The sequence below is a fragment of the Punica granatum genome, chromosome 1 (genome assembly GCF_007655135.1).
Source record: "Punica granatum isolate Tunisia-2019 chromosome 1, ASM765513v2, whole genome shotgun sequence".
In the NCBI taxonomy this organism is placed as follows: domain Eukaryota; kingdom Viridiplantae; phylum Streptophyta; class Magnoliopsida; order Myrtales; family Lythraceae; genus Punica; species Punica granatum.
Genome location: NC_045127.1, coordinates 43,056,323 through 43,128,411, shown reverse-complemented (window position 1 = coordinate 43,128,411; position 72,089 = coordinate 43,056,323). Strand labels below are relative to the sequence as shown.

General features: G+C 37.1%; 4 protein-coding genes across 4 annotated transcripts; 3 read left to right on the top strand and 1 right to left on the bottom strand.

Annotated features, from left to right (window-relative positions):
* The first annotated feature begins 6,096 nt into the window (after positions 1 to 6,096).
* LOC116212646 (protein ENHANCED DISEASE RESISTANCE 4) lies at positions 6,097 to 10,699 on the top strand. Its single transcript, XM_031547285.1, has 5 exons — positions 6,097 to 6,683; positions 7,127 to 9,308; positions 9,409 to 9,469; positions 9,565 to 9,788; positions 10,179 to 10,699. The coding sequence occupies exons 1-5, from the start codon at positions 6,569 to 6,571 to the stop codon at positions 10,234 to 10,236; spliced, it is 2,640 nt and encodes an 879-aa protein (XP_031403145.1). The 5' UTR covers positions 6,097 to 6,568; the 3' UTR covers positions 10,237 to 10,699.
* Positions 10,700 to 24,135: 13,436 nt separating this feature from the next.
* LOC116189426 (hydroquinone glucosyltransferase) lies at positions 24,136 to 25,942 on the top strand. Its single transcript, XM_031519086.1, has one exon. The coding sequence runs from the start codon at positions 24,252 to 24,254 to the stop codon at positions 25,683 to 25,685; it is 1,434 nt and encodes a 477-aa protein (XP_031374946.1). The 5' UTR covers positions 24,136 to 24,251; the 3' UTR covers positions 25,686 to 25,942.
* Positions 25,943 to 45,655: 19,713 nt separating this feature from the next.
* Positions 45,656 to 46,870, top strand: LOC116206389 (EPIDERMAL PATTERNING FACTOR-like protein 1). Its single transcript, XM_031539254.1, has 2 exons — positions 45,656 to 45,733; positions 46,469 to 46,870. Exons 1-2 carry the CDS (start codon positions 45,656 to 45,658, stop codon positions 46,733 to 46,735), a joined length of 345 nt encoding a protein of 114 aa, XP_031395114.1. The 3' UTR covers positions 46,736 to 46,870.
* Positions 46,871 to 59,382: 12,512 nt separating this feature from the next.
* LOC116192614 (probable WRKY transcription factor 46) lies at positions 59,383 to 62,770 on the bottom strand. The gene is made up of 3 exons (XM_031521210.1): positions 62,130 to 62,770; positions 61,896 to 62,027; positions 59,383 to 60,231 (listed from the first exon to the last, which is right to left on the bottom strand). The coding sequence occupies exons 1-3, from the start codon at positions 62,435 to 62,437 to the stop codon at positions 59,616 to 59,618; spliced, it is 1,056 nt and encodes a 351-aa protein (XP_031377070.1). The 5' UTR covers positions 62,438 to 62,770; the 3' UTR covers positions 59,383 to 59,615.
* Positions 62,771 to 72,089: the final 9,319 nt, after the last annotated feature.

Sequence of the window (72,089 nt, the reverse complement as noted above, 5' to 3'; positions counted from 1 at the left end):
AGAATCAATTTTTTTTTATGGATTTTCTCCCTCGACTGGCAGAATCTGTCCCGGTTTAACACTTTTGGGCATGGTGCGCTAAAAAATTCATAACTCTCTCTCCGTATTGAATCTTGGGATGAGTGACCCTTCATGTCAAACCTAACTCGATTTCCTAGGTCAAGCACATAAAATTCACCCTTTTAGGATCAAGATTGATCGTGATATGATGCGTCGACCCCATGCTTGAGCTGTTGTATTTACTGTTTAGACATCCCAGCTCCCACAAATTTTATCTCCTTGCTCGAATAGGCTCTCGATGTGATTTTTATGTTAAAATGTCCCCCACTCATCAAATCTTGATCTAAAAATATGAAACTTGGCTTTGGGATCCATGAAAGCAGTTGTTCTCACAGAAGAAAACGATACAGAGATGTGGGTTTCTCTTTATCCACTACTTTCGGTTTGAAAGTGGATAATTCACGTCTTACTCTTCAGGATCGACTGTGTGTACCCCAAAATTCCATATGTTGCCCTCGCCATTTTTATAAGAGTTTTGGAATCATAGTCGGGAGTCTTGCTGATGTCTTATCCTGGAGCCGGTAGACCAAAATGGGGTGCTGACAAACTGTCTATTAGGAAAAAAAATTTTAAAGTATATTTCCATTATATAATTTCTTATTTTTCCTCTCACAAACCTTAACTAGCTATTGTTACAAATTAGACCTCAAGCGTGGACTAATGAGAAAGTGGCATGTCATCAACTTACTGTATTTTAATGGGAAAAGGCCAAATTTGGTCCTCAACCTTTAGCTTTTTTCTATCGTAGTCCTAAACATTTTCTTTGATTGGATTTCGTCCTCAATCTTTTTCGCGCGATATGAATTTGATCTTTTTCCTATTTTAATTAAAAAATTAAGAAAAAGGACAAATACCTTTCTCCCCCCGAAACTATGTGCCGGAGGCCCTTTTGCCCCCCCAAACTGTTTTTTATGCACGTTTGCTGCCCCCTCAACTATAGGCAAAGGAAAATGTCCCCCCTATCGTTTCTTTTGCAGTTAAAATTGACGGAAAAGGCATGTGTTGTGCACATGACCTAAAATGTTTGGGAAAGAAAAAAAAACAATATTTGAAAAAAAAAAGGGTCTAATTCGGCCTCCCTGTCCCCTCTGACCAAGCGTTGCCCGTCCCTCATCGTCTTTGTTCAACCGCCCTTCACCTCCCGAGACTCCTTCATTTGCTCCGACATCACCAAGGCGGCGGTGGCCAGAAAGCCACCACCATTAGCCGAGAGAGACAGAGTGATATGAGGCGAGAGAGATCTGGGGGCTCGTGCGGGCACCGCACGGGCGAGATCCGAGCCTCCAGATATCTCTAGAGTCTAGACTCTATATTATCTCTCACTTCCCTGTCGTATAGCTCTCTTGGTGGCTTTGCTCATGCTGTTGGTTGCCGAACTTGAGCATCACCGCGCAGATCGAGCTCTTTCAGTCTCTGTCATTGCAAGTTCTCTTTCCACTGTTTGTCTCAGTGCTCTGGCTGGCTCCCAGTCAGTAAGAGAGAGAGATTGAATTCTTTTTGGGAAATTTCAGCATTTATTTTCCCTTTAGAGTTGTCTGATTGGTATGGTTTCAGAAATTATTTGGTGAAGGGAAAATCGACTTTTTTCTTCTAATTGTGCTTTGATTGATTGCTGTCTCATTTCAATCAGTTTCTTGTCGTGTAGTTTTTTGAAGAATTACTATAATCACGTGGACAAGATAAAAGATGAACTCCAGAGGATAGTATGCTTATGACATTGATTGAATAATAATTGGTATTAAAAAAGGTCTAACATTCAACTTGCATTCCTCCGATCTGATGTGGATTTGTATTTTACTATAATACATTTTACTGAGCAACAAGTTGCTGCTGCTCTCTGCACTTCTTCCTTTCATGGAAAGAACTCTCAGAGAAAGAACGGAGAGAGAGAGAGAGAAGTTGCGATGCGAGAGGGAGAGAGCTCGAATGGGAAGGGTGGCTCAACCTAGCTACCTCTGCCTTAGCAATGTCGGAGGGTATGTGAGGGTCATTGGAGGTGACGGGTGGTCGGAGGTGAACTGGCTCGAGGGATGGTCAAATTTTAAGAAGCAAAGGAGGGGGAATACGACGGACTTTTTTTTCTTTTAATTTGATTTTTTTTTATACTTTTTGGGGTCATGAGCACAGCACACGCTGGTGGCTGCAATTGGAGAAAACATCGGATTGCAAAGGGAAGGGGCGGATGCTGGTGGCTGCAATCGGGGCCACCAACGCTAGAATCGAAGGACCTCAAATTTGGTCTCCTTCGATTCAGGTGATGATGGGCTTTTTTAATCCATAGTGAAACACTCAAATGTAAAGAGATACTGTAATATGATAGTTCCAAAATTTCGATTGTCCATCACTTTCTCCCGATCTTCTCAGGTACCAAACAGCAAGGCACCATAAATCCCAAAACAAGAAGCTAATATTCATGTGAACATTTATAGCTATCAATTTAACCTGCTAGGAATTAGCAGGAATCAACTCAAGAGGGTCAAGCCCCTGGCATCTGATGGTAGGACATCAATAGTAGCCTTATTTGGATAGATATCATCGTGAAGGGAAGAGAAAGGAAAGTAAAATATCATATTAGTTAATTGAGGGTACAGTAGCCTTTTCCAAACTCTTGATAGTTGATAGTTTTAATTGTGTATTTTCCCTCCAACTCCTCCCTATTCTGGGGAATATAAATTTTAAGAAGGAAAGGGAAAGAGAAGACTTTTTTCTTTTTTTTCGGTTGTAGGAAAAGAGAAGATTATGTTTCCCTCCCCTTGTTAAGATTAAGCAATCCATACAAAGGAAAATGTACCCTTCCCCTCTCCTCCCTTTGCCTCCAAGTTCTGCTATCCAAGCACACTGGTGAAGTCGAAAACGAACAAAGAGGTGTTCAAAAAACTAAATCATGAAAGCTCCGAAAGAGGTCATTAAATTTTATGATTTTCCATATAATGTCAAAAATTTAATGGAGTCGATTGCCACCCTAGCCTCCCCTCGATCCATTCCTGGTCACTATAACTACTAATGGAATCGAATCACATAGAATATAAATTATTGCGTACACTTTGAAAGGAAAAACTACTTAATTTGTAACAATTACGCTGTATTATGTTAAATTCCTTTAATAGAATAATAATGTCATACTTTTACACTCATAAGACCAGATAGCACGCGCAACGCACGTGTCTTCTCATTAGTAAAGGATCACAAGCAGTCTCACTAGACATCAAATCTGAGATCTCGTCACGATACTACACACTCTTTTAATAGCTTGGACAGAGCTTTCGTTATGCTAGTTTCTTTGTATTTTGTTAACTTTGAGATCCAAGACGCTCATATCTGGTGGGCCATAGTACCTGATGGGTCTTCAATATTGAAGACATTATTTTCGGTCTTCAATACTGATTACATTATTTTCGGCCTTGCCCACAGGCCACACCTGCGAGTTAAAATTTATGAGTGCATCAACTTCAGACTCAGCCTAATTTTCAACCCATGTTGGAAGCAGCAGGAGCAGATTGAACAAGAGCGCGCTGAATCAGTTGTCTTCGGCTGGCTAGGCTACGACTTCGGGTACAAGAACATTAATTTTAATTTCTCCTAGATCAGTCTCGAAGCCTAAATTTGGACAGAGCTCGACCACTGGGATGGAAATGAGACGTGTTTAGATCAAGGTTTTCCAAGAGCTTTGACAGTAAGTATAGCATAGATCCAAACTAAAGCGAGGGACAACAAAATGGAAAATGTAGGGTGCGTTTGGATTCACAGTTAAAGTAATTTTGATTTTGATTGTGGAAAAGGACAAATGAGATGTGATTATAAATTTGACTTGGGAAATGTGTGTTTTTGTTGTTTAGTGTGTTGAGTTAAATTTAAAATTAAAATTTTTGACTTGAAAAATGTATATTTTTGTTGTGTAGTGTGTTGAGTTAAAGTTAAAGTTAAAGTTAAAATTAAGTGTCTTTCATTCCAAACAGGACCGTAATGTTGTGTTTATTTTTAGAGTTTAGTAGAGTTGATTTTTTATTTTAATTGAGTTGTAATGATTGTGTTGTTGAATAATAAGAAAAAGTGTGAAAAAATAATAAATAGTTGAGAGAAAATAATAATTGTATTGTTAAATTGTGAAAAAATAATGAATAGTTGAGAAAATTTAATATTAAAAATTAAATTGAATGATTAAAAAATTAAAGAAAAAAATGTAATAATTGTATTATTAATTTTTATTTTGTAGTGAATAAAATTAAAATTTTAAAAATGTAATTATAAAATTAAACGGAGTGAAGTACGATCTTTGAAGCCTAATTTTGGATAGGGATCACTGAATGAAGACTCGTTTGGTAATTTCTTAGGAAAAGACCCGACACGACACGGCACGACGACGTTACAAATATGTATTTCCCTTTCGAAGAATCAAGCAATTGTCAGGTACCGCAGGAAGTCAAAGCAGAGCAGAGACCAGAGAAGGAAAGAGAGGTAATAGTGGGCCGGGCCCACAAAGCAGAGAAGTTGGTGAAGAGTGGGGCCCGGCATATCATTTCAGTCTTCAGAGAGTGTGAGAGAGACACTCGTACCTGTCATTTTCAGTCCACCACTGACCCATTTTCTTCGATTTTTCACCTTTTTCCTTTCCTTTTCATTTTTATTTAAATTTATATGTTATTTCATTATACACTTAGATTAGTTGAGGAGACAAACGTCTCCTAGCCGTTAGTAAAGATGACGGACTCGAGTCTGGCATTTATAGAAAATCCGCGATTTAGAGGATTTTATCGATTCTATTTGAATCTGAATTAATTGAGGCACATTGAACCTCCCCGTACCGGAGGATGCCCAGGGAAAATTGAATTTATTTGATTATTTAGACAACTTTCACGTCTTTTCACAACGGCCAAAACCAGGCTTTTTCTTTTTCCCATATGTAGCCATCAAAGAGGCTGAATTATAAAGAGAAAAAGATGGGATGTGAAAATAATAGAAGGGGAGGGAAGATGAGAATAAAGCTTAAAGATGGTTTATATGCGCAGAAAGCAAACAGCTGGGAATCAATTTAAAGAGGGAAAAAGCATCCAATTCCATTCCTTTGCTTCTTCCAAGATGCAAAAAAAAAAAAAAAGTAATTGCAAAGGTTTAATATGGTTATAATGATGAGGAGTAAGTACACCTCTTTACCTTCTCGATGTTATTTATGTTGATGAGTCCATTGAACAAAATGAGAAAGGTTGATGGGTCAGTTTTTGTGACTAGACAGATCAAGAGATTGATCGACAGCAAAAAATAAAAATAAAAATAAAAATCCAAATATTGGATGATGTTTTGGTGCTTTGGAGATCCTTGCCTTAGTGAATGCAATTGATGTGCTTATCGTCACGTTCGCCACTATGCGCTGCAATTGATGTCCTTTTCGACTGCCCTAATATCAACCAACATCCATGATGTAAACATAATAAATGATCGAGGAAATTAATTAGACATGCACATTTGCATTGCAGGCCTTGAATCCTCTTATTAATCATATCTGCTCGTTGCCACTGTCTTGTTTATACTTGGTCTAGGAATCAACGATAAAATAGCATTGAAAAAATCGATTTCATAATAAGCTAGAGACCTCGAGGGACATTATTTAAAGATTGCTAGAATTGAATGGAAAAAAAAAACAAAGATTTCAATCATAGTAGAATCATTCCGATTTGGATGTGTATTTTGATATCCGAATAACTAATTCAGTTCGAGTCCGATCGATCCATTAAATGATAAAACTCTCTCGATTAAGAATTTTTTGAATCAGAAGACCAACGTATCATTATTTCACTTTTCAAAAGCACAATTTTAAGCGACAAGGAAACCCGATTTCGCAACCGCAGAGAATAATCCAAATTTATGATTAATAGTTTTTCATCAAAACTAATAATTTTACATAGAAATAGTGGGAAAAAAAAAGCCTCTCATTAACGTTATCGCTTTTTTCTTTTTCTTTTTTTTTCCCCCTTTAATTTTACAGCGCGACCGGACAATCGGCTCTTCCGAGGAATAATCTAAAAAATAAAACAGAGGGTTTCTGTTCTGTTTAGGTGCGAGGGAGGGAGAGGGAGAAAAGCGACCCAGTGGGAGACGACGCCATTGCTGTCGTCTTGCTTTTCACACCTTTGATGATTCGATTCCAAAGTCCCTCCCTAACTTAACTATGTCCGCTGGCTACCGTTTTCCGTGATCGTTGGGAACTGTAACAACAACAACAACAACAACAACGGACCCAGTCGTCGTCTCCTACTCTTCCTTTCACACTCTCTCCCTCTCCTCCGCAGAACCCCTCCACCCATCAATGGAAGAAAACCCCCAAAGCTCAGATTTTTCCGTATAAGCTCTCTCTGATTGTTCCCTTTTCAGCAGCAGCTTCACGTTCTCTTCTGGGTCTCTGATTAGGAATGCCCACCCGTGATTTGACTGTCTTTCATACTTCCCCCATCGCTGGAAAAAAGCTCACCCCTTTTTGTTCTTGCTTGAACTGAGCTCGCTTCCCCCCCTTGCAATGACGGAGACGGGCAAGATGAGGCTGGTCCGGTGCCCCAAGTGTGAAAATGTGCTGCCCGAGCTCGAGAACTACTCTGTTTACCAGTGCGGCGGCTGTGGGGCTGTGCTCCGAGGTTCGGCTCTTTTCTCTCTCTCTCTCTCTCTCTCTCTCTCTCTCTCTCTCTCTCTCTCTCTGTCTCCCTGCCTTTCTCAAACTGTTTCCGCATGATCTATCCGAAGATCACTGCACTAAAGTTACTATTTTTATTTTTTGAGGATTTTCCTCTGTGATCTGAGTTGGGGACTCTCAGTTCTTGAGTGTGTGAAAGTCTAGCTGAAGTCCCCGTAGCCATTGTTGTGAATGTAAATGATTCCGTCCTGCTCTGGCATAGATTAAGACACCACAGCAGAATATGCGGTCATTTATTTGCTGCTCGCGATTGATGGGAAAATGTTGGAGAAAGATATGAAATTGCAGTGTTGTGTTTTGTGAACTTCTAGATTGTATACGAGGATGGAGATAGATAGGTCGAATTTCATGCATCCCCGATTTATTTGCTTTCTTTTTGATTTGCAGCGAACAACCAAAACCTTGAGTCGAGTTCTCCGTTAGAACAGTCTGCTGAAGTGAGGAATACGACTGTCCTAGAAGAATCGGAAAAGGTTCACCTGTGTGATGCCGCTGATGTGGAAGTTAAATCAAGTGTTAGCTTGTTGAACTGTGATGGAAAAGTTCCCGAGATGAATGGCTTAGCCCGTCACGAGAATGGCACCGGTGAGTTGGAAGGTAGTCCAGAAACACAGGATATTGGTACCGGGCATAAACCTGATGCCAAAGAGACTGGAATGAGTGGAGAAAATGGAGATCATAGTTCTCAAGTTGGATCCTTGAGCAGCCCTCATATGTCACAACCGCTGTTTGATCGCCGGGCAACGGAGACAAGGGCGAATATGGCACAATTTCAAGATCAAAATCTTCGGAATAACGTCCATAAAGCAAGGTTTTCAACCTCACAGTATCCTCATGAGGTCCCCTCATGTCCAAAACCAAGAAGTTTTTCTTATAGTCAGGAGCTGCCGTCTCAAAGACCTCTAGGTTTGGACCGGGAAAAAAGAGTTCAATTCCTTGAAGATGATAGAGCTGAACTTCTCAGGAAGCTAGATGAGCTGAAGGATCAACTAACCCGGTCTTGTGATGTGGCTGCTGACCCCAGAGAAAAGGCTCCTTCAGTTAGGAGGACTTTCAGTTCAGACACTTATGACGGTCCTAATACGTGGGTTCCCAATGCATGTCCGAGTTCCAATGGACCCTCGAAACAGTTTTTGGGCCATGAAACACATGCCTCTCCTAATGTAAGCCGTTACCAAGAATTTTTCCCTCGTAACCCAAATCCTTTTCCTGCTTACCATGGGCCCTCAAGTTCCCGAGTTCTCAGAACAGCTCCAGGACAATGCCATCAGCCACAATGTCACCCCTACGATCGCAGGCCCGATCTATGTGACGATGCGGAGGCTTGCAAGCCTTTCCCTCGTCGAGAAATCCTTCATCAGCCTTCCTGCTCATGTTTCCATGGCTGTGGAAAACAGCATGAGATTTTTCTCCCGCTGCAATCTGAAGCATTTAGCAAGAACCAGTTCCTCGATGTCACAAAAAATAATTTCTTCCCCCCTGCTGAAAACTCCAGTTTATTTGGTTCACACTACCATAACATGCGATCAGCTGTTCCCCTTCGCACATTGAATTCCCACGAGCCACAACGCCAAATCAGATTGCCAAGTGGCCTCAACTCTAGAATGCGTGGCAGTTTTGGTCATCTCCCTCCGCGAGGGATGGCCATGGCCAGTAATTCCCGCCGTGAACGCCCCATAGCTGGTGGAGCTCCAATTATAACATGCTGCAATTGTTTTGAGCTGCTGCAACTACCGAATAAAGTAATGCGCACGCCCAAAATTCAACAGAAAATACAGTGTGGGGCCTGCTCAGCTGTGATAAGTTTCAAAATCGTGGGTAGGAAACTTGTTCTTCCTTTCCATGAAGAAGCACGAACAGCTGAGGAAGCGGAAGGTTTCATCCATTCACGCAGTCGCATTAACAGGGGTACTGCTAATTTCTCCTCGGATGATTTTGATAACTCTGGCTATGAATTTCATGCAATGGACAGATTGCCTGTTAAATCATCAGCAAACAACTTAAGCCAGAGCAACTCCCAGGAAACAGAAAGCCTGCCTTCATCATCGCCAAGCATCACAAACGATGAAAACAATCCTATAGATACCAATTCCCTTCAGCGGCCATTTAGACCGGCTCACTCTCCCCCACCTCCGGGGTCACCACTCCAAGAGCATTTTGATTTCTCCTCCAATAATCAGACAGGGAACCGATTCGGCAAGGGAAACAGAAGCAGCCGATCAGATCATGAGAAGGCTTTGCCAAGCAAGACAACCATGCGGCAAAATTCTCTGAATGAGGCATCATTAGTGACTGAGTTGGATGTTTCGTACAATGACTACTCGAACACCGGCTGTTCCCAAGATTCGGGGTATGGCAGCAAAGAAGATGATCAGCCCCAAGTCACGAAGGGGAATGGAGAATCATTTCTTGCTAATTTTATCAAGAAGAGCTTCAAGGATCTTGCCAGGAGCAATCAAGCTTCTGGACATGGCAAGACGAGTGTCTCTATTAATGGGCATCCCGTGCCTGCTCGTGTTGTTAAAAAAGCTGAGAAGTTTGCTGGACCGATTCACCCAGGGAACTACTGGTAAATTCTCCTTTAAGCCCTGCTCGGCTTTTCTTAATCCTTTTCCTTTGGTGTTTTGTGATTCTCTGAAATTCACCGTTATCTGTTTTTGTCACTTCAGGTATGATTCCCGAGCTGGATTCTGGGGTGCGATGGGTGGGCCATGCCTAGGAATAATCCCGGTGAGTGGGTCCACTGCAAATTTAGATAATGTTTGAATTTTAGTAGTGTTAGTTAGATATTCAAATAACAGTGAAATGTGAAATCTCTGCTGCAGCCAAATATTGAAGAATTTAACTACCCGATGCTCGATAACTGTGCTGGTGGAAATACAGGAGTTTTCGTGAATGGCAGAGAGCTGCATAAGCAAGATCTGGATTTGCTTGCTACCAGAGGTTTGCCTACTGATAGTAATAGATCTTACTTAATAGAAGTCTCTGGACGCGTCTGGGATGAAGATACCGGCGAAGAGCTTGATTGCCTTGGTAAACTCGCTCCTACGTAAGTACCGTCACTCTTTTTTTGATGAATATAAGTATTGTCACTCTTAAATGCCACTACTAACTGCAATTACAACCTATGTATCCATTATTTGCAAGGAGGTGTGTCGTACAAATTATGTATTATGTCAACTAAAGTTTTCTTACTTCTTAGCTCGTGGATCTTTTGTATGTGTTAGCTCTGGTTGGGGGTATCAAGAAATCGAAAAAGTGATTTTGGCTAGTGTGTCTAATATAGAGTTTTCCAGGCAAAAAACTAAAGAAATGGTTTATTCAAAGAGAAAAAGAAAATGAATTAGCTACATATTAGCTTTTATTATGCAAAGGTGTATAAAATTAAGTAACGTTGAAGAGATGTATCCTCCCTCACGAGTTTCCACTTGTTAAACAGAGTCGAGAAGGTGAAGCATGGTTTCGGCATGAAAGTTCCAAGAGCTGCTGCACAGTGAGGTATTCCCAAGCTTATGGTTACCAATCTGCATGGTCTCAGCAACAGTGCCTGAAGGAAGTCCTCCTACGTATCGATTCATCAGTTCGTTGGCATCAAAAATTTGTTTCTTCTGAAGCTAATCCATACAGCATTATTAGAAACAATACAGTAAGGTGGTGTTGTCTTATTGTTGATACCTAAAGGGCAGTTCCCTGTTTAGACTATGCTCAAAAGTAGGTAATGCTGTAAGAGATTTGCCTAGCTCGATTACGGGAACTGTTGGAGCTGCTCATCTGCTTCTCGGCATCCGTCTGTGAAGATCTTGTTTTGTAGCTCTCTGATAGTTGTTCTTGGTAAGCATGTCACAGTTCAGTTTGTTCTTTAGCTTTAGGAAGAACGAGTTAAGCTTTTCTGAGGTCGAGTTTGTAATGTTTGAGGCTGTTCAATCCCATGCTGCAAGTTCAATGTATTCTGCATTAAAACTAACACTATTACATCAGTAAAAAGAACTAAAAAAAAGTGTCTTATTCTGCAACTAGTCCTGACAAACGAAGAGCTAGACGAGAACGATCTGTACGCCTTGATTGGTTTTGGTGAACCGGGTTTCCTCGACTTTGTTTCATCGAATGCATCCTGGAAATTAGGAACAACATGATAGATGTTAAAAGCCAAGATTTCAACGTCACTGTCACTGCATCTCGTTGTCGTATAACACCAAAATATGAGACTATCACCACGCAGCATTATGAAGTTAAGAGGTAGTCCTCGACTACCACCATGGCTGCAATACTGTCCAGTCACCATTGCACCGGTCATTGGACTGGTTAAAGGGCTCCGTTTCCTGGTATCGTCTTCTTCTTCTCCGATCACCGGTGCCCGACGACCGTCTCGCTCTCAATTTCTAGAGATGGTACTGTTGCCTTCTGTGACTAATCTATTGTCCCGGAAACATCGGGCCGGGCATGGTTTTGGGCCTGACCTAAAATCCAACTAGGCCCAACTCTTCATCCCTTTTGAGCCCAAACTGCCCCAGTGTCATCCACTTACCTGAATGTAGAAGGATTAGAGAAACGTGGTCAGGCATTTAATGTAGCCTTTCATAGTTCATATCACCAAGGCGATATCCTTTCAAGTGAGACTAGCCAACATAATGAGTCACAAGTTCGTGTTAGACATGATTTGGAAGTGCTTGCATCAATAGAAATCTGATTCCGAACTAGCCGGGAACATGTCTAATACCGCTGTGTGGTGCGGACCGATGATAATAGTAAATAATCAATTTACGCAGTCTCTTCATTTACATATTTAATTAACTCTTTTGATTTTATTAATCAACTGTGCATCGTCTCACATGAAGCATCTGACATGAGCTTTTTATTTAGCTAGACATAAAGCTTCACTAAAGATAGATAATACATTCACTTTACCCATGAAAACAACATAAGCATAAAGTTAAAAGTACTTGTGACACCGAGCGAAAGCACTCTATTATATTATCCATAATATTGAAACATTACAAAACGGCTGTAACATTTATCATTTTGTTATTTTCTTCATGCTTTGAAGTGTATGTCTATGTCCACTTACCCCCTTTTCCTGACATATCCGATGCGACCATAAGCATGTAGCTATCATAACAAATTAAAGCCGACCAGAGGATTCTGCAATTTCAGCCGACTTATTTACTCGATTGTAGACATTTTTGGAACACCTCTAATAGAGGGATAAATAGTCAATTTAGAAAGACTTTATCGTCTTAACCAAAAAAATAAATATATATTGTCAATTTCTTTAAGATATAAATCTATCCGATTCAGGATGAAAGAGTTTGTATCGGTATCTCAATTTCAATTCAAATATGAATACAATTTATGCTCCATACTCTGAGAAATATCTCCCATCCAAGAAAACGAAAAAACAGATATGCGTTCAGAAAGGGCATATATATAAAACTTTCCAACCAGCTAAAGAAATTGCGGGATAATTGTGAATTTCAAAATTGCACTTGAAATATTCTTAGATTGATAACAAAAGATCTTTTAAACCTACGCAATAAGCCACCTTCATCCGGTTGTTATAAAGGTAGAAAATCATTTCACCCAAAAAAGAAATGGAAATAGGTTAGAAACTTAGAGCTTCTAAATTAAATTAAAATATTTCTTTTTTTAATGAAGAGATAATTTACAAAAGGTTTATATATCATAGCCATCACTATGGTATTGCTGTCTCATTCAGTCTCTAATTCTCATCCACATTAATTTGGGCCCATCAACCCGATTACGACTTTCGACCTAACCACAGCACCCAATCATGATTTCGTCATCATTCCATCATCATCATCCCTCGGACGAGTTTCTAGAACACACACACACACATATATATATATATATATTCATAATTGTCAAAATAATTTCATCAAATCTCCAACATACGGTACAATATACGGACCATTGGGACATCAACATCAGCCGAACCACATCTCTTATTAAAACTGCAATGCAAGGCCTGTGGTCCTGTGCCCTTTAATATGTTCAGTCAAACTTGTAGCTCTGAATGAAAAATTAAACGTGTGTAAAGTGTGCATCGCAGCCCATACCATTCTTTTTCTATAATTCCCCGTTCATATTTGTTTTCCGACTCCTTCTGACCGACTTTTGAACACTTCATCTGTCAAATTAAAAGGCATGCAAGAAATTTTAACACGGGATTCGACTAGAACAATTATATGTATGAGAAAGGCAATATCGCGATTGCTCATAATTTTCTCGCTGTTTAATAAGAAAGTCAAGCGTTACTCCGGTCACGATGGAGATATGAATTTTCATAGGCGTGCCACGTAAATTAATTTTGTGTACACATAACAAATGCAGTGACACCCAAATAATTCGGAAAGGGTTATGATTGATTGTTACCTCTCTGATGTAGTTGTATAATGATATGCACGTCGCACCTTTTGTCTCTAACTTTTCTAGAAAAATAGAGACGGCCAATAATATGCAATTCAAATTTCAATTAATTACTTCGTTTTTTATCTGACAATTTAATTACTTCATGTCAGACAGCCAACCAGAATGTCATGATGTCGTATTGACGACGTCACTGCCAACAAATCAATTAAACCAGGAAGATTCGGGGAGGGAAGGTAGAGATCATTATATCTGGCTAATTAAATGATATATAGATTGATTTCCTTCACTTGAAGTCATAATTATCCAACTGCTTTGTGGCTAAAAAAGGATATGATTTATCATTTATCTTAAGCTTATTGACAAAGTCAAACGGTATGAGAAAGTGAGTCTAATACAGTAACACATATTTTTGTTAGACAATTTAAAAGTTTCAAATTAAATTCTTATCTATGAGAATATTTGTATCTTTTCATTTAAACCTCTTTTGTAATCGGAAAAAAAGAAAAGTTAAACATGCATTCTTTTTTTCGGTTACAAGGGAACTCCATGAATCTAGTACATTGAAATATAAATTTTAAATATCTAATAAAGGGACACGGGTAGTCCCACTGGATATCGTACCTGAGACCTCTTGATCATCGAATAAGAGGTGCACCACTGTACTATTCACTCTCTTGATATTAGACATGCATTCTTATCCTCTCAGAAAGATCTTGAGTTCGTGACGTTAATTTTACACAATACCAAGTTACAGATTTCTAGTTACTATAAACAAAGATGGAGATATAACCTTACAAACAATATAATATATTGCATGCACCAATGCATGCCCGTAAAGTAACAACCTACAAGATCACAATAAAATGACGGCTATAAACTCGGAAAAATCCGGCTTAATTGGGAGAGCAAAACAATGAAATTATATATTTATTATGTAAGGACGGCCATATTTATATATTTTAACAGATAATTTTAAGCATATTCCTTAGCATATCTTCTAAGAGTGTATATATATCCATATTTAGTAAAACAAATGCCATATCTCGCAATTTTTTTTTTTACTTTCAACAGATCCATTACTTTTTCTGGGTCTACTTTAGTTGATTCATATATTTTTTTTAACACGCTTTAGTTGATTCATTACTTGTCCCATAAGCCGATGAAGCGGCGCGCAGCGCCTTGGGCAGGCTAGTCGACAAGTAGTACCAGAGTGGTTTCAAAGAAGTAATGAATAAATTCCATAATCATATATACTTGACAAATTGAAGAGTCTCCTGAAACAGAAGTAATTATTTCAAGATATAATAGGCAAAAGCACGTAATATTCAATGTATGGTAATTTACAACCATAAAGTGAGATGTCGTAAATTGGCTATCATACTAGAAAGAAAATGACCGCACCTCACCATGGATTAATTTCATGATAAAATAATTCTTGAATTTATACAAAAATTATATTAAACTAAAAAGTACTTAATTTTCTCAATTATGCTATGTCTGATTATTCATAATGTGATCTCCACAAATATTCCTTCCTATAATTCAAATCAAATCAAATATTTCAATTCTATTATGTTATTTGAGGATTAGATGATTAAAAAGTAGATACAATCTTAAATAAAATGTGAAATCATAGAGCATTTAAATCAATATAGATCGTGTTTGCATGAGTGTAGCACTGTTAACAAAATATTGCAAAGATCCTTTTGACATTTTAATAGAGTTATAAGGAATTTTTTAGGGGAAAAACATTTGTGGAGAAGTTAGGGCTTTATTAAAGAAGGGAAGTAATGTGCGAAAATTCTAAAAATATTAACAAGTTGAACAAACCAATGACTCGGTGACAATTGTCAAGCAAAAGAGGGAACTCTCCTTTAATATTTTCTTTTTTATGGGTAAAATAGTAGACATCAATTGTGAGATTTGAACTTGAGACTTTGGGATGACCAAATTACTTAGAAATAAGTTTGAAATCATTAGATCACCATGTTTATTGGTGGAAACTCTCCTTTAACTTGAGATTAAGTGGTGGAGTTAGAAAAAAAAGTTGGGAAAAAAGTTGTGTCGGCGCAACTAACGATTTTTTCCCGACTCAAAAAAATTGAGTTGCAACATGGAAGTCCTTTTCAATACATGTGAGTCGGGATATGTCAAACTTGTCCCGACGCACATGTGTCTCGGCATAGGCCATCTTATTTCGCAACTCAAAAAATTGAGTCGGCAAATGGTCACATCTGCTGACATAAAACGCGGTGTATCGGGAGGGTCTTTTCCAACACACAAGTAAGTCAGGAAAAGTCACGAAGTGTGTCGGGAAAGACCTCTTCTTTTGTAATGGTATATAAATGTCAGATTTCAGGACACCAGCATTCGTTCCTGTCGAGGTGGATTTTGTGAACGACATTATGGCTGGCTTGAAGGCAGAAGAGCTAATCATCATCTAGAAGAAGGTTTTTCCATGTCATATTAATCTCGAGGATATTGCATCTAATTTAGGAGGGATTTGGAGAAGGGGGCTTGTAAAAGTGATAAAAGCCATCAACTCTAAATCAAGAGATTTCAATTTGATCCTCATTTGTGCTGATATAAGATACTTCTTTTATTTTGCTTTTAGATTCATGAACCTCTTTTAAAACTTAAAAAAAGAATAGGAAGGATTTAAAGAGAATATAATAATCATAAAAATAAAATATATGAAAAGCTTGACAAATTTGCCAAAGCAGTAGGATGGGTCGACCAGTCCTTCATCAGAATGATGAATTTCTCCTTCTTCTTCTTTTTTTTTTTTTTAATGACAGTGGAAAAGGGCTTGCTACGGTCTATATGTGTGAAATCTGATCATACGAAGATTCTTATGAATTGAAAGGTCACTAATTTCATTTTTTAAGAGAACAAAGTTAAATATTGCTCCTCGATCTTTACTTATTTCTCTTTTATTTTGTCTTATTTCATTTTCTTAATCAATTTTATCCTTAACAATATACTAGGAACCGTGGCACCTCGGCTCCTCTCTCCCTCCTAGTCTTCTTCTTTGTTACTTTTTAATGCGGAAATAACTTCATATACGCCCAACATGGGGGCTATTCTCAATTTTAATCTATCATTTAAAAGTTTCTTAAGGCAACCTCATGTTTCACTTCTGTTTCACATCTAGTCTACCATCAATTTGCCGTCCGAGCTTGACAGACAAGAACGTTCCACTTCACATTTTTCAGTCAAATTTGGAAAGAAAATTGACTATAGGATAGATTTGAAACAGAAATGAAACGTTAGATTGCCTTAAAAAATTCTTAAATGATAGGCTAAAATTGAGAATACCCCCAAGTGCGAAAAATTGATGGTAGGCTAGCTTTGAAACAGAATTGAAACATTAGGTTGCCTTAAGAAATTCTTAAATGATAGATTAAAATTGAGAATACTCCCAAATGCTGAGTTACATGAAGTTATTTCCTCTTTTATGCATGTTTATGCACTTGCAAAAGTTGTAAATTGTTTCGATTGGGCATGCTGAAGAAGTCCCTTACAAAAGAATCAACATACCAATGGAATAAGTTAAATTTTTTCTGAGCTATTGACCCATATCTAATCCAAAAGTTTAGAATTAAGTTTATAGCTAGTGGTATTGAACTCTCTTGTATATCCATGCCTTTTTCCACTAACTCTCCGATGTGGGATGTTCTAACACATGCCCAAAAAATAGTTTAGGTGGGCAATACAGTATTTTTTTTCTTAAATAATAAACTTAAGTAATATAGGATCGAAAGATTTAATTCCAACAATTAATCACTTACCGACAAAAAGTACTCGTTAGTAATTACAAAGAAACTTTTTGGCGATATCCTTTGCAACAAGGGTTTTTCCATACTAATGGAAAATGTGACGTCGGACGTTTCCATCCGTCAAGTTCAGATGGAAAATTGATATTATGCTAGATTTGAAATAGAAGTGAAACGTATGACTGTCTTAGAAAATTTTTAAAAGATATGCTAATTGAGAATACCCCGAACATTGGGTTATATGAAGTTATTTTCCCTTTTTAATTGTATTCGTTTTTAAATTTTCATTTATGTAAATAAAATGCTTGATCAGTATTTTTTTACTCAATTCAAATGATAGGACTAAATCGAAAAAATTGTGTAGCCATTAAGTGGTAATGAATGATTAAATGAAATTCAGGTTAATGCACATTAGTTTATAGTATGAAATCATTCTTAAGGGATAAAAACTGAAAGTTCACAATTGGTACGTAGGAATGCATTGTAAAGGAACGAAAAAAGGGTTGTATGATGTGAAATATAAATTTATTGAGAGAACCAACTGATCTTTTTCTAGTTGAACTTGAACTTATGAATGAATGTAATTGAAAAGGATGAACTTATTTATCAATATTTCATTTATAGATATATATTTAAATATATGAATCTCAAAGAAAATATGTATTACTTAAATAAAACCTAGAATGATGGAATAAACATTATTTAAATTTTTTTAAAGGAATTGTCCTTTTTTAAGTTGGAGAAAAAACATCAGCCTAATCGAATGTTATTTCGTATTCATATAAAGAGAAGTTAAAAAAAAAAGAAATGGAGAAAATCATGAAATATCTATTTCATTCCATCTCTTTCGATTACGGTGTACCAAATATAACCAAAAGGTCTCTAATTTAATATACTTCTCATACCTGTTATCAACAAAGGAAGATGATTAATGTTATCCGTTCATTCACAATACTTGAAGAGCAAATAGATGATTCGTCGCTAAGAAATGCAAATTATATCAGTTGGATCCTTTGCTTAATTTTTATCAGTTGAATAGCCAAAAAGTGAAAATTTGTCAAAGCTTAATTGATGATTTACCGCCAAATTATACAAGAAGACGTATACATCATGAAGAATGCGGGCACATTTTTTGAGCTGATGCATCGAACAAAACAAAGCTCTCTAACAAATTATGTTGGGGAGAGACGTTCGCTTTCATGAAACTTGGAACTCCAGATATTCACTAAAGTTCATATCTCGTATATGTTCTTTTTTTATTTTTTATTTTTGGCCACCATGTATCGTATGTTTTTTCCATGCATCAATCCAAAAGCATGAAAGGTTGTATCCTGAGGGCCAATGAACAAAAAAGCCAAAATGAAAGGTTATATCGAAAATTCAGCAAAAAATGAAGGTAAAATGGTAACGGCAAATGAACAAAAATACCAAAAAGAAAAAGAAAGACAGCATAAGCCTTACGTTTGAAGTGACATCACACATAATATGATGACCATTTAATTGATCATGTGTGAGTTAACTAAATATTTAATGAGTATTACTCATTTGCCGTGAATGAATAAGAATTAATAAAAATGCTTTTAAGTGGGAACCTATGGACTCATCGTAAGATTTTTCATTTTCAAGCATTCTGATTAGATATTACATAATCAAGTGGCTGAATAATATTTACTATGTTTTCTAGTGTGAGTTCTGGAGATCCTGTCGTTTCTCTTTGTCCTATGGTGCTCTGGCAAACCCATATGTTTCGAGGGAAAAAAATGGGAGTTATTTTGTTCTTTCAATATACATAGATCTTTCTCTGTTTTGTTTTTTACTTAAACGATGACTTCTTCACCAGGAAAATTTTAACAATTTCCTAGAGTAATATTCATAGGTACCAACATGGTCCTGCACCATTGGTATTTTCACCAAATGGTGAATAAGAGCAAATTCCAATGACATTTCCTATGATTTTGAAAATAAATAGCGACACCGTTTCTGTTTAAAATAGAACATTCACTCCTTTTATATTGACGTAACTTCTAATGTGTCATGTATAAATTCTAATGATGTGTTAATACTTTTTTTTTTGGGGGGGTTGGGGGGAGGTGTTTTCCTTCCTATCTTGACCATCCCAAAGCTGCGGGTTTGGAGACAACGAGCAAACAAATTTCTTCTTAGCGTCTCTTTGTGATCACGGAGATACGTTTGGCAAAATTACGTTTGAAAAACACACAAATGCATAGTTGGTAACCCCATCATCGGCCTTATGGAAATCTCTCTATTTTTCTTTTTTCATTTTCAAAATTTTTTAATGGTTGAAATAAAAAATTATTTTACCAGCCAGGTCAGTCAAATTTGCACATGTGGTCAATAGAATGTCAATAAAACCAAGGGTTATGATAGTGTCCTATCTTAAAAGGAGTAGGTGTTTTCATTTCGGAAATAATAAGGGAAGTCATTGAAATTCACAAAGTTCATTCAATCTAATTTCTTGAACCTTTCATGTATATTCAATTGTTGTCTTACCATCGACAATAGTATAAAATAAACTTTTCATCCTTAAATCTTTGTGTCTCGTTTTATCCGTTACCTCTTATCTTGGTTCATTTTCAATTTCAACATTACTATTTTTTAAGGTGAAATTAAATAGAACAGTTCTTTTTCTTGGGGTAAATAAATAAAACAATTGTTTTGATACTTCTATATAAGGTTTTTAAAGTATAATGCAGTGGCGCACACTCTCGTTTAATAATCAAGAGATTTCAAGTTCGATATTTAGGTGAAACTACTCGTGCCATTTTATTAGTTATATTTATAATTTCTATTTTATTGCACTAAATCCAAAGACATCCCTTATAACCCAAAAAAAAATTAGGTTCTTGCAATTAGATTTTCAAAGTCTAATTTCTGTATTTTTGAAAATCTAACTATTAAGTTGGAGAAAAATTGGGTTACTCATGTAAAAAGGCACGATCTTTGTGCGAATTCTCAATTCTAGCAAGACATTTCAAAAATAGCACAGAAAGACACGACATTTTGTTTTAGTCTCAAATCTAGCATAATTTTTGCTCGAATTCTCAATTTTAGCATGACCTTTCGAAAATAGAACAAGAAGGCATAACTTTTCATTTTAGTCTGAAATTTAGCACGACATTTCGGTTTATTCTCAAATGTAGCATGATAAGTGGACCCCACGTATTTTTATTTAGTTTAATGGCGTGCTAGATTTGAGATTAAAATAAAAGGTCATGTTAGATTTGAGATTAAAACGAAACATTGTACATTTTTGTACTATTTTCAAAAAGTAGTGCTATAATTGAAAATTCAAGTAAATGTCGTGCTGGATTTGAGATTAAAACAAAAGGTCGTACTTTTATATACTATTTCCAAAAGGTCGTATTAGCATTGGGAATTCGAGCAAATGTTGTGCCTTTTTATGTGATTAATCCAAACAATTTAGAGCATCTTTACTTTTGAAAAATTATTTTTCAACATTTGATTTCCACCTTTTGTTTTCTATTCTATATTTATTTGTTTAAAGAAATTTGAGAAATTATGTGGATTGAGACTTAAATGACTGTGGTACAAGGGCCAGCGCATTGCTGGGGGAAGAAGCCGGCCATTTGATTGAACAGGGGTGTTTGAGACCACTAATTAATGAGTAACAGTAATGACAATTTCTTCTAGTAGTGAAAACAAAAAAAAAGATTTTAAATTTAAGATTGTGAAAAATAAAATTTAAGGTAGCGTATATGTCACAGAAAAAGTTTCGTACTTCATCACAATAATACATTTTCAAAGTAATTTTTACTAAGAAGAATAGAGATATAAAAGATTGTTTGAGAAAAAGGTAATATCATAATTAATAAAAATATTTGATTTTAATATAGGAAATATCAGATAAGTATATAAGAATAAAAATTTTCCATAATTTTTTCTTTAATTACTGTCTTGATGTGTTAACACCAAATTCAGTTAGTGCTATATATAAGTATATTGATTTTCCACATAACTCTTATAGTAAAATAATATTTTTTTGTTAAAATTAAAAATATGTTTCTAGATATTCGGTCACGCTATTATAAACTCAAAACATATAATAAATTTACCAAAAGTATCAGTAATATTGAGCTATTTATAATAAACATTTACATAAAATACAAGTCAAAGTTCTTATTCTACCAAATTCTCTCCTCAATTCATAGAAAGAAACAAACTTCTAATTAATAAATAAGAATAAAGAAAATCTATTTTAATAGTCAAAATAAAAACAAAAACGAATTTGAAGTATATGATTGTGCGAAAGTAATATTCACAATTTTGTGTATTTTTTCCTTTTAAGTTACAGATAGTAAATATGAGTGCACGTACGTGTGGACACGCAAATATATATATATATATATATATATCAAAAATGACTGTAAAAGTTCAATGTGGAAAGTTAGCTTTTATTATTTCAAAATTATAATTATAATTCAAATTCAAATTAATCAAAATAAATTTCATTTAGGTAAAATCTATAAGTTATTCTAGAAGATTTAATCTTAAATTCTTAACTTATTTAAAGTAGCTCTTATATTGATTTACAAGTTAATTCAGAAACAATTAATAAATGAAAAAAATGAAATAATTAAAAAATAATTCCACCCAAAAATAAAAAAAATGCTAAACAATTATTTATCTTCTTAAAAAAATATCATGCTTGGCACATTGAATTAGTACTGAATATTAAGAGATAACATATAAATATATAACTATAAATTGGAAATTGTTCATTTGTACTTTATGATATATATTCTGTGTCTATATATAAGATGTGGTCGGTTTGACTGTTTGGTTTTAGAATGCCCATATTTCTCAATGCAATTTTCTCAAAATTTTTAATTTGTATAATAATTTTAAATAAAAATGATTTTTTATTTTAAAAAGATATTTTATGATTTGAATAATAGAATATTTTTCTAAATTCCGATGAGATAATGTTAGTTGCATAATATTTAATAAATTACAAATTTGTTAATATTTTAAAATTGAATGTATATTTTTATAAGATCTTGATAATATTTTTTTTTACTATTGTTGTGTATCACGTTCTATCCCGTGCAATACATGGCCTCCATGACTAGTGCAGAGTAAATATACAAACAGAGAAAGTTATTTCGCAAGTCAGATAACTAACTTCTATCATTGTTCTTCTTCAATATTTCAAATATCTTCTGTATATCCCAAAAGTTGAAAATAGTTTTGTTAAATTAAAAACTACAATTTTCTGATTCATGGAGATTTTTTGAATATATATAAATGATTTATCATCGATAAAACTTTGCTATAAAATGAAAGATGTGTATTAAAATCGCAATCAAGAGCAAATATACCGGTAAAGACATGTCATTTTATCAAATCAAATTAGATATGTAACTTAATTCTGTCATCATTTTTCAATATTTCACATGTATTTATATTCGAAAAGTTCAAATTAGTTTTCTTATAAAATAACTAATTCTTCTTGTCGTAAATCTTTGATTACCTTTACTTTTTAATCTTGAATTTATTTTTGCTACGTCTTAGATTTTGTCAAGAGCTTGAATAAAGAATGATAATAAAAGTTCCATTAATATAAGTGATGGATTTAATCTGTCACTCTGTCTTATAGTTGAATTTCGACACAAATTTTGTTTTAATTTTTTTTGGGTGAATAAGTTTTGTTTTAATTTTAAGCATGTGAAATGTCACTCATATCAGAAACAGCAAAAAAAGAATTGAGCGACTTAAACTTTTATTTAGAAAAAAAAAAGAAATTGACAGGTACATTTTGAAAAAAAAAAGGAAAAATCGAAAATAAATAAAGAGAAAAAGTCCAAATAATCGAACACGTGAACAGAACGTATAAATAAAAGGGAACTCTCCCAACCATCATACTTTTTTTTCCTCTTATCCCATAGAAAATGAAATCAATAAGAAGAATGTTAAAGTTGAACCACACCCCCTCTAGCATGTAAAATGGCAAGTAACACCTCATCCTTTCAAATTTAGCTACATAGCACCCCCTTCCCCCCATTGATTTATACTATTTTTTCTTAAATCGCGTCAGATTTGATTTAAAAAAAGAAATTAGATAATTGATTAGTTTGTGCAGTTTCGTAACATAGGATTTACGTGGCAAAGTGAATGTTCTTTTGCTGTCACGTCAGCAAAAGGTGGGGTGGTGTGTGACTAATTTTTGAAAGGAAGAGTACCGTCGTTGAACATTTCACAATCTATAGGGGATGCTATAAAAGCATAGCTAAGAAGAAAATAAAGAAAAAAAAAAGTGTCAAAAAGTAGGCCATCACTCATTCTCTTGCTCATATGGACGAGAAATATTTTCTTTAATCAACATTATTTACAAAGTTAAGAGGTACTATTATATCTCTTATTTATCCTGTAGGCTAAAAAAATTATTTCAAAATGAAAATTTATACAGTGATAAAATTCTGATACACGTGAATAATTAAAATATTATAAATAACTATCATTGATACAAGATTTATATAATATCATCAAGCTTATATTCAATGTCTAATTAGGATTAAAAAGTTTTCAATTAAAGAGAAGAAAATAGGAAAACCATTGAAAATATTTCATTCTTTTTGTTTTTTAATTTGAGGAATTAGAAGATTCAATCCCGTTTATTTCGGAAAAGTAATTATCCAATTTCATCCCCATTTTTCTCCTCTTTTTTATGATAGTAAAAATCCTTTTTTTTTGTAATTTTCCTCTTTTAAATTTTTTTTCAAGAAAAGTGAAGAAATTTCAAAAATTAATAATGGACCCTCAAAATTTTCTTAAAGAAAGTTCTCGTTCGTTTTAAGGAGGTAATTACCCACAAAAGTTTTACCGTTTCTATTTTCTTTTGAATTTCTTAAGAGCTTGGATAGTTATCTAGAAATATTAGAAAATTCTCCTAAGACTCGAAAATTTTTGAAAAACTTCTCCTCTTTTTTTTCTCTGTTGAATCTTTTCGTCTGCACTTATACGGCGTATAGTTAAAATAATTGGTCATTGTCCATGGAATACTAGAAGACAAGCACAACCTCTAAACAAACTCTTACCACATTTTAATTAGAAACCATTTTTATTTATTTCGTAGCAGAAAAAAAAAAGAAAAAGAGAACCCCACAGATCACATAAAAGGATAAAAAACAGATAATAAAGAAAAGGAAATTAAAGGAGAGAGAAAGGAATGAAACAACTATATAAGGCCCCTTATCACATCCAATTTTTGCCATGATACAGCTCCACACACGAAAAGGAAAGCTCTCGATCAAATTATACAAAGCAAAACCTCCCCTTCTTCATAGCTAATTCTTTCCAGCACTACGACCATGGAACAAGCACAACCTCCTCCAGCCCACATCGCGATATTGCCGACCCCGGGGATGGGCCACCTCATCCCGCTCATCGAGCTGGCTAAGCGGCTCGTCCACCGCCACTGTTTCACGGTGACTTTCATCATCCCCACCGAGAGCGGCTCCCCGTCCAAGGCCCAACAGTCGGTCCTCTCCGGCCTTCCTCCCTCCATCTCCTACATCTTCCTCCCTCCTGTATCCTTTGACGACCTCCCCGAGGGAACCCGCATCGAGACCATCATCTCCCTCACGGCAGTCCGCTCCCTCCCGGCCCTCCGTGAAGCCCTGGCTTCCATAGCCAAGTCGAATCGGCTTGTCTCTCTCGTCGTGGACCTCTTCGGGACCGACGCCATTGATGTGGCCAAAGAATTCAATATCGCCCCCTACATCTTCTACCCCCCGAACGCTATGTGCCTCTCCCTCTTCTTCCACTTGCCGACCCTAGACCGCACCGTCTCGTGCGAATACAGGGACTTGCCTGAACCGGTGAAAATCCTGGGTTGCATACCGATCAATGGGGCGGACCTGCTCGACCCAGTTCAGGATCGCAGGAACGACGCATACAAGTGGGTTCTCCACCATACCAAGAAATACCCTTTGGCGGAAGGGATTATGGTGAACAGCTTTGAAGGCTTGGAGGGAGAGACTATGAAGGCCCTCCGGGAGATGCAGCAAGCCGGAATGCCACCCGTATACGCGGTGGGCCCTCTCGTGAACATGGAGCCGAGCACCAACGCCGATGGGGCAGAGTGCCTGAAGTGGCTCGACGAACAGCCACAAGGGTCCGTGTTATACGTGTCTTTCGGGAGCGGCGGGACCCTATCGTCCAAGCAGATGGCGGAACTGGCCCTAGGACTGGAGATGAGCGAGCAGAGGTTCCTGTGGGTGGCCAGGACGCCAAGCGACAAGGCGGCCAACGCGTCCTACTTCACAGTTCACGGCAAGGATGAGGCCTTCGACTTCCTCCCGGAGGGCTTCCTCGAGAGGACCAAGGGCAGGGGGTTCGTGCTGCCGTCCTGGGCCCCACAGTCCCAGGTCCTGGCTCACCAGGCCACGGGCGGGTTCGTGACGCACTGTGGGTGGAACTCGACCCTCGAGAGCATCGTCAATGGCGTGCCTCTCATCGTGTGGCCACTCTACGCGGAGCAGAAGATGAATGCAGTTCTGCTGACCGAAGGCGTGCGGGTCGCGCTGAGGCCCAAGCTCGATGAGGACGGGATCGTCGACCGAGAGGAGGTAGCATCGGTAGTGAAGGGTCTGATGGAAGGTGAACAAGGCAAGAGGGTGAGGTACCGGATGAAGGACCTCAAGGAAGCGGCGGCTAAGGCTCTGAGTGAGGATGGGTCCTCCACTGCGGCATTGTCCGAGGTGGCTCGTAAGTGGAGCACCAACACTGAACCATCTCCATGATAAAACAAATGTATATTCGTTTTATTTATTAGGGCATTATTGTTAGTATTATTGTTATCCTTTTTCTCTCCTCCTTTTTATCTTTTTCTTCTTCTTTTGTTGGATAATTTTTCTTTTTTAGCAGAATAATCTATGGTCATATGTGCAAGTCTTTAACTTCAACAGTAGAGTTTATAAATTAATATGTGCAGCTGCACATTTTGTGTTCCTCACCTACCGAGCCAATATAATGTACATAGATAATAATGTGCGTAGCAGTCATTTTGTCACCATTGCATTTTCTATGTTAAGTTTGCCCCAGCAATGCTGTCGTGTCATCGTAACTAGTGATCGAGTTTTTCTAGATCCCCTAAAAATCACCCAATCATCTGCACGAAAAGGTTTGTAATTTTTTCTGTGTTGAGAAGTCATTGGAAGTTTTACCTCCAAATTTCTTAGAAAATTAATGATTATCTGTCGGGTGTTAAGGGGTGTGACTTCCTTGGAAAAGTTTCAAGTTTAAGTCACTTCAGGAATCACGTTGGAAAATACTTCCTAGTGAGCCACCTGCACGGTATATGTGGTTGTACTGACCTATTTCGTGGGCTTATAAGGTGTTCACGTTAATTATGAAAATTATGAACGGAGTCCGAATTCCATCGTTATCAAATATATATATATATATATATATATATATATATATTGTAGACGACTTGGGATGTAATCATCTAGAATGTTTACGTGATCATGATGCAATGACTAATTAATTAATTAATTAATTAGTATATGGATGACCTTCTCATAAGGAACTAAAAAAAAAGCATGGATGAGGAAATTGGCGTTATCAATTTCTTTTTGTTTTCAAATTTCACTGGATTCAAATCTTACAATAGCAGTGGGAAAACTTGGAGCAATATGATTGGGCCATTACAGTAGGTAAAACATAAATCCATGGAAGACCAGTGGGTGCAATATTCCTATCTTAATATATCAATATAGGCTTGTCGACGATGCATTGTCCATCGACAAGTCCACACATGAATCATATTGATGGGGGCAGCTTTTAATATGGGGCCAAAAGGGGGCTTTGAGTGGTTGTGGAGGCAACCATATTAGACCTCACCCCACCACAATCATTGAGGGCATAAATGTATTATTAGGTGGCGGCCATTGGCAAAATTTTGTTACAAGACTTCACAAGCTCGTGAATGAATTGTTGGGGGTGAAAGTGGAAGAAGAAAAGACTTTCTTATTCCCTCTTGTCACGAGGGAAGATCATGGAATTAGTAAAACATTAAGAGGAATTTGACGAAATATCCGTGTATATGCACGGATTAGAATTATCAAGCTAATAAAATAATGATTACTATTGGCAATGACGATTACCATTGGAAACGATGTGTACGTAGCATAATTTGATTAGCTTATGTAAAAAATAAAATTTCATCCTACTAATTGATCTGCTTAGTAACTGTTCAACATATGAGATATTATATTTTATTGAGTATAAGATTAATATTTAGAAATTTAATGAACCACAAATATAATTTTCAAATGAAGTGGAAATAAACATAGGATAAGATAACATGCATACTGTGTATATAACAATTTCTTCAACCACATAATTACTATTTATACAAATTAGTGAATCATTTTAACTCAACAAGACTATCAATTTCCATACTAAATCGAATCAAAATAGCATAAACCCAAAAATAAAAACTTAATGACAATAACAACAAAGTCCATTATCATTTGAATGTATACCGGCAATTGAGGTCGACAACCAACAAAATCAGGACAGTATGTCACAAAGTTATCAATTTAAATTTGTCCAAATATTCACTGTCACCACGTCCTTATTTTTGTGCAAAACCTTTGATTGGTAGACCAGCAGAAGGTTTTGACTTTTGGACTTCCATAAGTATACAACTTTTTGACTTCTATGACTTACGAAAATTTAAACTCCATAAGTTACAAACTTTTTGGTTTTCACGAATCGAAATCTCTAATATTTCATTGAATGAATGACTTATTTTGGAATTTCATGAGTGATGTGGCATCACAGTTTTGTGTCATTTTTAGTGTCTTCATTCGTGATGACCTGAAAGTTACTCAAGTGTAATGTAACTTCATCCTACGAGGCATCGTTTTATATTTCGTTTTAACTTTTATATATGTACAGATTCTAAAAGTTTTAGAAGTAAGAGTCCGATTAAAAAATACTTTGTTCAATCTCCTTAAAAAGACTTTTTATTCAATGAAAGTGCCTGTATCCTTTTATTAGCTATCGAAATTTCTATTTTATAGTACTTAATTTATGGACCTCCCTTATAATCATTTTTTTTAAAATTCAAGTCGATGACATGTGTCATTGTATTTTGCTCTCAAGTGATAGTACTTTAACAGAAAATGACGAGGATTTGACTCAGTAGCAATCTGAACTTGTATGAACTGATTTTACATTGTAATGTATGGATTAATTAATTATTAATTTAATCTTCTACTGAATGCTAATAATTAGTTTAACCAGTAGATTGTGCATTGAGAAATCAGATTACAAATTCATTGGACTTGTATTTTGGTAGATTATTTGGTGTAATTCATATATATTTGTACGAAATCAAGGTGAATGTAAACGTGATTGAATATCACGTTCGAAGGAACAATTTGAACTATTATTGTGAATAGTTCGACTCAAAGACTTTGGAATCACCATCTAAGGCGAGAATGATGGTTAAAACGTCCAGAAATGTTCAAATACTGAAAAGGCTCATTTGTGGGATTTGTGTAGAATATACACGTCCAATACGAAGAGAAATAAGTACCGAACTTTTCATTAGTGCACACTGATGATACAAATAAATAGAGAGACTTCTTCAAATCCAAGTTTGGGATGGATATTGTTTTTTTTTTTTTCCGAAGGCCTCCGAAGTTCTCCTTCTACAATGCGGTCTCATCCCAAAAGAAAAAACAAAAAAGCCGGGAAAGTGGCTCCCCAGAGCACAATATATATGTATTGTATATAGATATACAACTGATGTATGTACATGTGTAATTAGTGAGATTCCAAGCCAAAAAAAAGTGCAGTTAGTCAGATAGGTTGAACTTAATTTAGATTTCTACGTCATAGGCTTCCGACACTTGACACATCAGTACGAATATATCGGCAACCCCAGACTCGGTCCTATTGCCTCGCTAAAAAATTGAAAGTCAGCAGATATTGTTATATCATGAGAAGTTGTAATTTGGCTTTTAAACTATGGTTCTTTTTTTTTTTTGGTGATCAAACTATGGCTATATTTATTTATTTTTTTTATTGTAAAGGAGACTCGTGAGTCTAGTTTTAATGAAATAAAATCCTAAAAGTAAATAAAGGAACACGAATAATCCTACTAAGTATAAAAATTTGAAAACTCTTAATTATCGGGTGATAGTATACGTCATTGCGTTACATCATATTTTGATTGTTATATTTGATTGAAAGTGGAATCGACCAGACATGCACAAATTTCCGAATCTTATGCTTACTTTTCTTTAATTGAAGCATATATAAATAAACTTGCTATATTAATTTTGTAAAGAAGGAATCATTGGTGGCCTGCAGTGGAATAAAGTTCATGGCCTAAAAGTAAGAAGACATGCATATTAATATGTATGATTGAGGCTTATTCTTCCGATCATCAGATGCCAATTAATTGAGGATAATTTTCTTTTGGACATCCACTTAACAAAAACGACCAGATACTTTCATTAAAATTCAACTCCTTAAAATTAACTTTACTATTGAGCCACGTCCCATGGTCGATTGAGGCCGTTTAATGCACTGGAATAATCGAATCGTGCAGGAAGTTCGGGTCAAACCAATAGCAGTACATGATCAAAGCCCCCAACCCCCTCTTCACGCTTGCCAGTCTTCCACGTAATCACATTAGTGGTTCCTATTACTTAAAACACAATAGTGCTGCGTTCACACATTGTAGTTGAAGAAAATATTCTAATTTCACTATATGAATATTATGTTGTGTCTAGGTTACGGCCCCGTACTCACAAAAAGAATAGATTATGTTATGTCTAAACCATATTGTGTGGCGCAACAGGTTAGAACCATCAAAGAACTGCTTGACAGAGAACGAACGGTTCAAATTCGACACACTTATAAATATTTGCGCGAATTGGTTGGCGAACTAAGCTCTCCTCCTTCTGCTAGGCTGCCACTACTTTGCTTCTCCGCCAGCTGGGATTGTTGCACTTCTTCTTGGCGATGTAGTCGAGGCCTCCATATCTCGTTTATATTCTTCCCGTTGGTTTCTTTTCTGTTTTCTAAGGCTGATCGCCTTCCTTATCTTACCCCAAAAAAAATAGTTAATTAAGTTAAAGGAGAGTTATAAATAACTCTCTATCTAATGACAAGTGGCCCAATGGCCATTCTTCCATTTTCCTAATTTTATTCTTGACTTTTTTTTCAACTTTTCTTTAATATTTACTCTCCAAACATTGATAATTATTTACAATTGAAATAATCGTGATAGAGAAATTAAATCATGAGATTATGAACTTGCTCAATTAGAAGATCAAGACAGTTTTACCAAATGAATAGGATGTGTCTTCAACGAATTAGATATATCCAAACACTGTCTTCAGCTAATATAAATGTTCTATGATTCTGAATTTTATTTAAACTTCTATTTAGATATTGCTATTTTAGTATTCAATTCCCAATTTCTATATTTTTTAGAAAAAAATATTTTATTAGTTTTTCCAACATTAGATTGTCCTTAGATAGCATATTATTGTTGATATACTTAATAAGTAGAATTATAAATATTTATTACTACAATTACAACAAGTGGTGAAAGTTACAATGATTTTGAATCTAATACCTAATGATTCTAAATGTAAATTTGAGATATAATTACTTCAGGAAATTTAAACGCGGCAAAGGACAGGCTTTTTTCTAGTACTCTTGAAAAGTTTGGAGCATAGAAAGAGAGAGAGAGAGAGAGAGTATGTAAGTTTTAGTACTCTGGCAAAATTTTCAATTTCGTTTTATATCTTAACATTTATTTTATTATTTTTAATGAATAAAAAACTTTATTTCTTTACCTTTTGTCTTATTAGGCAAAAATAAAAAGGATTTTTGTTCGTTGTTGCAAAAGTAAAATAGATTTTGTTTGTTTAATAATTTTATTTTATTACTATTATTATTGTTATTGTTATTATGCAATTTTTAATAAAAAGAATTTATTCTCACTGTTTTTATTGTCTAGGCATAAATTAGAAAATGGATGAATTTAAATCATAAAAAGGAAAATGAATTTTTTTTTATATTTTTTCATTGAAAGTTTTTCGTCCCATCTTGATTAATTTATTAAGGTGTAATTACTACTTTTTTGTTATTATTTTTCGATCTTAAAATTTTCTTTTTTACATTTAGTATTACGTTGAATCTTTGAATTTCGACTAATTAATTGCACAAGTAACAAAAACGAGAATTCATCATAAAATAAGTAATTAGAGCACGTGTTTTCCAATAAAGTGCTGTATATTACTATTTTTTAACATAAAAAATGATACTTACGAATTCTCCAGTAGAGCAATCTATCAAAATTGCATTCCGACATTGAATTACGCCAAATAAAAATAATGAGAATTCAACAAAAAAAATGTAAATTTTGGGAAAATTCAAGACGACAAAAAGCAATTTACAATTGAACTGGCCAAATATATAGCTGAAATAAGTAAATAAATAAATATATGGACCTGTTAATATAAAACATTAGGTTGTCTCTTACACATGGCCTATTTCATCAACTTTTATATGGATTAAAGCAACCTGTCGGCAATTTGGACCTTTTTGAAGTAAGCTCTCTGACATTAATCTATACACAGTTAATTATATCAAATGACGCAAATATAAAAGTACTATAAGACGTGCAGAAAATAACACAGCTTGGGTATGCACGGGTCACCAGCCCAAGTATGTGTATGTATTATGATTTCAAAATGTATATAAAGAAACTGTGAGGACATGAAAAAGAAGTTGAGAGGGTAAGATTTTAAAAGACTACAAGCAGTAGTAGTAGTATAGAATAATAAATATTAACATATTTGTGGGGAAAGAAGTTTGTATTTTGATTTATCCATTAAAGAATGAGGAGCGAACTCTTATATATATAAGCATACAAACTTGCATATTTTTTAGTATCGTGTACGAATTAGTATTTGTCATTTTTTTATAGAATAAAAAAGAGATTACTTTTCAAGAATAAATATTGGAAAAGTAGTGTTATACACCCTGGCAAAGCACGGGTAACAATATATTAATTTGTTATATATGCTATCTTATATCTAATAAGTTCCATCCTCTCTTAAAATCTTCCCCTTAATTTTTTCTTTTTATTATCAGTGAGGCTCTGAATCTAATATATTAAAATAAAAAATCTAATAAAAAGACATGAGTGTGTAACTGCATAATTCACCTTCTCTCCCCTTCATTTTAATATACTCCTCATCCTCAAAGTTCTAGATGTCATGGGTATACATGTGTTCTATCCATGACACACTAACCAATATTATAAATCTTTTCCCCTTACATTAATAAATAAAAATGAGACGCTGGCTCTATAACTTTGCCTAGAACTTATAGAACCTAAATTTCTTAATTCTTAAATGATAATATATGTTACTACACTACATTCACTTTCTTAATAATCTTACTCTTTCTTATATTTATTGTGAAGGGCTGTATTTTGTTATTCTTCCTGTTTTAGGTAAACATACTGCATCTTCGATTGATTTGTTCAGAATCAATTTGGAATGGGTATAATTTTTTCTGTCTCTTTTCCTCTCCCCGTGCGTAAGATGCATTGATAAATCATAGTTGAATTGTAATTTCACAGCCTACCAAAAAAATTACTATTATTCATATAAAATATATTATTGTATTTGACTTATACACAAGTTAAAAGACTTTTTTTTTATATATATGTCAGCCACATATAACACGACATGTAATATAGATGTGGATATGTTGACATTTATGTATCTTATCCAATCCTATTCCTATCTTATATCTAGTACCTTACGTCGTCTCATAAAATCTTAATTCCCCTAAGCTTTTTTTTAGTAATAAACGATACCTTAAACATAATATAATGAAATAAAAATGTTAAAAAAATACGAGAATTCACCATGAAAATTGAGTGTCGAACCTCTAGATTAATGTTTGAGAGGGTCTATATACTTTTCTCCACTTATATTTAATACGTTCCTCATCCTCAAAGTTCTAGGTATATATATTTATGTGAGTGCGTGTGTGCTATCCACGACACATTTACCAATATTATAAATCCTTTTCCCCTCTTACATTGATAAATAAAATACAATGAAGATAATTGTTTTCTAGTTTGACTTATCTGCTTATATACGTGGGATAGATGATCGTTTCTTACACTTTCATATATTTAACCGACAATCGATTATTTTTGGAAAAAATAAACACCTTTTGGGTGAAAGGAAATTTTTTTTTAGTGTATACACTAATATTCAGAAGTCTAATAAACTTCAATTAATGCAGTTCAAGTCAGGTTGATTCACTAAAGGGTGAAAATCTACTAGTGTGAATGTTCTCCATTCACATAACTCAAACCCGACACCTTATTTAAAGGGAATGAGCCGACGTTTTAAACCAAACCCATAAAAAAAACCTTAATTCTTGAAGTTCAGGCTAATGTTCAATTTCATTCTTCTTCTTTTTTTAAATTTTACATAGTAGTCGTTTTATTTGATCATTATATTTTAATTATCAAACTATCAAATATTGTTCTTCTTCTTCCTCGGTGTAATCGAGGTGAGTGTTTGGTCATTTTACTGTTTGGGCATATTTGGGGGGAAAATTCCCAATTTTTCTCAGATTAGGGCTACATGTACTGAAAGTATCGCGTGCCTAATGGAAAGCTAGCGGAATAGTGTTTATCATTGATATGATCTCACAATGAAGTCATAGTTAATGCCTATCGAATCTACCATTCCAAGGAAGTTACTATGTAAAATTAATAGTGCTTCATATTATAAAGGCATGTTTGGTTGATTAGAATTGTCAATCCCTTCCCGATCTATTCCACTGGGAATAACATTTCCCGCATTTGTTTGCATTCAGAATGGGAATGGCAATTCCAAATTGCTTTTCTCATCCTTTATAGATAGAGAATTACCATGCCTGACTCCCCCTCCTCCATAGCAATTCCCATTGGGAATAGATGGGCACAATCACCATCTTGCCCTTAGCCGAGCCCCTCCACTACCCCAGAAACCGCTGCTCCGCCCCTCTATCGCCACGGTCACTGCTGCCTCCCTAATTCCACCTCTGACAGTGGCTTCCATCATTCCCAGAGGGTCTGTCAGGGTCACGAAGTCATACTCAACCTCGGAGAAGCCAGATTCGACCTAGGAGACCAAGATCGGGGTGGGATATGGTTCAGCCATTAACTTAGGGCTCGCGAGAGACACGGGTAGGTCGGGCTCTCGAGCCTGACCCTAACCCATACTTCTCGTGCACTGGCTTGGTTGAGGCGAAGATCAGGAGAGTTCGAGCTAAAGAGAAAAAGACGAGCCCATGGCTCCCGAGCTTAGGTTCACCCAAATCAGTGGCTCACGACCTCGAGGCTAGGTTCGCAAACCTAGGGTGATCTCACCCATGGGGCTCGTGACTCATGGCTGACTCGAGAGACATGGCAGTGAATGGCCATGGCTATTAGTACTGTTGTTCATCGTCGAAGAAGAAGATGAATAGTGGCCTTTTATTATTTATTTATTTTTTCATTTTTATTTTTCATTATTGTAATATTTAAAATTAAGGGTATACGTGTCTTTTGGCTTTGAAACATGTCATATTCCCTATGTATTCCGAACAACCAAATATAGAATTTCAATTCTCAATTTTGTTATTCCCTACAACCAAACAAATAAAATTTCATTAGAATTTCAGTTATATTCTCTATATATTCTAATTCCTATCAATTTTATTATGTATCAATTCCATTCCGGCGAACCAAACGTAGTGTAAGTGTCATAATACAGAATCGATGACAGATTGCCTGGCATACATCAATTCCCAACATGTACAACTTCTTTACAGTATGTCCACAACATATGTGTTGGCTAGGTATGCAACCTCAAATGCACAAATACCTTAATATGTTACCTTACAGGAGGCACTGTTACCTTCTTCTATCCTAATTTCTTCCTGATCCTTGGTGGAAGAAAATCATCATATTTTTTTTTTTCATTTCCTTCTTCTCACTCATCCTCCTCATCACAGATTTCCTTATTTCTTCCAACATGTCAATGATGGGCGTGCTTCTTGCTTGCAATATATACCCATTGAAGCACTTTGACATGTTGTTACCAACCACTTCACATTTGGTCCCAATGTTAATATTGCTTATACAGAACTTCTCTGTCCCAATGACCATGAAACCATCATAAGTAGCCTCATATATGACCTTCATCTCTTCCATACATTCATTGAAATCTACTATCATGCTACTATTCACTGCCCTCTAAAAAATATTCTTCAATGCATACCCATTGTGGTTCTTCTTCCAATTGGTATATATATGCCTAGCGCAGTTCCTGTGCTATGTATCTGGCATTAATGCCTTCACAGCATTTTCAAGCCCCTAAGAGAACATAAAACAATCTTATAAGTGTAATAATTAACATGCAATAAGCATAAATGTTCAACCATATGAGATAAGGTAAATGATGATATAACTGTTAAACATATTACCTTTTGTTGGTCACTAATTATTGTCCAACCAAATCCAGTCATTATGTTCATATCATCACTGTCAGCACTCCATTTTGGTCCACCCTAGCAAAAGGAGGGCAAAATCGTCATTTTTCACTATTGGAGGGAAGTATTTTGATTAATTGTCCAAGCATTCACGATTTCTAAACTAGGGGCATTTTTAATTTAATTTGACATTTTTTTAGGAAAAATGTTATACGGGACGTTTCGAGCCTTACGCACGTCAAATTCAAATTCTTAAATCTATTTAAAAAAAAAACTCTTGCGGTCAGATCGGCGTCAGACCGGTCTGACGCGGGTCAGAACTTTCTGACCCTTTCATTTTCGCCCTTGTTCTTTCTGTCTTTCCACTTCGCACCCTCTTCTTTTCTTCCTCTTCCTTTCCGCCCCGCCTTTCTTTCCTTCTCTTTTCTTCTCCCCCCTCTTCTTCTCCTCTTCGTTCACTGACATCCCTCTGCCATCTCTGACACACCGCGGTTGCCCACCCACCGCGACCGCCTGCCACCACTGACAAGCTCTCCCGATACGCCACTGCTCGCTTCCCCAGCATGCTCCCTTGCCGCTTTCCCTCTCTCTCCGACTCGATTTTCACATAAAACCCCCGCGGCCCCCGCTCGAGAACGGGGGGGATCTCTTGCAAAATCAACGCCCAATCTCGCTCTCTCACTCTCGGTTTTTCTCCCCAATCGATCCGCGACACTTCCCCGCACAAAACCCCTCCATTTCCTCCTCTCAATTTCCCCGGATTTCAAACGATTAAGCTCGAAAACCCCTCACCGGAAAAACTCAAAAAACTGTAGAAAAAAACTCGAAATCCAGACCTGCCTGAGCCTCGTGATGCCCGTCTCGAGCACAGCGCAGACCAGGCGGTGCTTGCCGCAGTCTCCCGTGCCCACTTGCGCTGTCGCCACGGCGCCTAGAGGCGGGAACCGCCGTTCTCTGCCGTCGGAACCCCCCTCTCCGCCCTTCTTCGTCTTCTCCGACGTTCTTCCTCTCACGGGCTCGACCCATCTTTTTGGTTTGTGCAGGTCCAGCCCAATCGAGTCGGCCCAGCCCAATCCAGTAGAGGCGATCCGACCTAGTATGCCCGACCCGTTCCTCGTAGCCTGGAACTCAGCCCGGAACGCACGGGTCCAGCCCGTTCGGCCCAATCCGTTTGAGGCCCAAAGCCCTCCATGGCCCAGCTTCCTCACCCGCGGCCCAGTTCCCACGCGCGCGACCTAGTCCTCCGTGATCCGACCCGGCCTCCGCACGCCCGGCCCAGCGCCCATTCCAGCCAGTCCGCACTGTTCAGACCGCCCTGTCCAATCCAAACGTCTGGTTTTCTGGTTTAAACCGAAATTAGGTATATTATTCCGACTTAGTGGCATGCGTAGGTCTTAATTCGTGAATAAATTTGATGATTGCGATGATAATTTGTGATTGTCGTGTCGAAAAATTGAATTAAAAAAATGAAAATAAAGAAAAGAATGACCAAAAAAATAAATAAATGTTGTTTTAATTAAACCAACAAAAGCACGAATTGGAATATTTTAATTACTCGGCATTAAAACCGGTCGTTTGAAGCAAGAACGAATTCACACGAAACAATCCCATGTTCACTCGACTTTAAGGGAATTAAATCGATTAAATACATCAAAATTGGTTTAATTAATTATTCGGACTTAAAAATTGATAAAATTAAATTTCGTCGTGACTAATTTTGCTTATTCATGTGCACATGTGAATAATTGGATATGCTTTGATCGAAATCCTGCACGAATTGGTTAATCATGTAAACACAAACACAACTCTCTCGCATTCACATGTTCATCGAATTTCATTTACTTTGTCTGCTTTCCGCTGTTTTGTCTGTTTTCTGTTTATTTATTGCGGGTCAAGCCCAAATCCCTAGGATACGATATACACGGGGTCCAACACCCTCTCTTGTCAATCACGGGGTCTAATGCCCCCACACACCTAGCGCACGCAACCCGAGTGCAGAATCAGGTCTTGTTTCGACTTACTGCTTCGCTCCTAGTAGTGTCTATGTGGAAGACGACTCGGATCGAGTAAGTCAGTCGCGGCCGGACATGACCCGGGAGCTCGACCGAGCCTACGGCTATTAAGATAGTCACGTGATTCTTTCATCATCCATTGGTTCGGTTGGACCCGACTCCCAACTCTTCGAGCTCGCGTTGCTTTAATTTCGGTTTCGGTCACTCAAACCACACGGTGAGAATGAGTGGAATAATAACCGAACGCGAACCGACCGGAATTCAGTTGTTGTAATTTGCATTTTATTTGAGGGAACAATGTAAGGGTTTATGTTGTACATTTATTCATGTAAGAATCCCGGTCGGAGAGTGGACGGTCTGAGTGTTTCTTCGAATTTACGGTGTCAAAACTCGTAAGATGAGCGAAACTTAATTAAGCGGTAATTAAATTAAAATGGCAAGCCTAGACAAGCTAGAGTACCGATAGGGCGTGCGAGATATAGGCTCGCATGTAACAGAACCCCCGAATTCGGAACCACGGGTTTCGCAGACCATATGCCTTAGCAATTAGGTGTATCCCGTACCCCTAGACTCGGGTAACTTGCCGGCCCTTGACCTTCGGGTCATAAAATGGCAAGTGGCGACTTCTTCTCACGTGCGTCCGTCGTGCGTCCCCGGGAAGGTGGACACTCCCAAGCTGTATTGCATAGGTGCGCGCACGCGTATCTCGACAAGATATAATTCGGGTGCGCACAATCACAGAGTCTAATGAGAAACCAATTCCAAGAAGACTCATTATTCCCTTTTACGACTGCCCTGGCAATTAGGAACATTTGATTCTTCTCATCTTTACCAACAATTGATAGAAATTGTCCCCCCAAAGGTGTCTTTAAGAAGCACCCATCAAGGGTGATGATCTGTCTGCAACCTGGTAAAAATCCATATGTCAACCCTTCAAATCCCATATATAACCTCTTAAATGTAACTGCTCCCTCAGGACCATTTCTCTCAACCTGAAGATCAAACAAGCTTTCCTTATTCACCCTCCTCAATTCACCCAAATATGATGGTATATGGTTGTATTGATCACCTTCTAACCCTAAAATAAGTTTATGTACTTTTCTCCTAGCTGTGTAGCATGTGTTGTTACTCACCTTAATGGCAACTCTTCTCAATTTCAGTCATCATGTCATCCACATCCTATTCAGGATTGGCAATAAACTTCTCTAAATAGTGATGGGCAAGCCAATCAACTGTGGCTTGATTGTTCCTTGCAACTCTAGAGCACTTATGCACATTCACATACTTCTTCACAACAAAAGCATCATTCTCTTGTGTCCAACTAGCCATAATTGTCCATGGACAGTTCTTCACATCACTTCTTTTCCGTCCGACACTGCCGCATTTCTCTGCATAAGTTTGCATAGCAAACTTGAATTGTTTGCGTTCTTCAAATCTCATACCAATGCAGAAAAGATCTTCTCCATTTCTGACCTTGGAATTGTATGCCTTGCCCTTTTCTTTTCTTTTTATGTTTCCACCTTCAATATCACTGTTATGTGTCGTTATGTCTCATTACTAGATTCCATATACTTACTACTCTGACTTGATCCTTCTTCTCCTGAATCTTGAGCATGTTCTACATTATCTGCTCCTCCCAATCTTTATCATAATGCCCTTGAGGGGAACCTCAACTTCTCAGATTCCTTTCTAATTCTCTTTGCTATCATCAAACTTCTCTTGTTCCTCATACTTTCACTGTATTCTTCATTAGAAGCTTCCTTGCATAGTCACTATCATCTAATCCATCATCAGTCTCATCTTCATCAGAAGGGTCATAATCAAAACCTTCAAACTCATCATGTACCTCATTTGCTTCTGCAAATACATCAACAGGTCCATAATGGACCCCAACCTCAACCATATCTCTTACATGAATATCTAAAGTCATCTCATTTAGCCTACAACGTAAATACTTTCTCGGAATGCAGTACCAATAATTCATGGGCTGACCGTAACCTAACTTAGAAACTTGATTTTCAGATCCACAAGGGACATTCTATCATAATGCAATTACTGTATGCTTATCTTACCCCTATGTACTGGATCCTGCTTTCCAGTTCCATCCTTCCCCCATGGTGCAATCGAATATGAAATATGCGTTCATCCTATGAGAAAGTAAATTAACAATTAACAGTAAACAAATAATCAGTAAATCCCCCCCAAAAAAAAAAACCCAATCTAATGGAAGAAACCACCAAGTACGGTCCCTTACGTTGTTATTTGAGCTTCAAAGTAGTAACAAAATCCTTTCCACGACAGCTGAGGGATCACCTTTGTCTTGATGTCGGTACTTTTGACCATGAGGCAACTGGGAGCACTCCAGGTTCTCACCTCCACGCAGTGCGTGACCGTTACCGACCATTCAATGCGACAACTCTTCAACCATGTCAACCGGGACCACCTCCACGCAACAACCCTTTAGGTGCTCTTATTTTACGACGGTAGGGACGATTGCTTCCATTACTTTGTTTGTCTGCTTCGGTTTACCTTCTTTCAGTGGTAGCCGGAGGGGTTTATTGCACAAAAACGCCGGGAAAAATTAGGAGATTCTCTAGAAGAAATACGGAATTCTGCTTCTGGCGACTTCATATCAATATACCTACAAGAAACCGCCAAAGATTCCCCCCACTGATCGGAGTACGCCGATTACCCGATGTTTCCAGCTTCTGGTCTTTGACAAAAAATAAATAAGTAATAACGAAAGGGAGACAAAGTCCTAAGTACATCATAACAAAAGCTACCCATTCCATCTATCATTGAAGTTTGCACGCGATTTAGGTTACCATGTAATTCCTCTTAGGGGTTATTTGGCATAGGATAATTATGGTTATAGTATAAGGGTGATGAGTTATTAATATCTCGAGTGTATGATTTAATCAGATTTATCCTAATAAATTCATTAATAATTTTAAGTGGAGGACCCATATTAATAAAGACCTTGGTATATATATCAGGTACAATTCTTACGTAAGGCGGAGTAGTTATAAAATTATCATGTACGGTATATATAGGGAAAAAATTTCTAGGAATGTGCAGAGCTGAGACCGGCCGCTTTCTTTCATAACAGAGCCGGGAATAACGGCTGGCATAGAAGTCCAATTGCCAGCGGGATCAAGTTCATGCATTTGTATTAGAATATCTTTTTTTCACGTGAATTGGCCAGGGTCTTCTTCGGCTAATGATACCTCGATCCCGAAGCCTCCGGACATTATCATCGCTTGCCCTTAAAATCTTTCGTCAGACAACCCTAGGACATATATAATGATAGCCTCTCGCCTTACTTAACAAGTAGGGGCAAATGAGAAGCTGCTAGATTGCGAAAAGAAAAATAGTGCGACGAGGTAGAGAAAAAAAAACCTTGGCTATGAACTGAAATGGATCACTAGCACCCTTTGCGAAGCTTATTAAACTCTCCGGTTCATCCGTTAGACCGGTCCATTTTAACACCATACTATATTCTAATAATTTTCGGTCCACCTCAACACTTCACAAACTAAACTGGGACGATCCCAATCTCGCCGAATTTCGTCAAACCTAAACCCAATTTCACCAAAAAAAAAAGGGCAAAATTATGTTTTTCTTAGTCACTTTACCCCAAAAAAATGATAACTGTACTTCAAAAATGTAAAATAAACTAAAATAATTCATGTACCTTGTCCTCGCTATGGAACTAATTAGAGATTTTGAATTATTATATTCAATGAATTACCATGCACATTTACTCTATTTATTTATTTTTTTTAAGTTACAAAACGAGGCTTGAAGATTAGAAGGTTGGGAGGAGAGGAACAAAAAGGCACAGGAATTCTCACTATTGAAATCAATTTCTGGACCTCTTCATTTTCGAGTAAGGCCGGCCACGCTCGAAATCCACTTTCCCCTACATGTCCCATGGCTCTCCCAACCGTACAAAATGTTAATTAATTTCATGTGGTTGATTTGTGTCCATTCCTACCAGTATTAATTAAAGTTCTAATAGGGGTTTAGTAAACACAAACACAATCGCACTATGTGTTTGTCGTGTATATATATATGTAGTCACAGGTGGGTAATCAAATAATATATTGTAACCCCATGTGAGAATCTGAGAACAGAGAGAAAGGACAAACACTAAACTATCTATATTGACTATATATCATATAGCTGTGGGACATGCATGCATGCTCTGGCGTTTCATGCGATCGAGGATTTTTTACGTAAGAGATTCTTCATGCCTTGTGCAATTCACTCAAAATATTCTAAATCTTTCCTATGGTCGCTCATCAGGACTGGAAATGAATAACTTATTATCAGATGATGAAGTCATGAGTACTGCGGTGCTTGATAAGTTCCTCAAAACCATCCCTTAATTCGCGTTACTAGACTACGATTATTCTACATTTAAAAATCCATGTATAATATATGCATTGAGATGAGGTCGCAGATCATCATTATTGTAACGACAAGGTATTTTCTTCTTCGATATTGAGGAACCTTTTATATATCAATCAGTTAGCATTGAGGATATTTCTTCGATTACAGATGAGGCCAATGAGCCTATAGCTAGTAAAGGGATATGTTGAGGTCGGAAAAATCCATTCTCAAACACAGCACGAATGATCTACTGATTTCCCTCTCTAATGTTTAAATGAGAGCGAGTAGAAAAAAGCTAAAGAATTGAACTTTTCATTTAGGCGTACTGGAGAGGTATTTCTAGAGGCTGTAGAAAATCTATATAAAATATTTGATTGCAACTGATACATAGATATCGTCACCAAATATGTGATTAGAGATAGAATAATATCTCATAAATATATTGACAGAATATTCAAGAGATATATTAAGATATTTGGAATATATATGAGAGATAATTGTGGAGGAAATATATCCTCAAGATTCTGTTACCGATTTAGTGTATCAAGGAGGGCTCATGATGCCAAATCGAGCAGGTGAGTCAGGCCAATTTCTGGTCCCTAACAGATCGATAGATGAAAGGACATAAAGGGGCAGTAAACTGGCCATTCTAGTTGGGGCAGGAGTGGGAGCTGGGACATTGCAACAGAGGTTCTTTCAAATCCCAACGTGACTGAAAGTAGAAGCAACGTTGCCCAAAAATTGGCGCAATGGAGAAAAATGAAGGCATGAGCAAATTTTCGGTTAGGGGTAATTCCACGCAACCCCCTCTGAATACAGAACACTTCTAGGGTTAGCTGTATTGACCCTTTCTGTGGCGGGAATGACCGAATCTTGGCATTGTTTCTCATTCGGCAGCAGTGAGTCAGTGAGAATACACTATGTTTGGTTTCAGAATTAAAATTACAAAAATTTTAATTTTAACTTTAACTCAACACACTACACAATAAAAATACACATTTTTCAAGTAAAAAATTTTAACTTTAACTAAACACACTACACAACAAAAACACACGTTTCCCAAGTCAAATTTATAATCTCATCTCATTTGTTATTTTCCACTATCAAAATCAAAGTTACTTTAAACGCACCGATACATATGTTCCTGCATGTGTAGATCTTCTTAGTTAGATAGGGATAGTTTGTCATTTGATTTTTTTTTTTACCCCTTTCTTTCCCTCTTTCCTTCTCGTTCGAGTCTTGATATTTATAGAAAGGGTGAATATCACATATTTGATTTGGCAATCTATTGTTGGCTTTAAATTACACCATTCTCTTACCATTGCAAACCTCATGTTTTTGGACACGACAACTTGACTTGTTAACCCCAAGAGATTTGGCCTAGTGGTTAATGAGCACTCAAGTTTGCTCCGAGACCCGGGTTCGAATCCCCTTGGGGCCATTGGAGCGCCTTTGGCGTGATTACCTGCTCCGTGCGTCGCCGGGGGTTCACGGAGCCCCGGGGATTAGTCGGGCAAAGCCTGGACACCCCGGGTTAGCAAAAAAAAAAAAAAAGACAACTTGACTTGCTTGCATCGTAGTCCTGATGAATCCTTAGAAAGGATACTTGTAGTTGACAAGCTGTTTTTGTTGTGTAATGGGTAAAGTTAAAATCAAAATCATGATTCTAAAATCATTTCATCAAACCAAACGGGCCCTAAATAACTACATCACTTGAGAAATTTGACATTGATAATTTTTTTAGCAGACTCTTCCCTTTTACATTTAGAGAAGCTGTGACTGAAGCAAGACTTTCATCTGAAGATCTCTTCGCATCTATTTAGGCGACAGAAAAGATACGTCAACATGTTCGTCCTCAAGACCGCAATCGCTTTACTACTCTCTCGTCTGCCACCTCTACCAAGGAATCCAAACCCTTCAAGGAGGTAAACCAATGATTTAACGGGCAGTCATTGTTTGTGGTTTTCTGTATTAATTGTCATCTTTGGTAGGAAAGGTATCTAATATGTTCGAATTTAATTATGACTGCATTCCGACATGTTTAATTAGCAGCACTAGAGTTTGAGTTTTTACTGTTTGATCGAGGGTTCAAGCGGATGGTACTTTTCCCTTGGCTTGTCTGAGTTCAACAAGTGCGCAGGAAGACCCGGGTGCCATACAATGAATGCATCGCGGCGCTGAATGGCGACTTCCGGACAGAGGCCATCATCGGAGTTGATGGGCTATTCGGGGGCATGGTCAAGAACTCGCCGCTTGCACTGAAGCCCATGCTCCACTCATGCTCCGGCTTGCTGTACAGCTCCTATCACAACTTCTGCGAGGCAGACCTCATGGCGGACATGTCGACAGCGAATTACATCTTCCTGGCCATGGACAGCCCAACTAACTGCCAGCGGGCGATGAAGGATGCCAACGTCCAGCATTCCGGCGGTTTCTACCCGGTGCAGTTACGTGGAGTTCTTTGTCCAACTCTGCTACACCACCACTGAAATGCTCAGCAAAATAGGCAACTAATTAATTAATTTTCATAAATGTAATCTCCGAAGTTAACATTAATGAAAATATTAAGGGAATTAATTTATATTGGAATTACTGAATTAGTAATGCATGGAGAAAGAATATTTAATTACTTATTAATTAGTCAGTTTTCTGTATACATATTGATCATTTTTTTCTGTCTGTAAATTTCTTTGTTTTTTTTTTGGTTAAAAATCACATGGAATTTTACTGCAAAATTTTAGGCAAAAAGTGACACTAATACCGGCCTAAAATTAAGGAACTAACCCTTGAAATGATCCGTTGTCCCTTACCTTTAATAAAAGAATGGGTTATCTGGACGTTCGTCTATATGGTCCGAAATCATGCAAATTGTCCTTAGTACATTGTGCATAATTTCGCCCATGGAGTTCTGAACCTAAGTGGTTGCAGGGTGTTTTGGAATTTGACACAGATAGATCTAATTCACGGTTTTTAAGATTGCTTAATTTAGTTTATTAAGCTGTGCTCAAGGCCATAATAACAGCATTTCGACTGGTTTCAAGCATGGTCAATATATATTCCAATATAACATCTATTTTGGCCTCTTTTACGTTTGGTATTTTTCAGAATTTCTTTGGTGATTTAACCTAATTATATGATGTGAAAAAATACAATTAGATTGCAATGAACAGAAATATGTGTATTAATTACTCGAGATATTAATATTGAATCTTTTGTTTTCTTGTTTGCGTAATTTTAGTTATTTTTCCATATATAATATTTGTTAAAACTTGGATTTTTCAAAGAAAATAATACCATTGCGGCTGAAAAGGAAAGTTATAACACTAGTAAGTTAAGTTATTGAGTTAGAAGGAAACGAAAATCTTGTGAAAATATTGTGCATGTTCTCCTAAAATAAAATTATATAATCACAACATATTCCTTAAATTTCATGAAAATTCTATAATATTACACGACAAATTATATACTATCTCTAAAGGTTGGATATAGTTTTTTCAGTCTTTGTATTATTGGGAAAGTGGAATCATGCAATATTATGTTTATATTCCCAATAATTATTTTCATGGATATATTGGATTTGACATCTCAAATATTCCCTTTTACATATTTTACTTTCTTAATATTAATATCATCAAATTTTTTACGTTTCCAGTTTCTATTTTTACGGCATCTTGTTTGACTATAAAACCTGCACAATCCTACTAAATCAATATCAAATCCTACCTAACAAGAAGACCCATCCACAAGGTCTTTTTGTCCACAAACACAGCATGTTGCGAGAAACTATGGTCCTCCTGCTGCTCATCGCAATGTCCTCGCCGATGTACGGGGCTGTCGCTGCTCGAACGGATCTCGTAAAGGAGGTAATGACCTACGTTATGACTATCTTGTCACGTCAAACGAGTTGGTGATTGATAGTAATAACAGATCGATTTGTGAAACTATGTTGTATTTGATTTTGTACATCGCGTCATCATAGCATGGGGGTCCCGTTGTAACATTCTAAGAGGTTGGGGGTTTCTGATATGATTTTATTATTCACATTTCCGTTGCAATATAGGACCTTTAATAAGTATATGCTGGCATCTACGGTATTATTTTAATGGTGCACGGATTACATATCCACATTATTATACTATATTATATTATATTACATTATAGAGAGTCCAATCTTTTCTTTCGATCTCACTTTATTCATCCGTATTTACCCTTATCACTTTTAATTTCATTATTTAATGATCACTCGATTGAGGACAAAATATTAAATTACTTTATTAATCACAAACTCCCCATTTTTTTTCTTCCTTTAGGAATTTTACGGTGAAATCAATAAAATTGGTTGTATCGTACCGTCAAATAAATTTTTTTAAAACAATTATTTTCATTAATTTTTTTTAACAATATCTTCTATAAATTTATTTACAATTATAGTCAATACTATTATATAAAGTCAAAAACTTTTCTTTTGGTCTCATTTTATTTTCCACTAGGGAAATTATATATTAGGACATCCCTTCAATATATATATATGTATGTATTTATTTATCTGTACAGTGGCAAAATAATTCTTAGGAGTTTCAGAATTATTACAAGTGCAGGTTTTTCCGGGAATGGAGGAGAAGGTGAGGCTGGGGTCGACCCCTCCGAGCTGCTACAACAAGTGCAACGGCTGCCTCCCTTGCCTGGCTGTTCAGGTCCCTACTCCGCCCATCAGCCTCCGCGCCAAGAGGCCAGGCAGTCTCCGCCACCCTTCATCAGTTGCCCCAACTGAGTTCCTTGACCCTTACCCTGAAAGCGGCCAGGAACCCAGATACAAGCTGCTCGGGTGGAAATGCCGCTGTCACGACCAGTTGTTCGACCCGTAGTTCGGTGCAGGTCGATTGGAGTTGATTTACTGCTCCCTCTTTTTTTTTCTTCTTTTTACTATGAGGGAGAGGTATCCGGTTTCGATGATGACGCTTTAGTTTAGAAGAATATCATATTTTTAGAAGTAAAGCAAAAATTTGTAACGAAAATCTCATTATTCTCTTGATTACTGGGCATATAAGTAAAACTTAGTCTTTTTTATCCTCCGGTAGTCGTTTCTCCGTCTTTTTCATGACCACTGTGCAGCGATAGTCAACTTAATTTGTCTAAGAATGCATCATAGGATTCATCCGCCTAACAAAGCAAACCATCGTATTCCATATATGACTTTGATTCATTATCGATTCTCATGAAGGCCGGAAGAAGAGTTTTTGCCAGATTACAGAAGAGCTCCGGCCTCTTATACGTTTGGTCATTTTTCTTAAAGCTTCGACGATTCAACCTCATCACATAATTCGAAGAAACACCAATTAGATTGCAACGAATAGCAAAATGTGTGTTAATTACTAGAATATTTATATTAATTTTTCTTATTCAGAAGCTATTTTATTGGATCTTTTGTTTTCTACTACGTATTTTGCAGGTTTTTTGTTTTTGGTAAGCGTGTATTTTGCAGTTTCTTTTCCATATGTCTAATGCATACGTTAAATCTCGGATTTTTCAAAGAAAGTAATACAATTGCTGCCGAAAAGGAAATCAATAACATTAATAAGTTACTGAAGGAAACGGAAATCTCGTGAAAATATAGTGATGGATTTTAGCAATTAGTCCAAGCGTGGCAAAATTCAAGGAACTCAAAATTGAGCATCAGAAGTTTTTCAATAGATTCAGAATTGAGCATCAGAATTTCGAGGCCAGCTCCATTTACCTACCCTAAAGATGCAGCTTACAATAATGCAATTGACGGACCCAAACGATTGCTGGAGTCATTCAATCAGTAGTCAACCTCCAGAGTTGATGGCTGTGCAAACCGAAAGTATAATATTCTTATCAATCACTAATTCATAAGTCGAGTCGGTCGGGACCTGAAAGTATTGATGAGCGTCCTCGTTAATTAAAAGAGCTTCATCATTTCTGGTCGAAGTTCACAGTAGGTCGCAGTACATTTGATGATATACCACACCACACCACCAAATAAACATGATAGCTAGCTGTCAAGGTGATTTTTTTGTACTCCGCACTGAACTCCGATCTCACCTTCTCTGGACGGCCAGTCATGGCCGGATCCAAGATCACAAGCCGATTTAGTATCGAAACGACTACTTTTCGAGTGTCTTCAGATAAGATAAATTCATGTCTTTCAAAATATATTCTCAGGGTGGAGGGACACGGAGATCTGTCCACAACAGAGAATGGGCTCACCTAGTGGGGGGTCATGGCCTTCTCGCTCACCTTTCTTCTTGTAACTCATCCCATGAATTGTAATGGGGCTTTTGGCTCGACTTTTATTAGATTACAGGGAAAATTTAACCATAAAATTATTTTTCTTATATTATAGGTCGAAAAGTGAGATTGTTATGTTCGATAAATACATTGGATAGTGAGAGTTTGAGTGATAATATAATAATATTATTTATTTTTATGGAGATATAATAAAACATGTATCTGAAATTGCAATATAAGCTCAAATTACATATGCTATGAAAGAAAGGTTCATTTTCTCTAATCTGGTTACTAACTTAATTCTATCATTATTCTTCAATATTTTATGCGTCTTATGTATTCCGAAAGTTAAATGTAGTTTTGATATACTATAACCATTTCTGATCTTGGAGATCTATCGACTACTATATATAAATGATTTATTATAAAAATTTTTTTACATAATAAAATATGTATATTAAAATTGCAACTAAGAGTAAATATGCTAATAAAGAAAATTCATTTTTATCAAATCAAATTAGATCTCTAACTTTAACCCTACCATATATTCTTCAATACTTCATTTATCATTTGTGCTTGAAAAGATCAAATTAGATTTTTTTTGAATAAATCAGAAGATACTATTAAAGGGAAACAAGACAGTACATCGAAGTAGTGGCAGTAGAGACTCAACAAAATACCAGCCACACCTACAAATCCAAAATCAACCTCATCCAATAGCATTAATCTTATCCCAGCAACATACATAATAAACACCATTCCCTCGTCCTACCTGAAGATTTTCCTCATTAAAAACTAGATACAACATGCCTGACGACTCTAAAGCTGAAAAAAGGAATTAACTGACAACATATTTGAAGCCAATCAAAACAGTTCTAAAGACGCTAAAAAAAAAAAGTCTAATGACCCAATCCATGAAACAATTTCGATCGCTGCTTGTGCCTTGCTTTGCAAGTGTGTCCGCGATGTTGTTGGCCTGTCTAGGAGTGTGGATACCTCCACATATATTCCTTTTAAGCTTGATATGGTATTGAAATCCAAAGTCATCCAACAAGGGAGTTCATTCTCCTTTGTAACCCATGCAAAAGCGTAGGAAGAGCAGCCTGTTCCATGATTAATCTGGATCTCTCTGCACCAGCCGCTGCTGTAGTTATCCGTAATGCTAATCTTATTGCTATCACCTCCGCTTCATTTGATTCCTTGACTCCAATGGGTGCCAAGAATAGGCAACGCATATGGCCCTTTGAATCTCGCAACCCTTCGCCTAGGCCCAATTTTCCCGGCTTGCTCAATGAGGATCCATATCTACATTTCACTTGAACCGGCCATTTGATGGAGGAGACCACTCTAATCCCCCTTCTTGAGCAGGAATGATTCGACCATCTCTTGATATCTTCCACAGCTCAGAGAAAATCCGAAGAAGAATGCGGGAAGCTCAGGTCTTTAGCCTTGATCCAGCAACCTGTAGATTAATAAATGAAAGATGTCTTGACAGTAAAAGCATTTATTATTGAAAATTATATTGTTCCTTTCCAACCATATAGTCCAGAGCACAAAAAAGAAGTAGATAATACTAATTATATCCATATATCCATACGAATTTTGATCAATTCATATATTACAAATATGTTGGAGAAGCAGAAGAAAAATAATGGTGTAATTTTTTCTAAATTATCATTTTCTCATCCGATAAAAAATTAATAATTATAACTTTTTTTCATTGCAGTTGCTTTCATATTATCTTTTTATTGGTTGGGTTATTTCTTTAGATCTTGATCTCTTTGTTGTAATCTGCAATATTCTTTTAATTGAGATTTCTAATGAGTCATCCAAAATAAAAGTCTTGAAATATTTTTTATTTTTCAAATTAGTTGAGATTTCACTCTATGTTGTGCTATTCTTAGTCAAATCTCATATATTAAATTTCATGAATTTGAATAATTTTAACTAAAATGAATCAATTATTTGCTTTAGAGATTTACTTAGTTCAACTTTTATATGATTTGCAATGGTTTTAAAACATTATGAAATAAAGTTTAAGTTCATATAATTATAAATTTTCTTTATTTTCCTTAAGATTATGAATATTTATTTACTATTGAAATAACAATAACGATTCGAATTAATGATTCTTCATTTTCATACTTGCTACTGTAATTTATAATATTATGTCCTATTAATTAATTTTTATTTAACATATTAATTTATGAATTACAATATATTTACTATTATACCTCATTTATTACACAACATTGGTGGTAAAACTTACCTTGAATTGGGTTTGGCATTGATGGTAAAAATACTATTATGAGATTATTTAATGCAAACAATCAGTAGACCTTATCTTATATAGCCGATTTATTAGTGTTGGGAGGTCGAAATTAATATTTTTTATTATCATATTAAACAATCTAAATTATTGATCGCCATTTATTTCTCTCCATATATAGATACATATATTATCTCTCCACGGAGACATGTTGATCGTAAGGCATATATAAACTCTTGTCCATTAATTGTAGTCAAATTTATATATCTATATGCATATATATAAAGTTCGTTTAAATTTGCATAATTTTAGCTAAAATAACTCAATAGTTTTCATGAGAGATCAAAGTCTATATTTATTTTACTAAAATCTTACACAATTATTTAAGTTTTGAGGATAATTTTAAAAAATTATTTTTCAATTTTTTGGATATATATGTGTATAACTGTATATATATTTACAATTACGCCACTCTTTATTTGCATTTATTTCATATAAATATATCATTAACATAGTATTTATTTTTTCTAAGATAGTATTTTTAACCCTGAATATTATTTACATATTTACTTTTATGGCCTTATAATATTTAAAAAATTACCTTTCCAAATCTATTTAATGTGTGGGATACAACTTTATACATATAGATTTGCGGCAAATATATTAAATATAGTTATAGTACTTTTTTAACTCTAAATATTATTTATATATAAAAAAGGGCATGATATTTTGGTAACATAAATAGTTAAACAAATAAAAAATTATAGAATTTTTATAAATCCATATTACAAATATATATACAATACTTTTTTATCAACAATGACTAAAAATAATTAATAAGTAGTTTTGAATTGTATTACTATTTAATTAATTTAATGCAAGAATTTTACTTGTTTTTCCTATAAATGATATTTTAACCATAATTCTTATTTAGATATTTATATTTGTCACCCTATATAATACTGATATTTACTTTTGTAACCGTACTTATTGTAGGATGATACAACTTTTTATATATATAATATTATATATATATATAAAAGATAGATTTACCACCTTTGCCACCTTCTTTCCTTTTTTTTAATTATATATTTACTCGCACTCATGTTTTCGGATGAAATTCGATTTCTCAAAATTCGTTGAGATTTTTGGAATGAAAACTTCAAAATTGAGAAATTCGAAAAATAATCGGTTCTATGATAAATTCAATTCGTATTGACCGAGATCAAATCTCGATAAAAATCGATATCGAACCTCTGACACACGTTGATCGTAATTGCTCGATTATTTTCGAATTTCTCATCTTTTCAAACGAATATTTGAAAAATAATTTGAGAACACTGTTGTGTTCAGAAAAATTCAAGGATCGACATTATACAAAAAAAATATTTTTCCATCCAGATAGCCATCCCGAACTTTGAAAAAAAATTGAAACCGATGCATGTATGGTTTAAAATTCTCGTCTTTTCAATCGGATGCCCGAAAACTAATCTGGAACCACCATTGTATTCAAAAAATTTCAGGGATCAATGTTATGCAGAAAAATATTTTTTTGGCCTCGAGTTCTGTTCCAGATTTTGAGAATCGAACTTGGGGCACGTAAGGCCCAAAATTCTCATCTTTTCAGCTGGACACCCAAAAAATAATTTGGGACCACCATTGTGTTCAAAAAAAAATCAAGGATTAATATTATGCATAAAAATATTTTTCAATCCCAAGTTTTTTCTGATTTTAAAAATCGAACTTGGCGCATGTAAGGCCCAAAAACGTCCCGTATAGTTTTTTTTTCTAAAAATATAAAATTAGTGTTAAATTAAAGAGATGCCCCTGAGTTCAAAAGCAGTGAATCTATCGACAATTTTAGAATGCCGATGGATCAAAACAGGGTGCTGACAGACATCTTGCTTCCAATGGCTATGGGTTAACTATTAGCTTGAATTTTAATGATAGTAGTAGCAGCCATGTAGCCAGCTGATGCATTTAGCGCTCTTCTAGCCGTGAATCGGTTATAGATGTGTCTTTTGGCTATTCATGCAACCAATCAAGATTCCTTGGATAGAGAAAGCTAAGATGTTTGGCTCTTCCAAGCCAAAGTATCCATCGGATGATATGGCTGCATCTTGGTCACACCCCCGAGCTTAGCCACGACCACCGGAGCATAGGAATAACTAGCTCGAGTTGATTTCTTGCTCAATGCTAAGCACCTTCGGAACTGAACTAGATTGAGGTGAAAACACAAAAGTTGTAGGTCTACCTCTTGGCTTTCTGTAGCACTTAGAATCACCTTGATTCGACTTTTGTAGAGCAGAATACAAGATTCAGTTTGAAATTGCGCAAAATAGGAAAAACTGACCACGAAAATTCCTCACCGCAACCGAGCATCTTCCAGGCTGAATTGGATTGAGAACAAAGCATCAAAGTTGCAAAACTTCTTCTTAGCTAGCCATAGGATTTTGAATTACCTCAATTTGATTTTCCTAGAGCGAGAAACGAGCTGATATGCTAGACTGAGCAAAGCTGCATTTAACTCCCTTTGATTTGTTGCAATGAATTTCAACTCTAGGATTCTTTCTTTGCACGGTCAAAATGGCCGTTGTTTTTTTCACGCCATTGCCGAGTAGCTTAGGAGCCTTACGTCATCACTGCTTGACTAAGTTGGCTTTAAATGGTCATGATTCGGCTAGCCATAGCTTTAACCCACAGGAACTCGGCTAGCTACCAGCTTCAGCTCCTTGAGAGTAGAATTGCAGTAATAGGAGCGACATGTTCGAAATATAAGGATTGCGAATCATCTCATCAAAAATCACAATCCTTTGTGTGACGACTCCCATGGATTTGGCAGCCTTGAAGTTCAAAACCAAGCTTCCTTCGCTAGCCATAGTCTTGTGTGGAGCTACCAAAGTAGATGTAGACTTGGGGGTCTTGGGTACCCACACAGACTTAGTTGTAGCTATTTTCGCCATAGATGAAGCTTTGGCCCTTGGTGTAGACTTGGGGGTCTTGGGTACCCAGACGGACTTAGTTGTAGCTATTTTCACCATAGATGAAGTTTTGGCCCTTGGTGTAGACATATGTGCAGCCACATGAACTTGAGTGGAGGTAGGACCCTTTGAGCTAGTAGTCACATTCAATTGAGTAGCCACTAATTTTTGATCTCGCCGGCGCCGTTGCTTTTGGCGCTTTTGGGTTCTAGTCAAAGGATTACTAGTGGCGGCATGTTTCTTCGACTACTTCATACAAGACTGGGGTCATTAGACTTGATCTTTGTGTCAACTCGACCCCTCGAGCCCTCTAGCTGCTCGGATGTTTGGCTTTAGCAACGGCCATGGGACTGGCCGCCACCCTCCACGCGTTCTTGACGCTTGGTTGGAAGCACTTAGCCACGGCTTTTAGAGGAGCCGCAACCCGAGCATTGTGGCCACTCAGCTGGGTGTATTTTATGGTCGGGCTAAAGCTCTCAGCTTCACTCTTGAAATGGGAATGCCTTCACTCGAAATTGGCAAGTTGTGTAGTTAATGCTCTATGCCGTTGCTCACGGCGCTTTTGAGTTCGAGTCAATGGCCAATAGTCTCTTGAATGAGTGACCTTCTGTCATTCGTCCTTTGGGGCTGAGGCTAGGAGTTTAGTTTGCCTTTGCTCGCTCAAACTCTCTCAACTTCCAATCTACTTGAGTTGGTAGGCATGGTAGCTAATCCAGCTAAGTTGTTATTCTGTAGCCGAGTTGGATTGATCGAATCGGTGGTCGACTTTTCAACTGCCATACTCGCAGAATTTGTGGCCCTCTGTTTAGCCATCAACTACGATACAAGTTTCGAACAAGACGAGCAAAACACTCGTCCTTCAACTTGCGAAAAAACTCATCGAATTCCCCTATCGATTCATTGCGCGCATATTCCTAGGCCTTCTCCTTAGATGAAATAGCCTTGGGATTGATGCAGCCAAGGAGGGTAATGGAGATTAATCTTCCTTCGCGGGCTTCCCTTCTGATTGCAATGATGAGACTCCTGATAGATATGCTTGTGCAACAATTTCAGCTACACCGACCTCGAGATCGACATGTGTGGAATCCTCGAACTCCTACAATGCATTTCCCACTTACAATAGATGATGCAAAGCCATCGTTTGGAGTCCCATGGAGTGACTGGCCTTCTATGCTTTTTGGCTGTTGAATCGAGAGGCTGCATGCTACTTTCCTCTCGTGTGGTGGAATTGGCAACCGATGTCTTGGCCACACTAATGGAACTGGTGGTCGAAGACTTAGTCGTGTCCGCTGCTAAGGACTTAGGCGGTTGAGTAACCAGCCTAGCTTGCTCTATCATCGCTGAATCGAGAACCTTCATGCTTTCACCTCATGTGGTGGTAGAAGCAGTTGCATCTTCTCACGAAGGAAAAGGCGAAGGTGAAAGCGGCTGTTTAACATGCCCTGCATTATCCTTCAGTTGCTGATCGAGATCAAATTCCTTAAACTATGTTGATAGCGACGATTGAGCTCGGTTTGGTGTAAGCAAAGGTGATAGTCGAGGCTTTGTCCATTGTTGTCTCGCATCCGCCTTGATCGCTTCTTTCAATAGGGCAAAGTTTTCTCTAAGCTCTTTCACGTATTGTGAGTACTCTTTTCACTCTTTTTGAAGCTGTGCATAAAGATTTGACAGCTTTAAATTGCCAGATGACTACGATTCTGTGTAACCAGCTGATTGCGAAAAATTAGTTGGCAGCGATGGACTGCTGGCCGATTGAGGCAGTGATGGCCAATAATATGTGGGTGACGTCAAATAGCTTGTCAAAGACAATGGAAAACGGTAGCTAAATGGCAACAAGTTATTGGTTGATGACACCAACGGCGAATAGCCGGTTGATGGATAATAATAATTATAAAAATTTGACGGCGGCGAAACGCCATTCGATAGCCATGATGAATAACCGTAGTTGTTCATATCGGAGTTAGCACTACTTCAGTGGGGTCCCACAAGGCGTAGAATCACGCAATTCCACTTTCGGCGCCAAATAGGTGAATCTCCTACGAGATCAAGGTTGCTAGGCGAAAATCACCAATCGACCTTACCGTGCTAGAGTGTGCTGCCACGGCCCGAAGGCCTGTAGGTTTAGTCGGTAGTTGGGTTTAGGAGAGATGTCGTGGAAAGATGTTGATGACGATGTCCAGATGATTACACGGCCCGATGATTTACCTGTTGGGATTCTCCTAAAATACAAGCGAGCGTTAACAATGGGATGACGTCGAGAGATTGCTAGAAGCCAGTCTTAAAATCGAGTAGCTCATGACCTGGATTTGCCCATGAGGAGACGTGTATAGCTTCACGGCTGATTTAGCCGAAAGTGGAATGAAGCGTTGGGTCCGGTTACTAGGAGCCAAAAAGTGTGAGCTTTAGCCGAGACCTTAACTCATGGATGACCTCCTCGATCCGAAACCAAGGTAAGTAGAAGGATATGCTAACGGATCGACGGGATTGCCTCAGAAGGCTATTGCATGATAAGAAAAGGGTCCATAAAAAGATAGATATTGAAGTGCGGTGCAATAAAGTAAAAATAAAGATAAAGGTACGTGGCGTAAAGTCGTTTTGTGATTGATGTTGGAGGGGGCCATTACAATACTAGACTGAGTCGATACTTATAGGTCTTAATCTAGAATCGGGCCCGAGATATCGAATGCGGAATAGCATTGAACGATAAGAGTAATTTTCTCAACCAGAAAAATGCTCTACCTCTTATTGCCTAGCTAACGTAGTCTAATGAAAGGAAGAAATAAGCGTAATATTCTTGGAGAATAATTCTCCAATTATTTCTAATTGAACAAAGATAAAGCAAGGATATAAAATATAAAGGAAACTCTTATACTTGTGCAGCTCTCCTGTCTCTTATTTCCCATGTACTCTTGTTCCCCAATTTGGCACCATAGAATTTGCCAAAAGTATACCTTCACCTCTTGGCAAAAATTTCATAACTGGAAAATGAGATATTCCTATGATAGAGAATTATTGATGCTCGCCCAATTTCCTTTGATTAAATATGGAAAGCCACTCAAGATTGGATTATCACGAATTAGTCCAAGAGCTTATCCACGTTCATTCGCGCCTACACTTGGAAATAATCTACGATTTCCCTCCATAAGCAGCCCATCCTTTTCACCGCGGTCCAGGTCGGGTGCTGCCGCTATTTCGGATTGGTTTTGTCGTGGGATTAGATTGTGGTCTATCCAACTCGCCTGAGTCGATCTCAGGCTTCACACGTCTAGGCCCTATTTAGCGCGGAGTGCAAAAAATGAGGTAAACAGAAGTCTTTAGCGATTGATGTTCTATGGAAGTGGATTGTCGCAGATGATGGGTTGCCAATAAGGGTTTCACCTTTTTTTTCTTCTTTTTTTTTTTAAAGCTTTTCGTTTCTTTTGTGGTTTTTCATTATATATATTTTTTGCCTTTGATTTGAGAAAGAATGTGTCATGCACGTGGTTAAATAATTGACATTGGCATCTGATTGACTTCCATGTTATTATTATTAAGGATGAAAATAGAAAAATAATAAAAAGTACAGGACTTATATAAAAAGAAAAATAGAAATAGAAAATAGAAAAGTGATAAAAGTTGAAAGACAAAACTGTAATTTCTCATTTCTTTACTTTGGAAAAGCATTAAATTGCCTCTGCTTCAATAATTTGATTAATGGACCCAAAGGGAGGAAGGACTCATTCAATTAATGGTCATCCCACGGGGTTGATGACTTACGCGAACCAAAAATATAATTCTCTGCAATCACTAATTCATAATTAGTGAGGGTGGTGGCCGCCGTCGGGGATTGTGGAGGCCAGACGACGGCCACCACCGCCCAGGCGAACCTTGCCGCCCATCTCCCGATTCTTTTTCGTTTTCCTTTTTTAAATTTTAAAATTAAATTAAATTATTTCAGAATATTATTATATTTATTTCAAATATTTTTTTAAAAAAAAAGGAATGTAGGGCATCCATGTTATTTTTTTCTCTTTTTTTTCTTTTCTTTTTTTTTAGTTTTTGAAAAAATATATATCAAGAAATTATAAAGGAAAAAAAAAAGGGGGAAATAGGGATATATTTGTCATTCCAAAACTGATTTATATCCCTCTTTCAATTCCGATGATGGGTGCCCTAATTAAGGCCACCACCCACATAATTGAGGTCCTGCTGCAGCCGACAACTCTAATCGGGAGATGGTAGCCACCAGCGTAGACACCACCATTGGCACCTCCCCCTTTCATCTTATTAAGTTGAATCCCCTTTCTTTTCTTTTAATTTTTTAATTAGATAAACACATGTCGGGTCTACTTGTCTAATCATATTGTGCCATGTAGCATTGTTAGATCCACATTAGCCACTATCATTATAACTTGACGGAATAATTGACACCATACTAGATACGCAACTAAACCAGAAGGTCATACCTTTCTATACTATTTTTAAAGGTCGTGTTATATTTAGGAAGAAGCGCAAAGGTTCTGCATTTATGTGTTACTCTCCAAAGGTCATACTATATTTTAAAAAAATGTAAAGGTCATGCATTTATATGTTATTTTTTCAAAATCGTGCTATATTTAGAAAAAAAAAAGTACAAAGATTGTGCTTTTATAGGTGATTAACCCTTTAGTAAAATTAAACAAAATATAACTATGGGGGACATAAACCCCTTTTTTATACTGTTAATAACAAAAAAAAAGAACAAATTTTTCACATTTTAACAATTCTAGTTCAAACTTTTTTCCTTTACTTAAAAATGCACAAATTTCCAATTTGATAATAATTCTAACACGACGTCAAATTTTTCGTTAATTTAGGCGAAATCGAGACTACAGAGGGTACTGATGATCCCAAACTGGGGGAGGGTGTTGACAACCCCAATCAAGGTGGTGACGGCCGAAGTTGTGGCTCCACTCGTCGGAATCAGGAGAATCCTCAGTTTTAGGATTCTCTCAATTCCAAGGGGTAGGGCCTCGAATAGATCTGATCTCTTATCAAATAAAATCAAATCCGACTAGATCTGATCTATTCGTAAGAACTCCTTGTTGATCAACCATGATCTTGCCTCCAGTCTCAGACTTCTCCACATGTCACGCCAAAGATCGGTATTGGATGCTCATACTGTATCATTTTCACTTCCCACGACAAAATCCTTGGCTTCCTCGAGCTATCATCGTTGACTTATTACCGACGTAATTCGGAGAACCTTTTATGTATGACTGCCTATTCCACATGGTGATCGTATCGGAGGTCCCTTGATTTTCATATATCGTGTATGGATAGTCATGGATTGATTTGATTTTGGATCGAATGGCTTGGAGTCTTTTGTTTTTAGTATCATTTTATTTGATAAGAGATCTGCTGTGTGTTTGTTTTTAATAATGAATGACTCCACAATCAATCCCCCTCCCCCGGTTATCGTCTATGCCTCTTCATAGTGTTTATTCAGGCTCCCATCTATCCGTAGCAGATGTCTCTTCAGGCATCACACTCCATGTACATTATGCTTACTTTTAATAAAATTTTACTATTCACCAAAAAAAAAAAAGGATTCAATTTGTCAAGACTATCATGAAAAATTAGAGAAAGTCAACGGGGAGTCCCCTGAAAAGGAGGAATTTTGTATTGAATTAGGAAGACATGTTTGGTTCCTGAAATTCGGATTTCATTCCGACCTTTTTTTTTATATATTTTTTTCTCCTTATAGATGGAAGCCGAATTTTTAATTTAGGAAATCGGAATTTTGATTTTTGAATGAATCTCATGTCCATTTGGGCCTTGGCTCTCGAGTCACCCAATATTTGCGAGCCCCATAGATGAGCTCGCCCGAGGCTCGCAAACTCAATATCAAGAGCCCTCACTTTGGATGAACCCAAGATTGGGAGCCCTCTTGGTAGAGAGAGAGCTCCAATTGGGTGGATACGCCCTGCTTTATGTGAGAATTTTATTACTTTTACTTAAATTTTGAGCGCTGTTATAAAATGTTCCTTCTAAATAAGGAAAGAGGGAAGAATTAATTTTCAAGAGCAATTGAATCATAAAATGGAACCACCAATTAAGCTTGAAGACAAAAATGATGTAAAACGAAAAAAGAAGAAAAAGAAATTACAGTGGCAATACTTATGTATCTTAGCCATTTTGTCAAGGTACGGTTGCCTCCACGCTCGGATGAATGTTGCCATCGCCCGTTTGGAATTCCGGCCAGGATCATCACCTACCTATGTTCTCTTAGATGGAGCCTTCATATGAAAATTGCAGATCATCGAGCAGGAGATCCGGGTCGAATTCTATCTTCTCGAGTGGAAAAATCACGTCCCCAATCGGCGAGTTGGTGACCGAAGTTGGAGCGGAGACAATCTCGTGCGGATCGGACTCTGATGTCAAGCTGCTCAAGTGGCACAGTGACATCGGCTGCAAATAGTCGGGTTCAGGCGTCTCTATCGTAATGCTGTCCAGGAAATTGTTGTCCGTTAGGACAGTCGCGAAGATATTTTGATCGGACTCGATAGCGCTATCTGTGAAGCTGAAAGATGGGAACATCTCGTCTCTTGCATCTACCTCCTCGGGTTCGAGCCTAAGGTCCGATTTGAAGTTAAAGTTGATTGGTTGCGATTGGTTTGGCAATTTTTGATCGAAGGTTCGAGGCCTCGACCCGTTATCTTGTTCCTGTCTCGGACCATCACTAGTTCGCGATTGGGATTGAACGACTGAGTGAGTGGATCGGCTACAAGTGTGTCGTCCCCGATACACAACCTCAAATACATTCGGATCGTGGTCTGATTTCTGAATTTGTTTTGTCGCCAGACATCCTTGAACGTGACGGTGCGTGCACCGATAATATCCCCTGCACATCGAAATTACAACTCTCTTATCAGAAAATTTGCAAGACATGGTCATTTTATGTCCCAAATTCAAGATATATTAACGTCTAACATTGATTTTGAAGTAATAACAAATATGAAAATGAGAAATAATTAGAAACATATGAATATTCCTCTTCACTAAACAGGGTCAACGCAACCCACCAGGATTAATTATTAATAAATGCCCGAGACAGAGAAGGAGCCTCCAGATTAATTGATATAATAATTATAAGCATATGAATTTTCCTATTCACTTAACAGTGTCAAACCAACCTGCCTGGATTTAATTATTAATAAGTGCCTCGGACAGAGAACGACCTCATGATCAATTGATATAAGAAATGGCTGAGAAAAGGTGTATAATAGTGCAATGATAGACGCTGCGGCGCCCTCGTAATTTTAGAAGACGTTTGGTGAATTTTTTATCATTAAATTACTGATAATGAAAATTCTCATCAAGATAGGAGTTCATATTTCCATCCTGATTGTAATAGTGAAAATGTGAATTATTGTAGTTCAATCAAACATGAAAATCGTGTAAACTTGCATTAATTTTTCTAAGAATTTAAACAGATTTTCACCTACCAAAAGACCAAAGGCGACGGAGGTTTCAATTTCGATTCAGGTTTTCATGATAATTATTGTCACTGGGGGGCGTGTCCGTCTGTCAAACATCCTGTCCCAGACGCCATACGAGAAAAATTAAAGTGGGGCACAGAGGAAAAGTTCCCTCTCGTCCTTTTTTGTCCATATCCGTTGCTACTTAAGTTTCATTTCAATTTGCTCCATGTAGTTTGAGGGCAGTCTAAAATGCCCCTTATAGTTAAAGTTGACTCAAATTGGCCCCAAAAAATTGCAAAAAATATTTCACTTTCATCCCCAAAGATTTTGTTAAATAAATCTCCTTCAATTTCTTGGTACTACTGGTCAGACCCTCCTAGGGAATCATTCTTGAGACAAATTATAAAACTATAAGGTGCAATTTGAGACCGCTCCCAAACTTGGAGTGGCAAAAAGAAATGTGCCCGTTTTGTTCGAAATTGACATGAGGAAGTGCCTTGTATTTTTAATTGAACGACTGAATTGTATCATATGAAAATGTCAAGTTGGTCCGGGAAATTATTGGTACAAAGGGTTCGATGTCACTTTGTGAACTAAGTTGTGCTGGGACAAATGCAAAAGAATCAGCATTCCAACATGTATTTAAAATAGGATGTGCCTCAGAATGATATGATATTTTTACATATAACTCGGATAACCATTCCAACGTCGAGCTTTCCAGACCAGACTATGATGATAATCTTTTTGGCTGGTCCCACCAATAATTAAAAATCACTTTCCATGCCCAACAATTTCCCAAATTAAGGATAGCGAGGGCACTGCCTTACCAGCCAGTTTCTAAATTTTATTTAGCTATCCACTCCTCAAAAAAGTATAGGATAATAATGCATGCATCGTCTGTTAATTTTTAAAAAATTTATTTTATTTTATTAATCTCATAAGCCTCCTTTTTAACCGAAAAAAATAATATTCACTTGAATTTGAATTAATCAAAATCCTTTTACTTTAGGAAAATTTTAAACGGGTAATTTGCGGTTTAGAGAGAGAGAGAGAGAGAGAGAGAGAGAGAGAGAGAGAAATTCACCTAGGAAATTTGGAGCCGAGGATGTCTTTCTGCCCGTATTTTCTCCAGTTATAACCATCATCTGGAGGACCGTCCAGCCCCGAACCGGACACCACCCGGACCTCTTCGGTCCACCGAGGCGTCGATGTCTTCCTGTGAATAATTTCCACACCGAGATGGGAATGAGCTGATGTATATTCGCTCGAGAAGAAAATATCCAATCAGCTTCATTAAGATTAAGCGATCAAATCTCACCTCTTCTTGAACACATCACGAGGGAACTGATCTCCGACCCTCGATGTCGGGGACTCTTGGAGGAAGCTGACGGTCGACTCGGACGCATCCCTTGATCCGCCACTGATGTCTCGGCAATTGAGCAACGAGAGCGCCTTCTCGTAACAACCGAGAATCCTCTCGGTGAGGAACCGCCGCCTCTCAGTGGACGAAGGAGGGGCGAGATGAGTCTTGAGCTGCTGGGCAAGCTCCTTCCCTTGGGCCAGCTCATTCATCAGCGTCCGCGGATCCCATTTCCCCATCATCATCACTTGTTGCTCTGCTTCCATGTCAAGTGTTTGCGAGACTCGGAAAACTGATGTTCAAAAAGCAGTGAACAAATCGACGTGGTAGTGAAGGGCAATGCTCATATATGTATTATTTATGTAAAGAGAGAAAGCAGTGGGGTCTCGATCGAAAGATCAGTGAAGTGTGAAAAGGGATAGGGAGATGAAAATTCTTCCAAGAAGATGCAGAGAAGGGGGATAGATTATAAGTGAGAAGGGCGCCTGGTTTTTGCTTTTCCGGGTATATATTCGTTCGAAAGCGGGGAGCTTATTATGGACCGATAAGAGGAAATGTAGCGGAATTATATGTGTTGTGGGCTTGTATGAATATGAGAGGAAGATGGGAGGAAGTTAATATATAAGGGGAAGGAAGAGGACGGGGAAGGTATAGGCGAAAGGAGAAGGAAAAGAGATCAACCTTTTGACCGGAAGAAAAGACTAAACCGAGTGGGTAAAGTCCGGTCTTATTAAACTCTTATCTCCTTTTCTATTCTTTATGCATCACATTTTATTCGAAAGCCTAATGAGTCCTCACTGACTCAAAGTCGAGCTGAATCCGCTCAATAAAGAGTAACGCATCATTTGATTTCGCAGTTAAAATCACAAAAATTTTAACTTTAATTTTAACTCAACACAATACACAACAGAAATACACATTTCTCAAATAAAAAATTTTAACTTTAACTTTAACTTTAACTCAACACACTACACAATCATTTGTCATTTTCCACAATTAAAATCAAAGTTACTTTAACTCTGAAACCAAACGCACTATTAATAAAACTCTTTCAATTGTAGGTTTTATTCATTCATAATACTCGAATTCTAAAAAAAAAAAAAATTTAACGCAATGACTCATATTTTCACCTGATAATCAAGAGATTTCAGGTTTGATATTTGTGGTGGCACAAGCGGGTCGTAATGAAGCTGCCATTCGATATGTTCGAGTGCTACTCCAATGAGAGTGGACAGTGGTGGTGGAACATGTTCTCCGCTAAGGCAACCGATGTGTGGATTGATTAGCGAATTATACACTTTCCACTTCCGATTGGGATTCATAGACGTAGTCTTTCCCCTCATGGGCTTGATCTCTTGTTATTCGAGGATATTATAGGGGTCACTATGTCTCGACTTTGTACCATTTGATTTCTTCTTTAATAAAATTGGGGTTTGGCCTCCAATTCACTAAAGAAATTTTATGTCATGTAATTAATCCATGAGTCTCCTTTGTAAAAATAAAAATACTAAAATTCGTGACTGAAAGAGGTCTGAAACTATGTCAACGTGTTGTATCTTTGATAATAAAATTGCATATGTTAGTTATAAACAAACTGAAATAATCTTCATGGGCCATTAGGTTCACTTCATCTATGTATGGTTCTTGTTTGTACTTCTCTATTCTAGAATGGGATTGACAGATTGAATAGCTGACCATGTCAAAGAAAATCTAAGATTATTGAAAAACATTTATTATTCAAATGGGCCAACCTATAATACCGTATAGGAAGGGAGAAACTATTCATCAGGGTATTGTGATAGAAGTTATTGGGTAATTTTACTTCAACACGTGGCGTGAGAGAACACTAATTAAAATGCATGAAATTAGAGATTTAGTGATAATCACTTAAATAATTATCATAATTATTTTTTATTAAAAAAAATTTATTAATTTTTCATCATCACATCATTTAAAGTAGAATTATCTAAAATTTTCTCGTATGGTAGGGGAAGTCAAGAGGGAGAGCGAGTGAAGAGGAAGAGGAGTCGTATTAAAGAAGTACAGAAATTGATGATCAAATAAATGGCAAAGATTCTTCAAATGGAGGGTTCCGCGTTGTTTTTGTTTTCTCCTACTCGGAGGAGAAAACGTAGGTGATGTACGGAGGGCTGTTGACATCACGGTTCGTTTGTTTGAAGGGTCCCCCAAACACCGTGTGATATTATTTGTCCCATGATTCTACCATGAGTCCCGATAATCCATCATCCGAAATCACGAACATCCTCATTCTATTAATTGATATCAATTTCATGTTGGATATTTGGGTTGTCCTAGTGACCACTAAATATTTTCAGTGAATTTTAACTCCTGCATTGCAGATGAAGTGATCCGCTTATTAGTGGTAGAAATAGTAATACGAGTATCTCAAATAATATGTAGATGTAGATAGTGTATACTAATTCAATCCCAGAAGTTTGAGAGCGTGCGCTTTAAAGCTCAATTTAGGGGTGTACGAGCCGAGACATTCGTGAACGGTTTGGGCTCGGCTCGATGAAAGTTCGAATTTTGCTCGCTCTTATAAAACTCGAGCCCAGCTCGACTTGAACTCGCTAGTTAAATGAGCCCGGCCAAGTTCAATGGTATTCGACTCTTGAAACTTGTGGCCTAAATGAGTTTTTATATATATATATTCTTATAAGTTATATATATATATATATATATATTATGAGATCCATGCACATTCAATAAAAAAAAAATACAAGGCTCACCCACAGTACATAATAAGGGCTAAACCAATTACCCTCTCTCCGTTCTAGATCAGACCATTGATCTAAACGAGCCTAAACGAGCCGAGTCCGAGCCCTCGCCTGTGCCAATGAGCCAAGCTCAAGCTTGATTGCTTAGACTCGCATGAGCCCAACCTGAGATCGAGCGCACGAGTTGATAGGCGAGCCAAACTTGAGCTTGTTATATTCGGACTTGGGTCGCCTCGTTTACCCCCTCTAGTTCGGATTGCAGAAAAGGCGAAAAGTTAAAAAGGTCAAGATGAGTAATTGGATTCCAACATCTGCGTGTGTGGCCGGTAGTGGGAAACCAAGGAGCATTCAACCAACCTAAAACTGATATACTTTTGGGGATATAATCATATTATCTCATGAAGTCATTGAATCTCACGAGAAAAGGCTTGCCTTTTTGTTTTTTGTTTTTTTTTTTGTTTTTTTCCTTCTTGGGTGAATTAAGAAAAGCTATGCTTCTGATTTCATAAAAGTCGCTCCTCGATGTTAAGTCCTTATATCACTACTCGGTCACCGGTGAGGGCCCCACCACTGATTAGGCTAGCCCGCCCTTGAATTGTCATGCCAAAGCAGTCGCTCCATATCAAACACATCCGACCCGGTCCGTTTTTTAAGCACCCAACCTGACTGCCATATGCTCCGACCAGACTTGCCATATGCTCGACTAGACTGGCAAATCTCCTTGCCTGTTCAAATCTCCCCCAGATGGCGGCTTCTATTCTACGACAACCGCCATTGCCCCACGATGGAATCCTTACCCTTTGCTACAAAGGATCTGATTTCCGACTCAATTGATCGTGCCCAACCGCCTACAATCAACCTTTTGTGGCTTCGGTCTTTTTTTGTTGGCTTTACAGGTTTCGGCTCCTCGACAATAGTCACTGGTAGAAACGGATCAAGGAAGTTTGATACTTTGATTTGATAGTCTAGCTGGTTTTGATTAGTTAGAACATTACTGGTTTGAACCTATCAAAGAAACCTCACTGAATTGGTTTCATTGTTGATTGAACCGTTTAGGATTTGGTTGATAGAATTGATCTAGAGGTTTGATCGGTTAAGGGTTCCCGCGTCAAGTATTAGTCCAAGACTCCTCTTGGCTCTGCTTCTTTATGTAGCAATTTCTATACGGATTGCGTTATGCTTTGCTTTTCGGTTTTCACTGGAGTCCGAATAGAATTTATCTCGAGAGGTTGAAAATGTTTACAGCATCTGAATGGATTTCTGTAATTGTGCTTAGGTTGAATTGATACGCTTTACGCGCATGTTATCTTCATTTGTAGTGATCTAGGTAAACTTGTTGTATTTACTGTCTCTGTAATGTGTCATCTTAGACATTTTTCACTTGTACATGTTTTTGTGATCAATGAACATTCATTGATTCTTCGAGAAAAAAACAAAAGTCCTTATATCATTCGATTGATATATTAGTAAAACTATGCCTCTTACAAATAAATATTATTAATGAATGTAACAATTAGACTGATATCTATTTTTATTACATCATTTATTATTTTTGAAGATATAAATTATAAATGATGTAATAAAAATATATAAAAAATAGATATTAGCATAATTTATATTTGAAGATAGGTGATTAAGTATGTATATAAATTACCATAATTTATAAATTACATAAATTTAATTGCATATTATAAACTAAAATTTAACAAGTGATATACAGATTTTGAGTAACGCTATCAAAAAAATATGTGTAAAACTAAAATTGTATGCCTGAATCATATCCAGATAATTTATATTAAAAAATATATACACTCTATCACAACTCATTAATTACATAAATTTATACGAGCATAGTTAAAAACAAAATTTATTCTGCAAAAACAAGAATTTTGAATAGCAGTATTTTAAAAAGAATGTGCAAACTGAAATTTGTCTAAATCATATACCTTTATAATTAATTATCTATGCAAAGGATTTCCCAAAAAAAAAACACCCACAAAACACTAATTCTACGAAATTAGGATCTCATATAAAGTTCATATGAACTTAAGGTTATCACAAAACATTATTTTCAAAAAAACAAATTACAAAATCCAGTTTGTATATTTGCATTTAATATTTATAATCAAACCGCATAGTATAAACGATTAAATAAATTTACATTGCACTTCTTTTGTGTGCATCATGTTTTTCAAAAGCTCAACGGATAGGGGCAGAACTACTATATTATTGGTGGGTTCAATTGACCCCACTAAATTTTGGAAAATTTCACTTTGAGTACGCACAATTGGTAGTGTTTTTAAAATTAGTTCAATTGATGCTTAAATAAATCCAAATATGTGTGACGAAAAAGGTAAACTGAATCCAATTTATTCCCTCATTCTCTCTTACACATGGAGAAAAAGGCCAAAATTTTGGGTCAATTTAAAAAAAAAATTCCTACAAGTCTCTCTCACGGGGTCCTACCCGCAATTTTATATTATCTCTTATTTTTCTCTCATGAATGGCTGAAACAAAATAAAGAAGAAAGACTATTCTCTCTTTCTTTACGTGCAGCGCCTGTTGGTCACCCTCGGGCAAATTTTGCGTGAGTACAATTTCTTCTATCCATTTTCATCAATTCCAATTAAATTTTTCCCCTCAATTTTTTATTTGCAACATGATTTCTTTGTTTTTGCAATTAGAATTATCATTGCTGACTCTTTGAAATGAATAAACGATTTAACAAATGTTAAGTTTTCATAATTTTTAAAATTAATCATAAAATTAATTAATTGATAACCCATAATATAATTTAGAAATCTTGGAGAACAATCGTAAATTGTTTCAATTGCGATTAAATTTTTATTTACCTTTTTTATTTTATTATGAAATGGGTTATTATCCTAAAAATTCACATAGTTTTTGATAAATCCCAAATATATAATTTTTTATTTTTTGACCTGTAAATTCATAAAAATTTGTTTCAGTATCACATCTACCAAAACGTTAAATGCCCATTCAAATTTGCTGAGGTGGACACCTACGATGCATATGTGGCTAGCGAAATCTTACGTGGCCCCAATAATGATCCCTATTTCTTTCATAATTTTCCCATTTGTCCCCTAATAGTTTAAAAAATTTGTGTTTTGATCCCCATTTCTTTTATTATTTTCCCTTCCTCTTTATCTTTTTCTTCCTCCACCCTTCTATAGAGATGGCAGTGGCAACATTCTGGCCACCTGCTTCCCGATCACCGCGCCTCGGCTAACTCTACCAAGATCATTGAAACTTGCAATTTGGGTCTCCGCTTGCTCTAATACTAGCGGCTTCAATGCATGCAAACCAGTTCACGTGGTCGCATGGTTAGTAAGACTAAGACCAGCTCGCAATTGCATGTTTCATCTAGGGGTCGTGGATCGTCGATTGCCATCGCCGGTGAGTCGGGATGGCGGTCGAGCTCGCATCCATGTAGGGATTGCAGACTCAGCACAAACACATAATTAACTTCCTCGAACCAATTTTCTCTCGTGTGAGTTTTGTGAGCCACTTCCAGTACAGCTAGACTGTTGATGATCGCGGCCAATTGCCAGTGCAATTGTCGATGGCATAGTGGTTGGCCATGATTAGTGTCAACAGCAAGGGACAACTAGGGTTTTGGTTAAGAGGACAACTAGGGTTTCGAGATTTTTGGATAAGAAGAGAAGAAGATGGTCAAAGTTTGATCAGTTTGGTAAATTATGACCGATTCGGTTGCATTTTGACCGGTTCGATCAAATGTTGACTAGTTTAGGCCCATTCAATGTGCCACATAGGGGAAACAAAATTTTGTGAATTTACAGGTCAAAAAATAAAAAAATTGATAGATTTACGATTTTTGGAAACTTTTTTTTTTGATAAATAAGATAATTCATTAAATGGTAAAGGGGGGGTACAATGTCAACTTGTTCCAACGGAGGATACCCTTCAAAAATACAGAGAGAATGAAAATTTGACTTTGAGCCGAATTGTCACAAGTCTTGAGCAAGGGTATTTTCTTCCCTAGGGATCCATGAGCATAACCAATCCGAAAAAAGATTAATACTAGAAATAATATCCGCAATTAAGGTCCTAATTTCCCACGACGAGTTATGTGGGTGCAAGATAGCATCTACCAAAATTTAGGCGTCGCTTCTCAGCCAAATCTTCGACAATGCTTTTTCCGCAGCAATTGAAAGGGCTAGAAGGGTGGCTCGAGCTTCTGCTTGGAGTGACTTTTCATCCGAGGAGATCTGGATCCATGATTGAAGCAGTGGGCAATACGGTCGTTGGAAGATTCCTGAGAGGCAAGCTCTGTTACTGTTCCACGCTGCGTCCGTGCTAATGATGCTTCAATCTGATCCAGTGGGAACTTAATCAGCCGAAAGTTGCAGTGAATGTATTTGCCAGGAACCTCCATTCTGTTTCTCGCTACTTCCACTCCTGCTGTGCTCCATAAAAGACCTCTTGATGATTTTGACGGTTTCGTGAAGATCAGCTGATTTACCTGCATGTAAAGTATTATTTCGTGAGATCCACAGATGGTAAAGAGTTAATGCTGCATATAGTGAAAACTTGGTCTTATCATGAGCGTTTGGCATAAGAGATGAAGGGGGAAAGCAACAAAATTTATTAGGTCCACTGCATTACTGTTTGGGAAAGAGTTGGAATGGAAATTCCAAGGTGATTCCCTCCAAGCAACACGATAAAATATACATTCTCCGTAGAGATGATCTAGTTTATTGGAGCTGGTTTGGCAAAGAGGACAAGGGGAGTTCTCTTCGCTGAACTAGGGGAGGCATTCACTTGCCGTTCTCCACAAGTGGAGTTTGAGGCGATCGTGAATTTTAAGATTCCAAATGTTTTTCCACAGTGATCCACTGTGATTTTGAAATCTGTGATGTTGATCTATGAGGTAGAAGGATTTGATAGAATACTTCCCTAATGAGTTCGGGGTCCAATGAGCCGAGTCTTCGTGGTTGCCCTGGGCGAGATGGATATTGAGGATATTTCGCACGGTATCTTGCTCGAAGAGACTTGAAAGGAGCGGTGAGTTCCATCTTCTTGGCTGGTCCAGCATCAGATCGCTGACCTTCAGGTTCGAATCCCTGGGTGTATCAACACTTGGGGATGGCTTGTGGTCATTTAGGCTTGGAATCCAAGGGTCGTGCCAAACCGAGATGGATGTGTTGTTTCCGACAGAGAAACACGTGCTATTCTTGACGTTATCTTTGCACCATTGGAGGCCTTTCTAGATTGGAGATGCGCAGGAGCGATTGGAAGTATTGAGAAAGTTGCCATATTTAGCTTTGAAGGCCTTGCCCGCAAGACTATTATTCGTTGTAGTCAAGGCCCATGCAGTTTTGGATAGCATTGCCTTGTTCGAGTCTTCAGCTCTTCGAAAACCTAGGCCACCCATAGGTTTTGGTTGGCAAATGGAATCCCAACTCTTCGGTGCATAGTAGTTGCCGACCTCCTTACTTGTACCCCACCAAAAGCGTTTTGTAATCATGTCGATATTGCTTAATGTGGATTTTGGCAACCGGAAAATGGACATGGTGTAGATTGGAGTACTATTGATAATTGATTTGATCAGAGTAGCTCTTCCAGCTCAAGAAAGTGCCTTTGATTTCCAAGATGCCAACTTGTTCTTGATCTTTTCGAAGAGGAATTGTAATGATTCTCTATTTTTCCTTTTGATGAAGAAAGGATTGCCTAGGTATCTTGCATCTTCTTTTAGCTTCCTCATACCTAGAATTGATTTTGCCGATCTTTTCATGTCAATTGAAGCGTTCTTGGAAAAGAAGAGGCCCAATTTAGCACGATTCACCTCTTGGCTCGAACACATAATTTATCCAGGACACTTTTGGTGTTCCTTATGTTTGCTTTTGTTGCTTTCGTGAGGATTAGAAGGTCGTCGGCAAACATTAGATGGGAGATCTGCGGGCCTCCCTTGCTTATTTGAATTCCTTTAATCTCTCCGTTCATTTCTGCCCTGTAAAGAAGCCGAGAGAGGATTTCCATTGATATCACAAAGAGGTAAGGTGAGATAGGGTCACCCTGCTTTAAACCTCTTGAAGGTGAGAAGTGGCCGTGCGGAGATCCATTGAGTAAGATGGAGAAGGTTGAAGTGGAGATGCACTGATAAATCCAAGAAATAAATGTCGGGTGGAATCCCAATTGTTGTAGAATTTTGATGATGAAGTTCCATTCAAGCTTGTCGAAAGCTTTCATAAAGTCTATTTTCATCCCAATCCACCCTCTGCGAGCTTTTGTTTTCCGCATCGTGTGGAGAACCTCCTGGGCTAGAAGGCCATTCTCGTTGATCCATCTTCCTTCGATGAAGGCGGTTTGGTTGGGAGAGATGATCTTGTGGAGGAGCGGCTTGAGCCGATTTGCAATGATTTTTTAAATAACTTTGTAGCTCAGATTGCATAGGCTGATGGGTCTAAAATCCTTGAAGGTAGCGGCTCCTTGACGCTTTGAGATAAGGCAGATGAAAGTGTTGTTCCACTCTTTAGGAATGTGATTTGTATGAAAGAAGCTCTTGACTGCTGATATCAAGAGTGGCTTAACAGTCTCACCATAGTGCTTGTAGAAGAGAGATGGGAGTTCATCCGGCCCCGGGGCTTTAAGGTTCGGAATTGAATTTATGGCCGTGAGAATTTCCTAGTCCTCTGGGGTTCGGGTTAAGCTATCGTTTTCAGATTGCGTGATGACTTGGCTGACAAGTTCCTCTAAATCATCCGGGATGTCAGGATGGGAGGTGTTGAATAACTCTTGGAAGTTCCTGAGGAAGTAATTTCCAATTCCTTGATGAGCTTGAGTCCAATCTCCATTGTTGTCTTTAATGGCAGCTATATGATTCAAACTTCGACGGACGACCGTTGAAAGATGGAAGAATTTCGAGTTTCTGTCTCCTTCCTTAAGCCATAGTTCCCTTGATTTTTGGCGCCATATAAGATCTTTCCTGGTGAGGTTTTCTTCTAGCTCTAGTAAGAGCTTTTCTTCTAGCTCCTTTGTCTCAACCGTTGGGGGCTTTCTTTAAATTTCATCAATTTTCTCCATGATCCCTGCAAGGTTAGAATCGCAAAAATCGAACACCTCTCTATTCCATTTCCTAAGATCTCTTTTTACCAGTTTGATTTTTGAGGAAAGTTGGAAAGACTTTGATCCCTTCACG

Bases quoted from the DNA above. Each gene is read 5' to 3' on its own strand.
- LOC116212646 (XM_031547285.1), top strand. From the start codon at position 6,569: ATGACGGAGACGGGCAAGATGAGGCTGGTCCGGTGCCCCAAGTGTGAA. The intron at 6,684-7,126 runs GTTCGGCTCTTT...TTTGATTTGCAG, and splicing joins CTGTGGGGCTGTGCTCCGAG to CGAACAACCAAAACCTTGAG. The intron at 9,470-9,564 runs GTGAGTGGGTCC...TCTCTGCTGCAG, and splicing joins CATGCCTAGGAATAATCCCG to CCAAATATTGAAGAATTTAA.
- LOC116189426 (XM_031519086.1), top strand. From the start codon at position 24,252: ATGGAACAAGCACAACCTCCTCCAGCCCACATCGCGATATTGCCGACC.
- LOC116206389 (XM_031539254.1), top strand. From the start codon at position 45,656: ATGGTCCTCCTGCTGCTCATCGCAATGTCCTCGCCGATGTACGGGGCT. The intron at 45,734-46,468 runs GTAATGACCTAC...TTACAAGTGCAG, and splicing joins GAACGGATCTCGTAAAGGAG to GTTTTTCCGGGAATGGAGGA.
- LOC116192614 (XM_031521210.1), bottom strand. From the start codon at position 62,437: ATGGAAGCAGAGCAACAAGTGATGATGATGGGGAAATGGGATCCGCGG. The intron at 62,028-62,129 runs GTGAGATTTGAT...AATTATTCACAG, and splicing joins CGTGATGTGTTCAAGAAGAG to GAAGACATCGACGCCTCGGT. The intron at 60,232-61,895 runs GTGAATTTCTCT...TTCGATGTGCAG, and splicing joins CTCGGCTCCAAATTTCCTAG to GGGATATTATCGGTGCACGC.